Source organism: Diadema antillarum, unplaced genomic scaffold, assembly GCF_040938485.1.
Source record: "Diadema antillarum isolate AM-2024a unplaced genomic scaffold, OU_Dant_1.0 seq00000717_RagTag, whole genome shotgun sequence".
NCBI lineage: Eukaryota > Metazoa > Echinodermata > Echinoidea > Diadematoida > Diadematidae > Diadema > Diadema antillarum.
The window spans coordinates 1,044,697-1,116,785 of NW_027271621.1; the positions used below are offsets into that span (position 1 = coordinate 1,044,697).

The 72,089-nt window shown below is 39.3% G+C and overlaps 1 protein-coding gene across 1 annotated transcript; it reads left to right on the top strand.

Annotated features, from left to right (window-relative positions):
- Positions 1-2,004: 2,004 nt before the first annotated feature.
- Positions 2,005-32,822, top strand: LOC139737974 (phosphatidate cytidylyltransferase, mitochondrial-like). The gene is made up of 8 exons (XM_071648641.1): positions 2,005-2,206; positions 4,184-4,366; positions 5,438-5,530; positions 14,517-14,667; positions 15,319-15,464; positions 16,497-16,656; positions 30,653-30,715; positions 32,620-32,822. The coding sequence occupies exons 1-8, from the start codon at positions 2,072-2,074 to the stop codon at positions 32,691-32,693; spliced, it is 1,005 nt and encodes a 334-aa protein (XP_071504742.1). The 5' UTR covers positions 2,005-2,071; the 3' UTR covers positions 32,694-32,822.
- Positions 32,823-72,089: the final 39,267 nt, after the last annotated feature.

The window sequence follows — 72,089 nt, forward strand, 5'->3', positions numbered from 1 at the left end:
AAAGGTTACAAAAAAGGGAAGAAAACTGCCAGTCCCAAGGACTATAGCTGTTAATAATAGTGTTATGTAAATTTATGTATTAAAACAGGAGTCAATGGCCTGTGCTGTATCATACTGCTAAATCATAAGCTCTAATAAAAATGTGGTCATCTTTAAAGGACAAGTTCACCTTCATAAACATAAGGATTGAGAAAATGCAATAATATTAGTAGAACACATCAGTGAAAGTTTGAGGAAAATTGGACAATCGATGCAAAAGTTATGAATTTTTTAAATTTTTGTGTTGGAACCGCTGGATGAGGAGACTACTACAGCTTGTGAGTCATATGCGTACAACAGTATAAAGAAAATGTAAAAGAAAATTCAACATATTTTCACTTTTTCACATAATAAAAGAGCACTTGACTTGCCTCTTTCTAAAGGCAGGGGGAATAATATTACCCATAACATTTGTCGGTAACGAGTCAGGGGAATGTGTACTTTTTTCAAAAGATGGAATTTTGTGAAATTCTCTTTATATTTTCCTCACATTGTTGTACGCATGTGACATCTAAGTTATTCATACACTGCAGTAGTCTTCTCATCCAGCGGGTACTGCACAAAAACTTCAAAAATTCATAACTTTTGAACGGATTGTCTGATTTTCCTCAAACTTTCAATGATGTGTTCTACTAATATTGCTACATTCTCTCAATCCTTATGTTCATGAAGGTGAACTTGTCCTTTAAGTTGGGTCTTACGTCTTCCCTTAAGAATTCTCTGTCTTAATCACATGAATGTATCCCCCCCCCCCCTTTCAAAGCTATTGTGTAGACTGTAGTGTGACACTGAGATGACGTTATGATGATGTAAATTTAGATCTAGCATGTTAACGTCAAACGTTATAGACAAGAGTATGGTCTCATGGACTAGAATCTATGAAATTTCATAGGATCAGCTCTCGAGTCTCAGCTGAGACTGAGTTGCATTGCATTGGCTAAGTAAAAGCCACGGTTTATCCCGAGTCCTAGGGTAGCTACGTTCATTAGTTAGGGGTTGGGTTGGGGTATTCTTTGTCGTATTCTAAGTATAACTTACCTCAGCCTAGGTTCTTTTGAAGGTTTTGCACTTCTTTTATTTAGAACGGTTCCACATCACAGTCCATGTCCACACTAACGCAAATGGTAATGCGTGGGTACCAGGCGGCGGCAGCATGTATTTGTACTTAGCTCTCGTGTGTAGCAGACGAAATCTATTTGTATGCGCATGCAAGCATGTGTGTTTACACACACGTTGTGGAACGGTGAGCGCGGAGCGGCCGCGGGCGGAGCGCGAGCGTGTGAGCAAGTAAGTACGAGAAGCTAGCTAGCTTAAAAAGGCATAATTTACCATTTGCAGATGAAACAAAAACACAGCATTAGTGATTTTAAATAGTTCTAAAATGTGAGTTAGGGATAGAAACAACCACTGTAAAAATTTCAATCCGTATAATCGATGTTAGTATTGTTAAATACACAAAATGTGAACAATAGTTATAATAAGAATGCTTCCACACTAAACCGTCTACAGTTATGGTTTATGGGGAAAAATACTGACATCACCTTATATTTTAGGCTTTATTGCAAAAATTTTATATGGTAGTATGTTTTGTGATACAACAGATCTACACATATGCTTCAAATGTGATATCTTGAACATTTTTAAAATCACTCCTCCCAAAGGTAAACTGGACCTACTGAGATGGCTGGCACATGGCAGAGTAGACAGAAAGATCCGTCTGTCCAGAGGACTCTTTTATATTTTGCCATTAACGCTGTCCTCCGTAGGGATCCGTGAAGCCGGCCAGACGCAGTCTCCGCGGAACATTCCCCGACGGACAGATACAGACCGATCTTTCGGTCAAATGGCAGAGAAGAGTCAGAGACTGGCATCAGGAACAAAAATACCAATAAAACGGGAGTTTGAGAATTATATGACTGACGGTTCTTCTTGTTAATGTGCAAGTTCGTGTGAAAAAGTGTGGAGGTGACGAGAATTACTTCGCCTTACCTGTCGTCCTATTCCAGCTCAGAAAGGAACGAATTTTGATACCATGTCTTCTGCTGCTGCGGCCGCTCGCATCAATCGGTTTCTGTACAATCGCATCCTGGGGAACTTTCCCGGTGAAATTTCGTTAGCTTTCGCCTACGGATCAGGGGCTTTCAAACAACTCGGAAATGCTAGCGAGGTAGGAATCATTTAATAGGATGATGAAAGCGTTACTTGAGTAAAGATCACCATAAAATCTTCTGTATCGTCGCCCATGTTTTCATGATATCACAGCATGGCATCGACATCACTGCACTTGACTTGTTGCAAAAAACAACAACGACAAACAAACAAACAGAAAACAACAACAAACACAAACAAGTTTGACTTTGAGTAGTTTCTGATGATATTACTCCATCCGTAACCAGTCTAAGAAGCTAGTTTGTAGTTGTAAATTTATGTAGAAATCCTAGTACTACGTAGCCTACTAAGTATTCCTAGAATGCTTTGTAAAATGTAAGTCGATATTAGTAAATTTACATTATGTAGCCTCTCCCCACAAAAAGGGCAATAAAAATAAAAATTACAACAAAACATTGACACCAAGTTACATTTAGATTTTTGTGATTTGTTTAAGTGACAAAACAGATACCAGTAATTCAAGACTTTGTAAGCTTGTAAAATCGAGGACAATTACAATTTCAGGTGATACTGAGTGATAGTGATACAAATAAAGCTGAATTAGCGGAGCTGAAGTTAGTAAATTTATCTTTTCAATTTATTGTAGTGTAATTGTGTGAGTAACAAAATGATTGTTCAATTACCTTTGCAGGAATACACTGATCCTATCAATGTTTTTGTTATCATGCGTCAACACAGTTTACTGGTGTAGTATAGTACATTTGTACTGCTATTAAACTGGCATACAAAGTTCATTGATGCTTGATGCAATGCCCTTGTTATTGCAGCTCATTGACGAGTAGAAACCGCGCTGGCGACCCAACACATACGTACAGGTTACAGTGCAGTGGGGTTAACTGTGTGAAGCTACTGTATATACTGGAATGAAGAACTTGGGCTTTTGTGCCATATAATAAGGAGGTGTCATTTATCCCTGGAATGATGGTCAAATATAATGATTATGAGAAGAAAGAATAATGTAGAGAAGATAATTTAGAGAACCTTGAACGGATTTGAAGAAGTAATCCCATGACTGTGCCACCAGCACTTTCGTAGCAGCTCATCCAATAAGCTGGACTGGGCTGAAGCAGTTGTGAAATAATGCAATGATCACTGCATCTATGAAAGCATGTTTAGCTTTGAATGTAGATAACAACATAAATTCATATCTTTATATTTGTGAGAGTTGAATGCCTTATGGCAAAGTATAAGCTGTGAATTATCTTGAATCATAATCATCTTTTTTTGTGTGTTAAGAATCAACCTTTCTTAATATGTGACCCGCTACAACAAAAGGATCCGAAAGTCGGGGGAGGACATTTTTCTGAAAATGGCAGGACATTATTCTCTTAACCTTCTACTTTAATTTCATATATAGCACAACTAATAAAAAAACTCGGTTGCAGAGATATCGATGATTTTATTAGCGCAGCATGTCAAGTGGTTGAGGCAACAGAGTTTCGAGAAAAAAGCCTTCAAAGTTTTCCTTCCGACGCTATTAGTTTTCACTGCTTGACTATAGAAGGCATGTTCCTAGCGACCTCCACGATGTTCATTCAAGCTTAGCGCCAGCGGTCTACGCACGACCAATCAGTAATCAGGATGCCACGCACTGACCAATAAGATCACTCCCTCGTTGCTAGGGGCGGAGTTTAGCTGCGGCGCTAAATCCAAATCTTCGGACATGTTTTTCTTACGTTGAAAGTCGGAAAATCATGGCCCAGAAAAACTCTGATTTTTTGCCTTTTCTTTGATCATTTAGCTTTGAAATTTCGGCAGATGATAGACAAAACATTAGACTACAAAATCATGCCCAAAACAGAAATCTGTTTGTTTTGACCAATTTTCGATGCTGCGACTTCAAACTCGATTTTCTCAGCTCAGCCGTCAGCGACTTTAGGATCCTTTTGTTGTAGCAGGTCACATACACGTGTATATTCATACATAATTGTATGATTTTGTGTTGATGGTGTATTTGTTTGTTTATCCTGCCAAGAATAACATGCTGGATTTCATCTTTGTGGTGGATGATCCCAAGGAGTGGCACAGGAAAAACCTCCAGTCCAATCGTCACCACTATTCTGCCCTCGGAATCTTAGGGCCCCGGACGGTGGCTAATGTCCAGGACCGCTTAGGAGCTGGGGTCTACTTCAACACGTTGGTGAAATGTGAACAGAGAGTGAGGGACCATATCACAGCCATAAATCTCAATATTAAAAATCATTTTATAGCTTCTCTTTACTTTCACAATTGTGTGAAAAGAGAAGAAGCCCCAATTCACTGCAGTACCATCACTCGATCAAACCATTAGTATAAAGTGTAAAGTATGAGCTGTGAATTATCTTGAATCATAATCATCTTCTGTTAGAGAATCCCCATTTTGTTTAAGTGTGTGAATCAGCATGTCCTGTGAATTTCAAATGATTGTGTTTTGTCAAGCCCTTACTTGACTTACAAGTGATTTTCCGTATAATTTTCTTGCATTTTTGGAATTTCTTTTCAGGCAAGTAAAATTTATGTTGGACAAGTGTTTTGAAACAGAAATTATGCTTGCCTGATCAGGGCAAGTGTTACAAAAAAAAAGAGAAGAAAAGAGTTATGTTGTAGCTTCCTGAGTGATGAAGTGTTAGCAACTGACTCTGTGGTGGCAATTGCACTGGGCATTGTAATGAGAGGGCCTAAAGATTTTCTTTCCATGTGGTGCTTGCCGCACGAACAAACAGCAAAAGGTAAGGAAAAAAACAAAACAAAACAAAACAAAAAACTAGAAAAACTGCAGTAAAATCTTTCAGGATGTAATAAGTACTCTGTAGAAACGAGGAATATACAAGTGACAACATGTAGTAATATGAGGCTCAAATGGTGCTTCTTGCAAGGTTTGAAAAAAGTTAAAGAGTCACCCCTCCACTTGAATTGCATTATTGCTGACTGCATTTAAGATGTCTAAAGGCCCATACTTCAGGCAATTCCAGCATTCCATAATAGACTGATGGTTGACAACAGTGGCTAGTCTTTGTTCTTCATATTTACTATATGTGCTTGTAAATACAAGTGTACATGTAAATAAACTGTAAATGTAAATAACACTGGAATGCAAATTATGGTGAACACACACTGTCTGCAAGAATCTTCTGCTAATTGAAGGAGACAGACTTAAGCAGAAGAAGAAGAAAAAGAAGAATTCAGATATAAATGTGATTTATTGGCTCATGTTAGTCTTCTTTTCTTTCCCCCTTTCCAATATTTTTAGCTCATCAAGTATGGAGTGGTGAAGACCAGCACGTTAGTCCAAGAACTCATTCACTGGAACAATTTGTACCTCAGTGGCAGATTACATAAACCAGTAAGTTTCATCTCTAAATTTTCTATTACCATGTAAGCTGTTATTTTCGCAAGGGTTTAATTGAATTTCGCGAATCACTATGGGATCGCGAATGTTACAATACTCGAAAATGTTGCCATATGCTATGGTAGCAATGCAATTATGATAGCTTCACTGTCCAGTCGTGAAAATAACATCTGGTGAAAATGTGTGTTACCTCATAATTAGCAAAAATAATAGCTTATACTGAAGTCTAGTAGGGCCTACTTTTTTTTTTTACTGTTGCATGTTGGTAAATTTTAAACTCCTTCTTGTGAAATGATACAAAATTCTATATGAATACATTAAGTCTTGACATAGCAAAGCAAGGTACAATGTATATATGCGGGCAAGCCAACATGACAGTAGAAAAGTGCAAACAAAAGTATACAGAGGAGGGACTTTTTCCAGAAAGAACCCCCTGGAATAAAGATGGTTTAACCCTGGAACCTTCCCACCTCCCTGCTGGAACAGGGTAGAGATAAGAGATAGTGGTTAGTGGCCATGATGTCATTCACATCGTGTCACTGACTGAAGTAACATCACATGGTCTTTCCTCCTGCTTTATTCGGGTAAGAACAAACAATTCATTATATGCTATTAATTGTTACAATCGACTGGGTTTGATAAGATACTTGTGAGATATTATGTATGATTGAGTGTTGTTGGTGCTGCACACATTCAGCAACGCCTGTTGAGAAATGCGTTCGATTTGGATATTTGCTGTCACATGTAAGCAAGATGGAAGTTATAGTAACTCGGACAGTGGCCTAAACGGGATCATGATAATTATAATGGAGATGGTGTGATTATTAGTATGATTATTGATTATAGTAAAGATGAATGTATAATGGGATCCCTAAATCATGCGGGATATGTAGGGTGAAAGTAGATTATACATGTATGTGTAGAGCAAGTATGTCCGAGTATGCAACAGTAGGGGATTACTTTTAGGTTGCTAACAGGACCCCTTATATTATTCATTCTCATGTGTGAACACGCTCTCTCCTAGTGCTCCCTGTGTGAACAGAGATGGAGTGGTTGCTATGCTGTCTAAGAGTCAGTGTAGAGCACTATGTCTCACATAGTAGAAAGTTAGATGTGAACTGGGACTCTTCTCCTCTACCAATGGGGGCTGGAGCCATGGACAGTTGTGGTTTGAGGAACAGTCTAGGCAGCATAGCTGGAAGATAAGACTAGTTTGGAAGATTCAGACCTGAATATAGGGTTATGGTTCATTTTAGTCACAGGGACCGAGCCTTTGCTAAATGGGCTGAAGTAAGAAACATGTATATTATGGAGAATTAAGACTGCAAGATGTAAAGAAGTTATGGAATTGTGAAGAATAAAGAAGAATATTTATGGCACAGTAGAAATAGCTTGTGATACAATAGAGGCTGAATCAAAGACTAACAGCTCCATCAGGGAGGCAGTGTGGTTTCTTGGCTGCTAGTTCAGAGAGATAAGAAGTTTCCTCTCACCTCCCTGCATTGGTAGAGGGACACATAAGGGCTTTTTACACTTGTGTTTCTTAACCCCGGACTTTCTCTGACCCAGGACTATCGTTAGTCCCGTACCAATTTTTTCAGCTTTTTACACTCGCCAATTAGTCCCGTACTATCTCTTGTCCGGGGCTAAGGAGAAAACTGACCTTTTTACACTCGTATTTCTTAGCCCCGGACTTTCCAAACCACATGAATATTCATAATTACGCTGTGTACTGTACACGTACACGCACGCACCGGCAGCACTTGATTACCTTGTTTCTGATTGGTCAGTGAGGGTCGGACTTCGTCTCCGTCGCTTAGCCCAGGATTATTTTTTCGTTCTGTTTACACTCACTTGCTTGGCACCGCAATTGCGGTGCTAACCCCTGCTATTTTGCAGGGCCAGATAGTACCATACTATCGGTGGGGCTAGCCCACTTTGGCAAAAACGAGTGTAAACAGAAAGTGGGCTAAGGATAGTCCCGTACCAACGGTGGGGCTAAGGCCCCCCCTTAGCCCCACCGTTGGTCCGGGGCTAAGCAAAAATTTACAAGTGTAAAAAGCCCTATAAACCAGGGCCCACCTCCCTGCATAAACCATGGACCCTAACACTAGGGTCCATGCATAAACAATGTCTTAGGGCAAGTAGGATCTCCTCTCCTCACTTGGGCTGGAGAAGAATATATCTCCCTTGTAGTTTTTGTCAGTGGAAAGATGGGAAAACTCCTCTCCTCACTTGGGCAGGAGTGATGTGGTTTTTATCAGCGGAGGAATGAGAAACTCCTCTCCTCACTTGGGTTGAAGTAAATAATTCTTAAATAGTTTAAGTAGTGGAAAAGAGAGAAACCCCTCTCCTCACTTGGGCTGGAACGAGATATTTTTTCTCCCTAGTGGGAAATGAGGAATATTCGGATTTTCTCTTGTCATTGTATTGGAATAGAGTCTAGTGTAATGGGCTCACACAGGTAAATAATTCCCCATAGAGACATGTGTTAAAATTCACATTTCAAAAAATTCTGTAAAATAGCTGGGAGCAATGAGGTGTTTCATCTTCACTATCCTGGATAAGTGTGCTATACCCTGTCATCCATCAAATTTCCAAGGCAGGTTCTTCGGCTCAAACTCTGTCTGAGGGTCTGCAAAGCCAGACTACAAGTTCTTTTCACTCAAAAAATCATATATTTTCCGTACATGTGCCCAATGAAATGTATTCCCTTCAAATTCCGTGAGAAAAGCTGTCATCTTCAAACCAAAATGCAGTTTGCAGAGGAATTCATACTCAATATCTGCAGCTATTCAGTTTTATGCAAAACTGCTGTAGCGGCAGAACAGTATGTTTGATTATGGAATAAATTTTAAGTAAAATGTCCCAGACATACAACTGGTTTGCACACAGAGTGCAACTGCGCCACACTGTACAGAGCAATGTGCTCAGGGTTACATGACCTTCCACTGACCAGCCAGGCAAAGATCATGTTTCGACCCCTGCACTGGGCAGGAGCAGAAGTGCGCATTTCCCCCAAAATATATGTGGAACTGCTATGTGGCTCATTGTGACCACAAGGCATGGAAGAACATTGACTGCAAGCTAATCAAGAAAAGAGAGTGCCTCAGTGTCCTATTTCAAAATACAGTGAAACCCCATTATAACGAGTCCGGTTATAACGAGGAACCGCTTATAACGAGGTGATCGTGTCTGTCCCGTTTTCCTTTGCATGTAAACCTATGGCAGAACGAAGCAGTTATAACGAGTTCAGTTATAACAAGGACAATTTCGGTGCACCATGATAAAGAAAAACATAAGCAATTTGATCCGATATAACGAGGTTCCATTTCTTGACTTGCCGATTTCAAACATGCGACAAACAAAACAATGAAAACTGAATTCATGCTATCCATGTCTCTTTCCCGTTTTGAAAAGTACATTTACCGTTCCTTCCATGTTTTCTTCTAAACCACGCGATAAGACACAGGAATATCTTTCGATGTTCCTGCTAAGTTATATGATAAAATCGTGCGATTTTCTTTATCCAAAGATACGTGTGCATGATAGTAGCTCACACCACACCGCAACGAAAAACATTTCTTGACTTGCCGCTTTCAAACACACAACAAACGAAACATTGAAAACCGAATTCACGCTATCCATGTCTCTTTCCCATTTTGGAAAGTATACTGTTCCTTCTATGTTTTCTTCTAAACCACGCGATAAGACACAGAAATATCTTCCGATGTTCCTACTAAGTTATTTACTGAAATCATTCGATTTTCTTTATCGAAAGATACGCGTGCATGATAGTAGGTGAGACCACACCGCAATGGAAAAAAAAAAAATCACATTCAAAACTTTTCATGTAGCGACACTCGTGGCCAAAATGAAAAATTGGAATGCGTGTGCAACTCATCATTATCCTTTCCATTTTTAGTTCCGACTTCCAGTTGTTTTGCTGGCTAGTAAATATGAGTCTGTATGATTAAAGCCGAAATAATTGATGAAATCATCGCAATCCCGACGGGTGACAGTACCGTTGGTAGCGTAAAGTAGTTGAATAACTCATGTTTATCTACGTAATTAAGTCGGTGTTCAGAAAAAAAAAAACGCATTTAATAGTTTGAATAGATCTGGGTTTGTTCATTATTATTTAACACTGGATTTCACAGTGAAGATTTTTCTTTCTCTCAAAATAGTTCATGAGGTACAGATTTGCGTAAAAAGGATCACAACTTTCCAAATTGAACCCTGTCGCATTTTTTTTTAAAGAACGGATGTACAAAACGCGAAGAGATTTTCGGAAGAAAATAAAGAACACATTTTGAATCCCTTCGGAGCGCAACGATCATATTGTACATTGATTACAGAAATCATCGCATTCCCGCTGACAACAACAGCATAAAATACCTCGCAAGTTACGGTAAACAACGCATATTATATGTTACTCTATTTACGCTGGTGTTTAGAAAAAATTAACAAGCGCATTTTATACAATCTGATTTTGTTCATGGTCATTTTACACTGTATTTCACAAATGCAAAAAATATAATTCTTTCAAATTGGTTTAATCGAGAGGAAGAGATAGGTGTAGAAAGAATCATGAATATGATCCTGCCGAGTATAGGCTTTCTTTTCAAAAATATAATGTGCAACTATTATGCGAAGAGATTTTCGCATGAAAAATAAATTAACGCATTTCAACCCTTACTTTTTCCCGCCTTTTTTTGTATCAATTCACAAATAATTTCCCTTTATTCTCTCAATAATAATGGTCCATAATTGTGTGATATAACAACGCAAAGGATGTTCTTAAGTTTGATTGGTGGGTATATGAAATCATGCTTATGTTTTTCTTTGTTTTTGATGCGTACGGTTATAACGAGGTACCAGTTATAACGAGGTAATATCGCCGGTCCCACGGGCCTCGTTATAACGGGGTTTCACTGTTCGCTGGTCCCACGGACTTCGTTATAATGGGGTTTCACTGTATTGTGTGTCAAACGGGTCTCATAATAGTTGGTGAGTTTACAACATTTTTCCTCCTTTGTGTTAATACACTGATTTGTTTAAAAGTTCCTTTTTTTTTCTCAATTGTGAATGATATATTCAGACCCGTAATGAGAAAGATGGTCTAGGACATGTGTGGCAGCGACAAGGAGAAGGGCTCAGTGATACCTGGATCATTAACGTTCTCAAGCTTAGATTAAAATATCAGTTATTAACTGATATTGCTAAGCAGGATATTATGTCAAAAATATGGTCTAATAGTGTTTGTATTAATTATTGAATTTTCAGGACAGATATATTGTTCGAAAATTATTTGTTAACACTTTGCAGACGGGATGCAATTTTGCTATGTCGTTTCAGGTGTAGATCACATCGTTTACCAATCAATAATGGGAGGTTTAAAACAAATGTAGAGGACAGTGATATTGAATGCCCATGTTGTGACTTAAAAGTTAAAGGGGATGAATTTCACTACATTTTTGTTTGCCCTTTTTTTATGGAAGAAAGGCAGAAACATGTAGGTAGTCAATTGCCCAAAAGCAACCCCAGTATATTGCATAATATGGAAAGTATATCTAACAGATTCAGTTTTAAGCATTTGAAGAATCTTGTGCATTTCATAAAAATTATAATCCAGCATTTTGATTTGATTCTAAAGGCAAACAGGCTTAGTCCTGATCCTGTATATAACATGTATTTTAAAAGCGTAGTTACTCGTAGTGGTAGACAAACCAAACCACGTGATATCCTACTGTAGATCTGTAGCCATCATTTTGTACGTTCAGTAGTTTATAGCCTACAGTATTTTATTTGTACTTGCCAGTTTTTATTACAGTATTATATTCTGTGTATTGTAACTATATAGCCCTTGTATTATACTTTTGAACATGTGTTGCATTCTCATACCCCTGAAGGGGGTGGACAGAGATAATAAAATATCAAATATCAATATGAGAATCATGAGTATAGCACATATTGCTTTAAAATCATGTGTTTCAGGATCTTTTTTCAGAACAATATATAATTAGGCTACTGAAGAGTACACCTGTAGTTGAATGTTTAATAATCAAGGCATATTTGACTAAGAAGTTTGTTACTTCAAGTTTGGTGAAGAACTAGTTAGAATAGATAAAGTTTTGTGCTTTAAATTGTGTGTTAATGACATTTTAATAATGTGTCCAAAATGTATATATCCAAATTTATGGAAAAACTTTGCTTTTTACTTAACATAATTATGTAGTGCCTGGATGTTGTGTCATAAATTGATAATTGTTCTGTGACATTTGCATATATTCAGTAAGACTTACATTTAAACTATTGTTGTGATTTGCAATTAAACCACACACACATCGACCCACATTCGTTTAACACATTGTTTTAGCACATCGATTACTACATCTTGTTACGTTTACACACCATGGACCAGTGGTGCACTGGGTGGATAGCGATCCACGATCATCGGTGAAATAAACAGTGTATATAATAGCATTTGGAGCGTCCGTGTGTATTATATATCCTTGTTTGCGTAAAGAGAATTGTTCAACGTGTGTTTGACATATTGGACCCTAGTGTTGGTGCAACAACTGCATTAATGATTTTTAGTTAAATTTTTTCTTTATTTATTTTGGTATCTTTGGTACGAATTTGTGAAGGGGTCTGGGGCATTCCATTTTATTTACAGGTGTGGGCCCTAATAGTGCTTGACTCAATGGATTACTGTCACGTGAGTGACTTTTTTTTTCTCTCTCTCTGCTACTCTGACACCGAAATAATGGAAATTCAAACTGTTCGTATACAGTTATGTTCGAGTTTAATCTTTCAAGTCTTTGTAGCTTTCTCGTTCATAACAATACATTGAGCATAAAAGATAGTGTGAAACAAATCACAAATACATAACTTAGGTTATCTTGGATGACCTGAACTGGTGATCCCCTCAGCTTGGCTCAGTCGTCATCGATGCCGGATACCCTCGTCGTCGACCTCGGCACAGTCGCTTGGCTTGTCTCTCGGAAGCACCCCTTGACTTGGCCACTCAGCTAGACGCTACCCTATCGGCGGTCCTTTCAGCTCCTCGGCCTTCACTAGTCCCTGCAACCACGCAGACTCCTGCCTTGACCCGCGATGCCCGAGCTCAAGCGGCGACGAGCAGGCAAATGGAGATTGAGCTCCGTACCAAAGTTCGGATCATAACTGTCCAAGTTCAGTTTATATCAGCAGTTGGAGCTCGCATCTCACCGACGTGGAAAACCCCCAGAAGAACGACTGCTGCCTAAACGGAGATCTATGCTGGATGTCTGATTAAAGTGTTTCTCCCCGATCCTCTACATTACTCAGCTTTTTATTAGCTTCCCTATCCATAGATGTTCACACTAAAGTCCCTTACACTCCCATACACTTGCCTTTTCATGCCTTTCCTACACTAAAGAAATCATCCAATCATCATGCTTAAATATAGCCCTATTGAAACTCTACACAATATGTCTAGCCATCGTCTAGACTGCTATTACATAACATCTTTACTCATGAACTTGTGCACAATAAATTACAACCAACATCCTAATGACACTGACATAGCTGAGTCTCGACTGAGCTAGAGAACATTCCTAGCCCCCACCTGGATGGGAGCTATTACATAACACCTCTACATGTATTCACTCAATTTCTATAGTCTGAATTAATACATAATACTACAAACCGGGCATGCTGTTGCCATGCTATTTCTTTAACTTTTGCTTTGTCTCATTTCATGTGACTGCCCTGTCTAAATTTAACTGATCTAGACACGCTGTTACTATGCCAGTTTATTCTCTAACTTTTACTTTGTCTCATTTAATGTAAATTTCCAGACAGTCAGTCTCTTGCAGTTTGACCTAGTGGCTTTCTAGGACAATTTTAAAGCCCTAAATCTTTACAAATTCGAACAAGTTCGATTTTACTTCACTGGCAAAATCAAACATAAATTTCTCTCCTGACAATTACATATTGAGAGTATACACGTTTGGCAGATCGCAGAATGAATCCTGAATTATATGTTTATCTATTTGTGTTTTCCTCAAAGATTGTTTAGCAGTGGGATGACAAGGAAACATATTACCTAAGTAGAGAATTAAATTAAAGCAAACAATGATATTCGGTAAATTGAAATAATGAATTAGTTATGTTCTGGGGTAACAACTATTATTTATTTCAGTTATTGTTTGGAAGCAGCCTATGGATGATCATGCAAATTGGAGAGAGAAACAATGGAATTTATCAGAGACTGTTGGCTGCTGAATAAGGAGAATCATATATTATTGTTTTGTGTTTTATTTGTGTTTAAGTTAAGATGATTTAACATTTCTTTCATACAAGAAGGTGATCAGAATATGAGAAAGAAAGTGTTGTATAGAATCATCAATGTTAACAGATTTGTAGTAGGAGAAAGAAAGTGCACTGTGAAGTGGATGCATTGATAAATGTTTAAACTGTGATTATGTCAGATCATTGAAGAGCTTATGGGGGTTTATAACACAATATGATAATAAATTCATTCACATCGTGTCACTGACTGAAGTAACATCACATGGTCTCTCGTCCTGCTTTATTCAGTGTCGATGATATTACCTCGGTGCACGTGACCCTTTGAGGGTGCTACATGTAGTTGTATGAAATGTTGAAAGAATGTGTTGCATGGTAGTAGAGCAAATGTAAATGAATCCTCATGTCTTGTAAACAGAGCAAATGATATAATGTACAGAGTGTACTGTAAAACCAGAAAGATTTGTGACATGAAACTTTGCGACATGGAACCAATGGACTTTTTCACGGCATGAAACTTTTGTGACTTGCCACTGGCATTCAATGCGTTGTGTAGAAAAACTTTCCCATACATTTTACTTTACACAAATCTTGGCTGCTTACCAAATTTGTGAAAGTTTGATGCCTCCAAAAATTTCTTGTTTTGCAGTAATCTCATGGTGGTTTTGATTATTTTGCTACATAGGTCCATGTGATCAAGAGAGTGCAGAACAGCGCCCTCTACAATGCCATGCGCCGAAACCAACAGAGTGCACTGTACACCAGTCTCCTGCTGCTGCCCGAGAGATTCTCGGAGGAAGAACTCTTCACAATGATCGCGGGACTCTCCTATTCAGGTGAGGTCTGATGCCAAAATGTGTTCGAAATTGCATAATGTGTATTCTTTGTTGCTTTTGTTGATGAAACAGCATGTTAATTCTATTGCAGAAATCACACTGTCCATACAGAAATGTCTTGCTCCCTTTGATTGACTTGCTGTGGTGTAACTTTTCATTGCTCTTTAATAGCATGTGAAGATGGAGTCAGCCTTTCATTGGACATCAATTTCATCAACAAAACATTCTTTGCAGATCTCTTCATAAAACTTGAGTGATTTCTTTCTTTTCCTGTCTGAGTCGGAATGATTCCATATATATATATGTTTTTTGTTTGTTTGTTTGTTAATCTTTTTTTTTCATTACTTTTATTAGATGCATACCTATGATGTAGTGAATATAGGTACACTTTGTGTGAGTTTTCTGTCATCTGTTCTGTTCTGTTAAATGACATTTCGGTGGATACGAGCACCAAAAAAAATACTCAAGTGCACATAACCAATGTTTGAACACTCTATAAGAGTTCATAAACCCAACAGACTACTACTGTATATGCAAACCCACCATAGGCACTGGGTTGAAGTGTTCGCCAATCAAAACAGTTAATCAAAGCATGTGTGTGTTTTAATGTTGATTCATTTTAATTTTGTATGTTTACTGATATTCATCTAGGGGATTTCAGGATGATCATAGGTGAGAACAAGAACAAGGTCTCAAACATCGTGAAGCCAAATCTCAGTGAGTTTAGGAAGTTTTACTACAGCATGCTGGATACCACAGAACACATCCACTGGCACAAAAAGAGTAGAACAGTCGAGGTAAGTTGGGCCATCCCTGATTGATTCTGATTGTGTAAAATACTGTCAAACCTGTCCACAAGGACCGCTGAAGGGATGAAATATATGGTTGTTGTAGTCGGGGTGGTTGCAGACAGGTTCAGTGTAGAGGCCAATATTAATTGCAGTATTTTCAACATTCCATATGATTACAATTGTACAGTACATGTACACCATAATGCTACAGTACCTGTGTGTACTGGTAGACATACATACCGTATGATATGAAATAATTTACATTTATAAACCAAAACAACAGCAAGAAATATTGAATGCCGCTATTATCTCTTGTACTGTCTGCGGTACATATTGTGATAGTAGTAATGTTTATGCTTGAAGTATTTACCAAACAAAAAACATGCTCTATTTCACACAGATTTCAATAAAATTTACCATTTACATACTCTCCTCATATCTCTGTCTGCTTTTTTGTGTTGGTTCTCATATTTGATTGTTTATTCAATTTAAGAGACTTTATTAACTTTTGTGGTGATTGTACGCTATTTGTATGTGATACTGGACTTGTAAAGTGAAGCTGGGAAAGCCGGCAAAGTGGCAAATACTTGGCAGTCAAATGGCTTGGGTTCTAGTTTCAGCGAGTCTAGGAAAGCCATCACATGTTGTTTGTAGTCATGGTATCTTTTCTAGGAAGAGGCACAACACTCTGTCCCTTGAACGAGACCTGAAATAGAGAGCACATTCATGAGAAAAAACAACAACAAATAATACATGTGAAAGATTCTCAAAGTGTAAACCAGATAGGGTAGTCTGCCCTATTTTACTTATACATCAGAACACACTGTATAATCTGCAATAGTTTTGCTCCAGGTGACTGGCAGTGGTCAATAAAATAATGGTATCAATCAGGCATATGGAGCCATTCTAGGAAAACATTTAGATAAGACATATCCAGTGGTCTTGGAAGCACTTCGAGTGCTGTGGCTGACGTCTCAGTGATAGCTCAGTCTCTGTATAAAGATTGCGTGTCCCACGATCTTTCTCTCCCACTCACAGCAAGACCGCAGTCCAGCTTGTCTCTTCTCCCACATGAGCTCACTGCCAAGGAACCTTCAGCTTCAAGTGTGTCGCCTGGCAGGGTCCCGTAGCGAGGACCACCTGGATGTCCTGAGAAGGGTGGCCAGGGACAAGGAGGGTTCCCAGTACATCCAAAGAGGTAATGTCCACAGAGTCTGGTCTCTTTAACCCATTGAAGACCAGTCCTAAGAACACCGGGGCAGGTGTCTATGGGAAATGAGTGTAAAAGCAACCAGTCCGTCCGCAGTGGGTTAAAGACAATATGAAGTTTTGGTACCTTTACAAAGTTTCCCTGAGATTGCCTTGTCTTAGTTTGTGTTTCAGGTTAAAGTACCTTTCATATAACCAACACAGTGAGACTTACTCGCCCCAAAGTGCTCTCATATCTTAGTAATCATGCAATAATGGTTTCGGATATTATCGACGCTGTACAACGTCAATAAATACTAACGGCTCGTTCGAATCGTTCGGATCTTTATATAGCTCCCTCAACGATCATTCTGCGTGTAACTCGTGAGAACCGGATCGCCAGCACAGAACTTGTGTAGAGTTCTGTGACCGCCAGTTATCTGGGCAGTGCCGCAGCGCTAACACTCCTCTGAAGCTGTTTGTGCGATGCGGTAATGCGTGCATGCATGCGAGCGGTATGTACAGTGCCGACAATGCGTGATCACAGATTATGGTACATGAGGCGAGGATGTACGACTAGGACTAGTAGTATGGTACACGAAGACGGGTTTGACATAGAACAGCCATTGCAGGAGGGAAACAAAAACAAATACGAAGACCATAAACAGTGGTCAATCCTGCCGGAGGGGAAAAAAAGACGAGTATAGCTGCGGCAACTTTGAGGCGATCAGATATGCATCAGTATACTTTGTATACTACTAGGCGCTGCGTTTTACTCACCACCGGCCACCCTGGTTAGATCGAGGCTCGTTATGCAGCGAAGCACGGATTATACATACAGATTGTACGCGCACACAACTTGACAACACTGCGGTGGTGAGAAGTGACTTGCTGTGCTGCCAAATAAGACAGTAGTTCCTACATGATATTTTAATGTAGTTAGATATTTTTAATATTGTCTGAATTCATATGTTGGTAAACTCTCGTGATTTTAGAGGCTCCACCACAGTGCTAGACTATCACGCGGACTTGCTATGAGATAGATGACATCTACCTTGTAAGCAGCCTTAGCATGCCCTGTTCAGCAGTCGATCGTTTTACCAGGGAGGTGGTTTACCGGGGAGACGGGAACTCTCTATTCATTCAGTACTGTACATGAAGGAAGACATTACCTCAACCAGCTCCCAGCCCGACCAGATGCATGCATGAATGCAATACCCGCTCGCGCTGGTTTACGTTTGGAACAGCAACACACACACACACACACACACACACTCACATACACACACTCACATACACACACAGTACACACACACACACACATTTACTCACAAGCACACACACACACACATTTACTCACAAGCACACTGACACCAGGGAGTGTTCCAGTCCACCTGTCTTGACACGGGTACAGAAATAGATCGAACGTTTATTGACCTTGAGTCGGGTCAGACTCACAAAAAAAAGAGGAAGAAGAAACCACGTCAGAGATGGAGTGATCAGATTGCAGGGAGAGAGAGAGAGAGAGAGAGAGAGAGAGGAAGAGGGAAAGACACATTTTCACAAACCTGCCCCGTTATGACGCAATCGTGGAGAACAGTGCCAGTAGCTCCATGATACAGTCGAGGATGGAATCAGAGCTTGAAGCTCCTTGATGGAATAAAGCCCATCCCATACTCACGACTATAGGACTGACAGAGTTTGGATCCTGAACAAGTCACAGCAGCTTCAGCATAAACGAGTTGTTTTTTGTTTTGTTTTGTTTTTTCAAATCCAAAGTCGGTCAGTCATAGTCGTGAGTCGTATTCCAATAGTGTGCGGCGGGCTTAGGATATGTAGGTCACTCTTTGGCCTTTAGTTCGGCCTGCACTAATTTATTCATTTATTTATTTTATTTTATTTTTTTTGTATTTCAAAGTTACGTTGGTGTTTTCATTATGCAGATGGTGCATTATAGTAGGCCTATGATAAGTGGCCTATTGGCCCCAAAACATGATTTTAGACTGAAAATAATCCGAGTTACGTGTTTGTTTTTTATTTTTTATTTTTACATACAGATTATATTCAGATTGACAGTGTAAATCATTAATCGATCGATTTTCAAGGAAAATGGACTTACCGGATTATTTTTTTTCTTTCGAACACGCTCTTCTTCCTTCAGAGAAACACAAAACCTCCACATTCAACTCCAAAGGGAGGAAAATCAAGCTGCGCATACCGAGGTTGAGGTAACATAAGTAAATCCAAGTTCTGTGAGTTTCAGAGGAATATCGCAAGATCTTGTGGGTGGTATACTAGTACTTTAGTAAGCTTCAGTTTGATTGTAGTTATGAACTACCTATTTACGACGCCAGTGTAGCCACGGGTATGAGCATGTCGCTGTAATAATATTGTGCGACACAACAGAAGCCTGCAACATTGTGTGCGACATCCTCGAGAATTGGCGACATGCATGTTCTAACTATATAAGTGTTATCAAATTTGTGAAAAACACGTGTAAAACTTGTGGGACGACAAACTCATATGTTGGCTGAACTCTATTTCATTTTTTTTTTAAAGAATATTTTATTCTCCATCAATGGTATTTCGTTTATGCATCGATACAAGGTACTCCATCATCTCTTTATTGTTTTAGGGGGTTTCGTGTTGACAAAGTCGAGTATTTGGCTGCAAAAATTGCGGTGAGCTACCTGTGGTGTATGGCTGGTGCGTGTTCCACGTGTTTATAGGGCATAGTGAAAATTCAAGGAAAAAAACACCTACAACCCAAACGAATTGAAACAGAACGCGCAGTGGTACGGGGAAAAGACACTGCGTGCGAACATCTTCATTAAAAAAAAAAATAAATAAAAAAAATAAAAATAAAAAATGTCGCTACGGCGACAGGTGTATGCCTCCGCAATAATGCAGGTCTATAGTACAATGTCTTGACCATGTGTGATGACAGTTTCACACAATTGGCAAGATATTAAAATGACAGGTTTGCCACAAATGTGCTGAATGTTCACTTTCCTAGAACTATCAATTGGATGAATGATTAAAACGTCAGAGTGCAGGTATTTGGGGGAACTGATGATTTTTACTGGACTTTTGACCCTTTTATAAGTTTATGCATTGAGTAATTTTCAAGGTATTGAGAAAAAATATAAATTCAGTATCAAATGGTAAAATGTTATTATCTAAACCTGGCCTTTGACCTTTGACCTCACAGTTCCAAAGAGAATCACTGTTAGGTAGAACATGCATAAATATGTAAGTTTCATGATAACACCTTGAGTTACTTTTGAGATATGGAGGAAGAAGTGCAATTTAGCACTTTCACTTGACCTTTCACCTTTTGGCACGAAACTTCCCGCAGAATATATATTGGGTTATACATGCATACATCAAGTTAAAAAAATCCTCCAGGCATTGCATAAATATAAGAAAAGTAGTGATATTTTGAGGAGTTGACCTTGAACTTTGACCCCTGACCTTTGACCCATGATCCCCAACTTCCCTAGATAATCACTGCCCATCGGTTCATATATATACTAAGTTCCATGAAGATACCTTGAACCATTTGCGAGATATGGAGAAAAACATGAAATTTCAACCTTTTTTCACAAAATAACCTGTGACCTTTGACCTTTGACCCCGTGACCCTAAAATCCAAACAAAGTATTATCCCCCAGGATATACCCTCATACCAAGTTTGATGCAAAACCACCTGACGGTTCTTGAGATATTGACAAAAACAAAACGGGACGGACGTACGGACGGACGGACGCCCCGAAAACAATGCCTCCGGCCACTTCGTTGGCGGAGAAAAGAGAAAAGAGCAAAATCCCACGATAGCAAGGTGCCACAGACTTGGCAAAGAGGGGTGGGGGGAGGGGGAGGGGGAGGGGGAGGGGGAGGGGGGAGGGCGGAGGGTAAACCACAAATCCGCGCGGTGGCGCATTCCTGCTGAGGTCATAAACAGTCTGGGGCCTGCGGGAATGAAAAGGATGTTTCGAAGCGAGCTCAAGTCGAAGACTCCGGGGAAGACCACTGGCAGGATTGCAATCGTTACCTGATTCTACATTTCTTTCAATCAATTGACGTAAAATAATGTCATTTTTTCTATTTTCTTTATATCTTTCCTGAAATATATCCCACTGCCCTCCAAAGGGGGAAGATTCTCTATCATTATTCTTTCTTTTCTGACGGTGACTCAGAGGTGCTTGATTATAAAAAGGGAAAATCATGTTACTGTTCGTCACTCTGCAAGTTCGTTGTTCTGAGAGAGAAACACTTTCGTTATTTTTATGGTTCCTTGATTTGAACACGGGTGTTCGTTCATCCTGAAACGAAATAAATTTCGTACCACGTATAGGACCTAATTCGTTTTCAGAATAAAAATGTTCGGATTATAACTAACGCCTTCATATTCGGAGCAACAGATGGATCTGGAACAGGAATTTGGGGACCCGGATTGACGAACCTTATACATGACGTGTACTTATCCCCCAAAGTAATGGATACCGTGCAAAGAAATTAACGATGTCAAAAAGGGAGATTAGTTTCCCGCCAATTCCCCCTTCCGTCAATACTAAGGCTCCTACTTCGGAAGTATAGGTCTGTCTCTCGTTGCTCGATAAAGAAAAAGAAAAAGAAATGAACAACGTCAAAATAAACAAGAACAGAATAAACGCATGTTCGCCTATCGTGGGGCATCTATGCAATACTGTTACCTTGGATGATATCCTCACCCTCACCATCGTGTAATTCCTATATAAGAAAGCAATTAATAATTATGTTTTGCACTGGATGTTATGAAAATGTATGTGATCTGGTATCCCGACGTAATGTAAATGATTATGTTACATGAAGAAGGCTGTTCGTGGGTGGTATTCGAATACTGTTTTGTATAATTATGATTTCGTTATGTGTAGATTATGTGCGTATAATAAGAGTTTCATTTTAAATGGAGTTTCAATCAATTCTATTATTCATGTCAAATTGGATTCCTCGGAAGACCATCACGACCATGAATGCCGAGTTGCGAGCAGGGCAATCCATACGTTTACCTTTGGTTATAATACCATGTTATTATAGTTGAAATGTATCATTGTTACCTTGGGACTTTACGGTGAATCATTTATTAACAGACAATCAAATATCTCCCACTGCCCAAGGGGAAACATATCAAACTAAGAATGACATCTAAGTTCATTTTTGCTTTTAAGATTTCCCCTCCCGTCTGACAATAATTTTCTGAAACATCCACCAGTGCCGGATGTAGAATGTTTATTCCGAAGGTGATATCCGACAATGAAGTACAAAGGCTTGATACTCCGATGAATTAGAATCACAAGCTTACGCAATGCTATTTTACGAAGAACACTCTTCGGATATATGTTGAAGATTAGTGCCTAAACATTACCTATAAACCAAAACAATCGTAGCATATGTATACTAGCTAGGCCTTCTAAATAACCAATAAAACATTTAAACGAATTAATAATTGCCTATAAATAATCGGCAGCACCCCTCAAGTATTTCAAGAAACAACTACATGTATATGTCTTGTGCAAAACAATTCCTGCATATTTTTTGAATGTGGCAAGATATAATGCGAACATGAGATTGTGAGTTATAAGAACAATTTCAATATTGAGCTGAGTTCAGCAGATGTCATAAAATATCTTCGGATCTCGTTCATGAGGACATGCCAGCAGAATTTGGGTAAATGAAATGCAGCCATTTCCAGTGGAACTAATGGTAGATCAATGTTATTGCCGTATCCTTGGAGTAAAATGTCGCCGGGGCGCGGGACAATTCATTGTGGTGTCTTCGAAGGAAACATCACCGGAGCAAGTGTTGGTGGTTCAGTCGTCGGCGGAGCAATCATTGTCGACGGAGCAGATGTCGTTGGGGTGATGTTGTGGAGCACATTCTCGCGGAGCGAATTAATGTCAGTGGAGCATAAAGACTGACCTCTCTTTGATACATACGTATACTCATGGACACAAAAGAAACATTAGCCAATGGTATAAAGGGTATAGTGGTCGGACATTTCCATCGCCTTGATGTTACCATTTTGCAAAGAATCTACAAATTTTAGTAACATACATTCACCAAAATTAATGTCATACCGTACATTTCTGGATGCTGAAAATAATTAGAAGCTGACCTATTTCACTCAGCCGTGACAAAGGTGAAAAGTTTACGTTTTCTCTGTTGTTCCGGATTAAAGAAAAACAAAATAACGTCACCATGATTAATTTCCTATTATGACAATGTGTGGGAAGGGATAATGTGTTATTCATATTTTTTGCGGTACATCAATGATCATTGATGCGACTTGACTTGACATCATCTTGAAGTTCATCAGGACGTGTTTCCAGTGACGTTCATTTACTGGTGCTATATAGGGACAGCATGTCATGTTTTTACGGAGCGTTGTTCAATCTGTTAAAAACAATATAAAAAACATACATAACGATATGTGCACAGGAAATTACAATCCTCTGATAATTTATGACAATAATAATGAGATGTGATGTTTATGGCTTATTTGCAATACATTGCACTCCCGTTACAACGAACACGGTAATAACGAAGCAAAACTTCTGTTCCCAAAATGTTCGCCATTAAAGTCTGTGTTAAAAAGATTCGCTTATAACGAACACGTTTATAGCGAAATTTTCGTTATAACGAAGTCTTTTCCGAGCGCCACTGACAAAGAAAAACAAAAGAAATGTGCTCTGTTATAACGAAATGCGGATCGCTTCCGAAAATACGTAGCGGAACAAGCATTTATAGCGTCTCTGCGTGGGCGAATGCTTCACAATACTGCGTTTTCGATCCGTGTGTCACGCACAAGTTTTCGAGGAGAACTTGCATTATTGTTAAACAATCTGACAATAATCTGAAATTGAGTAAGGTTCCTTATTACAAAACACAAAGATTCTGATACACCTAAATGTCCGTTAGTTCGGAAATGAAACAGTGTTTGTTCACGAACATTTTGGCGTTATTCCAAAGATTCGTTATTCCGAAAAAAAAATAAAAATATGGTTCTTATTACGACGGTGCGTTTGTCCGAAAATGATAGGAATTCCAAACATTCATTAATTGGAACATTAAAAAAACAACAACCTAAAACAACAACAAAACAAAAAAAACCCCAAAAACAAACAAACAAACAAAAAACGTTTCGTTAATCCAGAAAAGAAAAGGTAAGTCCACTAACAAATCTTAGGAATTGCAAACCTTATAATCGTCTTATAAGAAAACTGAACCTTCGAAATACGTAACCTGTGTCATTTTTTTTTTTAAATTAACAAACCTTCCACGGAATGACAAACTTTATTACATTTTCGGATTAAAAAACCTTCGCAACAACGAATCTTCGGAATAGTGATCCTTTCTCAGTTAGTAAATTACAAACCTTTGGAATGACGAACCTGATCATTTTAATTTCCGATCGACGAACCTTCGGACATTACAAACAACTTTATGCTCTCTTTTAATTGTAATATTCAAACGAAATTTAAAAGGTCCCATTCCATTTTACATAGCTTTCCAGTGTATTCAGCAAACAGAACATCATAATTTATATGCGTGGTTTCCTTGTTTTTGTGTAATATTGTATTTGTTCGGTTATAACGAAACTTCGTTATAACGAAAGAAAACTGCCCCCATGCCCCCTATAGGGTATAGTTAGTTCTCTTTTCTTTTAAAATGTATATCATCAAGGTTCTGCAGTGACCACGGGTATATTATTTTTGATATTTGTTTTTAGGAAGGAAACAACCCCGTAACGAGGGGGCATTGGTGGCACGAGAAACTGAAGGGGAAAAAATGCATGGGGGAGCCTTTTTTTCCTATTCAGCCGATTAATCCCGAGTGGGGCACCAGAAAGAAATAAAAAAGAAAGGATGCAATATATATATCTTATATATATATATATATACGTGTGATACATACCTGATGGCATACGTGTAGAGCTGTCCACCGTTGCTTGTTATACCGGTCGAACACGAAGCCACCTCGATCACTACTGATTATAGCTTACTATAACACGAAGCCCCCTCGATCTCCATTGGGATTGTGTTATGTGAAAGAGATTGCATAAGATTATGCTCTTGTCATGACATTTGTCATCATGAAAAAAGGGAAAAGACGGTCGCACAATCACAGATGGAAGAGGTCTTTGATTTGCTTTGTTGTTGTTGTTGTTGTTGACAAAATTGTCTCACAGAATCACCTGATAAGCAAACAAACCAGTCCTCTTCACATTAATTTTTTTCTGCCAATTCTCTCCACAAAATTGGCCGCTAAGCAAAAACAACAACAAAAAATAATACAAACAAAACCAGCACATGACTGTGGTAATCAATTCCATCAAATCACCTGCCCAAACAACAAGCAAACATGTTATACATAAAACGCATATTAGGCCCTACTAATTGTAAAAACAAACAGTCAGTAAAACAACTAGAAAACATAACATTTCGGAATACGTCTTTCTTGGTCAATCAGGCCTGCGCATACTACGCTACGAAAAAAAAAAATAAGAAAAAAATGTCCGGCATAAAATGCTACATGCCAAGCGTCAATATCCATGATAGGCCTATGCCTACTCTGATGGCAACGTTGACCATGTAAATAATCGTCATTAACAATCGGATTTTCTATATTATGTTAGTTAGCGATTTTTTTTTCTTTTTGACTAGACAGCCCATTCATTGTCAGAATGAGCAAAAGAAAAAAAAAGGCTGTGAAGACTTTTTTTAAAAATAATTTCTTTCATTTTTTTGTTTAAATCTTGACCTGACAGCACATATGTCGAGAGAAGTGTTTTTCTTCGATAAGCATATGAACAGTAACATGGCAATTGAACATTATTCTAGAAGAACGCTACATGTATACCATCTTGCAGCACAGTTCCATTACACACTCTTTGACTGCACACAGTACACAGGTACCACGTGAATGGAGCAATGAAGCAAAAACAAACAAAAACGAAAACAAAAACCCGAAAACAATAATAATCTAAACAGGATTAGCATTTCTGTACAATCTGTCGACAAATCATCTGCTCAAACAAAAAACATTGTCGCGTTCTGCACAAAACGCATATAGGCCCTACTAAATCTGTAAAACAACAACAACAAAATAAATAACCCGAACCTTTCGGAATCCATATAATTCTTTGACACTCAGACCTATGCTATTTACGCTAAGAAAAAATGGACAAATGGAAAAATGTCAAGCATAAATGCTACGTTGCAACTGATATACGTCGATGTAGGGCAATTTGTCAATCAGCTGCAATGAAAACATCTCGACGGAAGAATTTCATGAATTTGAATAAAATTAATGCTTCGTGCCAAGCGTCATGTACTGCACCAACTCTGGCAACGTATAGTGTATAGACGATCATCAGTAACAACCGAGCTGGGTTTGTTTTTGTTGTTGTTGGTTTGTTGTTGATGTTTTAGTTAGGTTTAGTCGGCGATTGTTTTCTTTTTTTACTTGACAGCTGATTTATCGACATAATCGGCCAAAAAAAGGAAAAAAAAAGTGCAGACAATTTTTGATTTCAAACAACAAAACCCAAAATAATATTAATAGTAATCAAAACAGGATTAGTGGTCATCAATATTATTCTGTCAACAGATCGCCTGACAAAACAAAACCAAACAAAACGAAAACACAATTAAACACGTCTTCCATAAAACGCATATAGGCCCAACTAATTTGAAAAACAATCAGTAAAAGTACGCTGAGAAAAAAAGAAGAAGAAAAGGAATGAAATTAAGAAAGAAATGCTCAGCATATACAGGCTGAAGCGTCAACTATGGCAACGTTGACCGTGTGTAGATCATCAAGCTGTTTTTACTTCTGTAGGTTTAGTTGACGATATTTAGTGCATTTTTTTTTATTGGACTGCTCATTTAGGCTATGGACAGAGTTGGCAAAAACGATGCAAAGATTGTTATTGATTTTTTGATTTGGCTTGTCAGCACTTACGGCGAGAGAATTGCTTTTCTTTCATCATAAATGATATAGTGTAAAAACCATGGCAAATTGAACAAGACCCTGTCGCCATTACACGCCGGCCGCAGTAACTACGCACAGAACACAGGTAGGCCCTACCATGCTGGACAAACAAATCAAAAAAAAAAAAAAAAACAAGAAAACCCTAAAACGACAATAACACAAACAGGATTAGCAAATTTGGTTGTCAGTTCTCTCGACAAATCACCTGACCAACAACAAACATGTCCTACAATCGCAAAACGTATCTCAATAGGCCCCACTAATTTGAAAATTACAAACAATCAGTACAAAAAAAAAAAACAGAAAAAAGGCAAAACAAAAATCCTTTCGATTTCGGATTATGTCTTTCTCTGACAATCAGGCCTATGCAACTAAAAAATTAAATAAAAAAATTAAGATTAGAAATGAACAGCATGTGGTACGTGCGGAAGCGTCAACATCTACCGACTGCATGGCAACTTTGGCTGTGTAGATGATCATCAGTAATAAATACATGAGAGCTGTTGTTCTTTCTTAGGTTTACTTGGCATTTTTTCTTTACTTGATTGTGTGATCATGTATCGTCACTAACAAAAGGATCGTTTCCCTCATTTCAGTCTTGTTTTGCAGATGTGCCTTTTTCAGACAGAAATGTCTTTGAATAGATACAGATGATGAGGAGCAGCAATACCTGAGATCATGAGAAATTTTGTGTCAATCATGCACGGCCACCTGTAGGCCTACATCTCAAAAGCGTCTCAAAGACAGTTTTAGCATGCTTTAGGGTACTGCTTTGATCCCATGATTGTCACCGCAAGCAAGCCGGGAGAAGAACAAGATGGAGATTCGATAAATCTAAAACTATATGCGCAGAAGAAAATAACGCAGAAAAATCAAATGAAGTGAATGTGCAGTCTTGAGGTGTATGTTAGGAAATCATACCTCAAAGCAAACACTTTCGCTAGGGAAAAGCAGGCAGTTTTTAAAAGAAATGATGGAAGAATGATTGTCACTTGTGATCTCAATATTTCACTTTTCCGTAGCATATTCCAGAGCACAAAAAAAAAAAGAAGGAAAAAAAAAAAGGGATCGGTATTCATAGAGGACAGGTATATCCTGTAGGGAAGGTATTATGCGTGTGCAAAAATGTGTACGATGAATGTCCTTGTACTAGTAGGCCTATATTAGGTCCATGGCCTGTCAACAAATCACCCGACGAACAACAAACACGTCCTTCACAAAACGTACAGGCCCACTATTGTTTACTCTTTTTTTTTTTTTTTTACTTGGAAGCTCATTTATCGACAGAATAACAAAAACAAGAAAAATGGGAGGGCTACCTTTGATTGTTTGTTTCAGTTATTTTATCTGTTCTTGTCAACACATAATATGGCGAGAGAATCTTATTGTTTATTATAGCATGAAAACATGGCAATTGAACATGCATTTCGGACCGCCTCTATATAGATCTGCAGAACAGTCCACTAACACGCAACTCGCAGCTGGTCGTATGAATACTAACAGTACCCAAGTACATAATACGTGTAATACGTTAGTAGCTTGCAACGGGGCGAACGAACGAAGCCAGCTCGCTTGCCATGGCCACGCATGTACCATCCACTAGTATACAAATGATGCACAGGATAGAGTGCGTTAGTGTAGGCGTAGTGCACTCGAGGGTATTTACAATTGTGAAACATGCACGAGGCGAAGCCGAGTGCATGTTGCACTACATTGTAAATACCCGAGAGTGAGCTACGCCTACACTAACGCCACGAAATAATCCTGTGCATCATTTGTTTTATAAAATGGGTCGAAAATTCGAAAACTAACATCATTTTTCAGCGTTTTTCACGTACCTTTGTGGTTCAAGACGTCCGAAGATGTTCGTCCCAAACTTTTACGCACGTCGCACTCGCGGAAGTCCCGCACATACAGTACAGTGTGTATAAGTATAATGGGGGGTTGGGTTTCCGGACACCCGCATGAAAACTTACTTATTTTACATAGAACATGCACCCTTTACCTTAAAGACTTGATATAGACTCCTCATATAGGCCTACTAGACAACATACTCTGAAAACGGCGTGAGAATTAACCTGCTAAATCGTTGGATTTGCTCTTCAAAGTGACTCCATGTACGCGTCCGGTCCCATAACGCTTGGTCTACTGTACTGTACAAAGTGTACGTATAGTACAGTATACGTACGTACGCCACATATATGCACAAGGGAAGACAGGCCGGCCGGCCGGCAGCCCGAACTAGAAGTTGTTTACAGGATTGACAGCGCGTACGCGTATGCATGCAATTCATCAAAGGAGCCGCCGCGCGCACAGACGATCGGCAATCTACCATAGGATTACAGGCAGTGCAGTTGTACTGAAGTAAAGGAAGGAGGTGTGTCTCATTTCAGCGCTTCCTATTGGCTACATTCTTGAACCCATTTTATAATACAGTGATTGGCATTGTCATAGCGAACGGAAGCCAGTACGATATCGCCACGGACTACATTGTTCAGTGGACTGAATCCACTCTTTGGTGGAAGCATGACTAGCAAAGAGTATCGACTTTTTGGTGGAAGCAGGGAGGTCTCACCTCCCTGGTGGAAGGCAAAGAGTGGGGAAAGCGCGTGGGGCATGTGTACAATATGGGTACTAGATAGCATGCTCATGGCCACCCACGTGCACAGTATACGGTTGGCCCATCCATGCCCCCATGATACGTACACACAACATACACCGCACAGGGGTATCATTCGATCGTACACTACTGGACGTCGGACATAAAACGCACACAGTGGCTATACACACAATGTACGCAGTTGTCGACAGCTTGCTCTGCTATAAACGGATCGCGGATCGTAGCCTCTGGGATGCGGTCGCGCTTGTGTACAGTACACTTCAGTAGTATATCACAGAGCTCTCTCAAGACTTCTGTAAGTAGTATAGTATCAGTAGTATCCGAAAACCGACTTTCTTCTCGGGACCGCAAGGGGGCGTTGTGAATCATGCGCTCGAGACCAAATCCTTCCGTTTTAAACGAGCCGTTATTTTGCGAGAGTCACTACTGCAGTTCTCATCTAAATTGACGTTCTAGTAATCAAACATGAGTTATAATGCTCCCTAAGCATCATACTGACTAGCAGTTATATCCTGATACTTTGAATCATGGTTTCACTCGGTGAAATGCACCTTAACAGGAACTCCATTTTATCTTTAAGAGAAACTTCTTGCTCTTTTGTGCAAGGTATTAGACGGAGGTTTGTTGAATATCTTATAACATTTTCATGGCTTGTGCAAAATGTTACCATTTCAAACTCCCTGAATATCCAGTATTTGGAAATGCTCAAATCATATCTAATCAATAGTCCAAAGTGAATAGCATCATTATCTACTTTCTTGTTATTGCGACCGTACATCATAATATATAGAGTAGAATGCTCACTTGAAATTCTTCATTTCATCGTGTTTGTCACATAATCAATCATCTTTTTCAATGATTTGAATATGTTTTGGATGTTCTTGTGAGAATGTAGGTAATGGTAAGATATTGTGGTGGTGGTTACAATATGCTGGTTTGTTATAACAGCAGGTACTGTATATACACTGTACATGTTTGGGAGATGCAAAATACTAGTAAGTATTTCAAGAGTTCCCACATGGAGAATGTTTCATTGTCATATATGTTTTGTAATACAAACTCCCACATGGAGACATTTTTCTGTCTTTTTGGTTTCTTTCCTTCTTCCCTTTTCCTATGACCTCCCGTATGGAGGCATTTATTATTGTGAGCTCCCTGGTGAAGACATTTTATTAACATAAGAGTAACTCATAACAGCATTTGATCTTTTTATGATATGTCTTGATTTAATCTCAGTACAGTTAAGTAATTTGCCCACAGCTATATTTCAATATGGCCCCATTTATTTCTATTTCTCTTTTTCCATAAACGCACACATGATAACAGCAGGATTTGTCTTTTACTTTCACAGGTGTACAGAGGATTGTTGCCACATCAAGTCTGTCTCAGAGTATAAAGGGCATTTTCACTGCTGGTAAGTGTAATGGCACTTTAAAAAAAAAAAGAAAAAAAAAAGATCAGTAATTTGGTGCAAAATCACCCAAAATGTTTATTCTTATGTCAAAATTAAGAGCAACAAAATCAATAGTAGGAGATTAATTTTGTAACAAAATTATTAGCGGGGAAGTGATATTGTATTAAACAGAACCAGACACATTTCCTTTGGGCGCACCATAGCAAAAAACCTGGCCCATTGCCCCCATCGTACTCAGTGTAAACAGGCCTTAATGGTGTGGGGTAACATTTACAACGTGTATGACCAGTGCCTTTTGAAAGATTGATGTTAAGGTGAAGAAGTAGTGATTAACAAAGCTTTCTGGTAAAGTGACACATGAAGTTCAGGTCAGACACCTACCAGTTTGGGAGAAATAAAGATGACCATGCCTGAAAATGACTTATTGCTCTATTTTTTTTTTTTTTTTTTGTGAAAACCATGACACTTTTATTTATACAGTTTTCTTTTGACAATGTCTTATCTTGTATCTTTACATGTAGTTTTAAATGATGTAAGGAATCGGAAAGTGCAACTGTTTGCAACAGATTCACATGCAGTCAAAAGACTATAGGGAATAATTTTCCTGGTATCTCATTGCAATTTGCTATGCATTTTAACACCACTGCTATACAAACTAACTTTTGTGTAGCAATTTTCTTCCATAGAAGTGTACAGGATGCCACTTAAAATATTGTTCATCAGCTGAAATTGCTAATCAAATATGAATTGGAAAATTATTCCCTGGACTACAAAGACAATTATTTCTGATTTCTTAACCTTAAGGTGTCTGTCATTGATGTGATATTGTAATGATTTAACTACGCTTGTACTTGTAAATAGAAGTCATATTGAGTTGTCATACCCTTCACCTATCATGTTATCATGTAGTACAGTAAACCTCGGATAAGTCGACGTCGAGTGAGTCGAAAATCACTTAACTCGAAGCAAAATAAAAAGTCCCGATTTTTCCCTATGTATTTTCTCTAAGAAATATTTGGATAAGCCGAAGTACGAGAGTCGAATTTCGGCTGTGTCGAAGTAAAACATTCAGTCCCTTTTGTACAAAATACACGTAGTTTACATCACTTGAGCCGAAGAAGATTTGTCTGGCATTCTCATTACATTTAGAGGAGAACAAAAAAATGGGCATGTCGCAGAACCCCGTCCCTGGCCTGCTGCAGTCGAAAGCATGCACACTCACCGTACCGCTCTGCACGCATGTCAAATACATACACATGTATACATGTATACACACAGCACATCGATCCATATACTTTATCCATACACACAGCACATCCATACTTCACTGTACTTTATCCATGTCAAGCCAGAACTCCTTGGTCAACCAATCGCTGCTTTAATATTTTAGTGACAGGCCAAGTGGGCGGAGCTTGTTTGTGCGTGCCCGGCTGGCTGTATACTTTTGTTCAATGGAGGTGGGATGGGCCTGGGAGAGTGTTTGTCTCAGGGTAGGTTGACAGAGATGGCTACCTATGTTGCCCCATAGACATAGCACATGCACATTGCCACATTAGCGCAGACATTCTCAGAACTACGTTTAACTACTAGTATTGATACAAATTCCATGTTCAATTTAGAACAAAATAAGAACATTATCTTCAAGAACAGACAAATTTGAATGCAAACACACACACGCACGCACACACACACACACATGCATGCAAATGTACTATAATACATGTACATAACTGTGAGTCGAAAAAAAAAAATCGACTCTCGCGAGAGTCGAATTTCACTTAAGTCGACGCATTTTTGTCAGTCCCGAGAGCTTCGACTCATGCGAGGTTTACTGTATTACTATCACTTGTAACCACACTGTTTATTTTTATGGTGCATTTATTTTACTTTGGCCTCTTGTTTAGGAGTCACCAAGACCTTGAGGTACAGTGGACAAAAATTGTTGAAAATGCAGCAAGGAGGAGCTAAGCTGAGGTAGCATTAAGGATTGGACAGGTTGATGGTTGTTACCATGTTTACCTCTTAAGCGTACATGTACATGTATCATCAAGGACTTAACAGGTTGGAGGTCATTGTGAGTTCGCATGTCATAGCCTGAAGTACTCAATGTGGGACACCACTTGGACCATTTGGTATTAGCATGTGATAACTCCTTTTTGATCACCTATGCAATGTACATCATTCCAAAGATGGATGAACACATCGTCAAGAAAGTGTATGGACTCACTCATGTGACTTTCATGTACTTGGTAGCCTTTCCAACTTCATTGCTCCCAAAAAGTATGCAAGTACACAAATAGGTGGCCATTGAACAGTGCTTGTAGATGGCCATTCAAACAATGGACCACAGTTGGTGTCTAGTGTGCTAAAATATTTAGCACTCGTCATTTTGGCTGCTACTTCCTCCACTGTTTTTATCGGATAGTGTGCACGACGAATGGCATCATTGAGATGTTTTGGGTCTAAATATAAGCGCACTTTGTCAGAATTTTTCTTTGCTACGATGACCACGTTATTCACCCATGGTGTTGGTTCATCTTGTTTTACTATCACTATACTATTTATATTTCCTCAGGAATGGTGAAAATTGAGCAAAAAGTAAAATATGATTTTACCCTCTTTCAAGGTTGCTGAATCTGAATCTAGATGATGCAACTCTTGCAACCTTGATGATTTTCAGATATTCAATATGGCCACCAAAAAAGCCCCAAAATGGCCGCCCAAATCTAAAGTTCCTATACATTATGTTATCACTGGTGAAATTGAAAAATAAGAAGTGATAGTTCTGATTTCGAGGTTGCTGAATCCGAATCGCGATGGCCCAACTCTTGTGTCCTTGAGGGCTGTGAGATATTCAAGATGGCCGCCAAAAAAACGCTAGAAAAGCCCCCAAAATGGCAGCGAAAATCTGTAATTCCTATGTGTTTCCTTATGAAAGGTAAAACATTAAAAAAAGGGCTTTAATCTATTTTAAGGTTGCTTACTCTGAATCTGGATAACTCTTGCACCCTTGAGGGTTTTGAAATATTCAAGATGGAAACCATATTGAATATCCATATTTCTTATGACATAGCAAATTCTGATCTGAAATATGGTGGACAGAATGTGACATGGAAACAAATTGTTCACATTTTCATTCACATTTCAAGTGAGCATTTTTTTTTTTTTTCACATCGATTGAAATGACATTCAAAATAATTTCCACAGTGGTAATCTTTACTAAAGATACTTTGTAGATAGAAATGTCAATGCACATTAATACATTTACGGGCAGTGTCTATTGCTAGATCTTTTCTCACAAAGACAAAAAACTTGAATCTTCTGCACACAGATGAAGATAATGAATTAGCTGACCAAAAAGGAATAAAGACAGCTCTGACAATGGCAGTTGGTTAATAAACTAACAGCTGATGATGAAGTAACTCAATTTATATTCTGCTTTAACCTTCTGATCATATTCTCAAAAGAGGCTGCCACATTGCTGCCACTTTTAGATACTCATGGAATGTTTGTAGTGTGTGTAATGGTCACCTTTCTTAACTATTGGACTATCAAGTGCAGAGTCACTTTAACGACTAGCATAAACGTTTCTTAGACCAGAGGACAAAATGACACAGCAGAAACAAAAAAGTGGCGTCTTTAGTCCCTATTAACCTGATGTAATTTACAACCACCACTCAATACATGTATTGCCAGAGGGACAGTTGACTCGCCAATAATTGCAGACACCACTGATGAGTCCAAAGCCAACAGTTTGGCTGCGTTCGTCGACTTTCGTGCAGTGTAAAAGCATGACAGCATAACAAGCGATGCTGGTATCCTTTTTTTCTTCATGGCCTCTGTAATGTGGCGCTCGTATACATACGTACCTACGTAGGGGATGTGAAAGTAGTTTTGGAAGCCAAGGTATGGGTCTTACGTACACTGTAGTTTTGAAGCGTAATGGAGTAGGGGATGCAGATTTACCCACAGTAGGGGATGAGGAGGGAGTTGGGAAGGCCAAGGTATGGGGCCTAGTTTTGAAGGATGGTAGTGTGGTAGGGAATGCTGATTTATCCACAGCTTACTCAACTGTGGAGGCACGTCAAAAGACTGACCCTAACTTTTGAATATGCATTGAAAATCTTCATCAGAAAGCATTAACTTCATCACCTTTGTTTTTCCTTTGCCATAAAATGCACTTACTGAATCACAACCAGTGAATGAATGCAATCCAATGAGAGCTTCAGATGCATCTTTACCATAATGATTATGAACTGCTGTAACATCTACAACTTGTATGGTATGAGCTACAATGTAAGTTCCCCCTAACAGTGGGGAACAGAACTCTGCTATGCATTTCACAGTAATTGCCACAGTGTAAGCTTCGTGAATCAAAGGATTTCGTCTGCTCCAAACATATCCTCAACACTGAGGGCTGCCCTCTTGTGCAGCAGTGTCAGCTCATCCTCCAAAGCTTGTATTCTTCTGTCCCGTATTGTCTGCAGAGCTTTCGCTTCGCGTGCATCCACAATCCCTCCATGCTGTTGATGTGGATAATTCAATCCACGGGGTCCACAAACTGATGTTTGTGAATGACGACGTTGTGGAAATAGACGCTGTGATCCATTGTGTGGGGCAGGATATACCCAGCCCATTCATCCGTCAAAATGTGAGTGCCGCGCAGGCATCACTATTTGACTATGGGTTCGAGTGTCTCCCTGTCTCGGCTTTCCACTTCCTGCAGAACGCATCCCCCCGATCCTCTTTCAATGGCACCAAGAACTCAGTGACCCTCCCTCCACTTGCCGCGGTGGTACTTCCTGTGGAAGTATTTCGACTCGTTGATTTCGACTGCAACGGGATTGCCCTCCTCGTTGTAATCCCCCAGCTGTCTGAAATATTTGATTTCGTGTTGGCTGCAAACTTCCCGAAGGAAATTGGTCCAAGCACACGTTGTGTGATGCCCCATGTTGATGTGCTTCTGTATGAACATTTTCACACCAGAGGTAGGTTGGGAAGACATCTCCACACGTATCCCTCGCTTCTCGTAGAACAGATCTCCTTGATCCTCTTTCGTTGGCACCCAGAACTCGGTGACCCTCCCTCCACTCGCCCTGTGGGACTTCCTGTGGAAATACTTAGATTCATCTATTTCTACCACAATTGGATTTCCCACCTCGTCGAACCCCCCAAGCTGTCGAAAATGCTCAATTTCATGCTGGCTGCACACTTCCCTCAGAAAATTTGTCCATGCACACGCGTTGTGACGACTCACGTTCGTGTGCTTCTGTATGAACTCCAGTGGTACATTTTCACACCACGGGTAGATGAGAAAGACCAAGTCTTTGAGTGGCATGTGACTCTGGGAGAAGTAACTTTCCCAGCGGACGGAGATCCGATTCCTACATTGCACGCATCTCCACACGTATCCCTCGCTTCTCGTAGAACACATCTATCCTAATGAGAAACTCACGTCCAAGTATTAATAAGTGATGTCAAAATTGGTTGGTGAATGTGATGATCGCGAAGAGTTCCCTTCGTGTCATTCAATACCTCTGCTGGGCCTTTGTCAACATTTTGCTTGCGAAGGCGATCAGTCGCTCGAGGTACTGCCCCGTGGAAGAGTCCCACTGACGTTGGGACAATGTCGCTCCTTTCCCATAATTAGATGCATCAGTGTCCAAAATATAGATGGCATTATCCTTTGGATAAGCCATTACCTTATCACTGGATAGGTGTTCTTTCAGTGTCCGAAATGTGGACTCACAGTTGTCATTCCATGTGTATTTCACCCCAGACTCGAGAAGGCGGTTGAGTGGGCGTGCTATGCTGGCAAAACCCTTAATGAACCTCCTATAATAGGAGCAGAATCCCAAGAATGAACGAATGTCATTTGTATTGCGGGGGGGTTGGCCACTCAGCCACGCTCTTCACCTTGTCGGGGTTTGCCTTTACTCCTTCTGGTGTAACAACATGTTGGAGAAACAACACTTCCGACTGAAAAAGTGAGCACTTAGTAGGTTACAAATATGAATAATATAAGGATTAAAACACACCTCTTTGCCTGCCTTTAATCTGATGACAAATTAAAGCCCTCCAGGATTCCTAGCAGAGATCCCCACGTACACCACTACAGTGACACAACATATACATGCACGGAGCTGTTGAAAATGCTCAATTTCATGCTGGCTGCACACTTCCCTCAGAAAATTTGTCCATGCACGCGCGTTGTGACGACTCACGTTCGTGTGCTTCTGTATGAACTCCAGTGGTACATTTTCACACCACAGGTAGATGAGAAAGACCAAGTCTTTGAGTGGCACGTGACTCTGGGAGAAGTAACTTTCCCAGCGGACGGAGATCCGATTCCTACATTGCACGCATCTCCACACGTATCCCTCGCTTCTCGTAGAACACATCTATCCTAATGAGAAACTCACATCCAAGTAAGTGATGTCAAAATTGGTTGGTGAATGTGATGATCGCGAAGAGTTCCCTTCGTGTCATTCAATACCTCTGCTGGGCCTTTGTCAACATTTTGCTTGCGAAGGCGATCAGTCGCTCGAGGTACTGCCCCGTGGAAGAGTCCCACTGACGTTGGGACAATGTCGCTCCTTTTCCATAATTAGATGCATCAGTGTCCAAAATATAGATGGCATTATCCTTTGGATAAGCCATTACCTTATCACTGGATAGGTGTTCTTTCAGTGTCCGAAATGTGGACTCACAGTTGTCATTCCATGTGTATTTCACCCCAGACTCGAGAAGGCGGTTGAGTGGGCGTGCTATGCTGGCAAAACCCTTAATGAACCTCCTATAATAGGAGCAGAGTCCCAAGAATGAACGAATGTCATTTGTATTGCGGGGGGGTTGGCCACTCAGCCACGCTCTTCACCTTGTCGGGGTTTGCCTTTACTCCTTCTGGTGTAACAACATGTCGGAGAAACAACACTTCCGACTGAAAAAGTGAGCACTTAGTAGGTTACAAATATGAATAATATAAGAATTAAAACACACCTCTTTGCCTGCCTTTAATCTGATGACAAATTAAAGCCCTCCAGGATTCCTGGCAGAGATCCCCACGTACAACCAACTCTACATTGTGGCTTCAAAACGTGTGTGTCTACAGTGACACAACATATACATGCACGGAGCTGTTGAAAATGCTCAATTTCATGCTGGCTGCACACTTCCCTCAGAAAATTTGTCCACGCACACGCGTTGTGACGACTCACGTTCGTATGCTTCTGTATGAACTCCAGTGGTACATTTTCACACCACAGGTAGATGAGAAAGACCAAGTCTTTGAGTGGCACGTGACTCTGGGAGAAGTAACTTTCTCAGCGGACGGAGATCCGATTCCTACATTGCACGCATCTCCACACGTATCCCTCGCTTCTCGTAGAACACATCTCCTTGATCCTCTTTCGTTGGCACCCAGAACTCGGTGACCCTCCCTCCACTCGCCCTGTGGGACTTCCTGTGGAAATACTTAGATTCATCTATTTCTACCACAATTGGATTTCCCACCTCGTCGAACCCCCCAAGCTGTCGAAAATGCTCAATTTCATGCTGGCTGCACACTTCCCTCAGAAAATTTGTCCATGCACACGCGTTGTGACGACTCACGTTCGTGTGCTTCTGTATGAACTCCAGTGGTACATTTTCACACCACAGGTAGATGAGAAAGACCAAGTCTTTGAGTGGCACGTGACTCTGGGAGAAGTAACTTTCCCAGCGGACGGAGATCCGATTCCTACATTGCACGCATCTCCACACGTATCCCTCGCTTCTCGTAGAACACATCTATCCTAATGAGAAACTCACGTCCAAGTATTAATAAGTGATGTCAAAATTGGTTGGTGAATGTGATGATCGCGAAGAGTTCCCTTCGTGTCATTCAATACCTCTGCTGGGCCTTTGTCAACATTTTGCTTGCGAAGGCGATCAGTCGCTCGAGGTACTGCCCCGTGGAAGAGTCCCACTGACGTTGGGACAATGTCGCTCCTTTCCCATAATTAGATGCATCAGTGTCCAAAATATAGATGGCATTATCCTTTGGATAAGCCATTACCTTATCACTGGATAGGTGTTCTTTCAGTGTCCGAAATGTGGACTCACAGTTGTCATTCCATGTGTATTTCACCCCAGACTCGAGAAGGCGGTTGAGTGGGCGTGCTATGCTGGCAAAACCCTTAATGAACCTCCTATAATAGGAGCAGAATCCCAAGAATGAACGAATGTCATTTGTATTGCGGGGGGGTTGGCCACTCAGCCACGCTCTTCACCTTGTCGGGGTTTGCCTTTACTCCTTCTGGTGTAACAACATGTTGGAGAAACAACACTTCCGACTGAAAAAGTGAGCACTTAGTAGGTTACAAATATGAATAATATAAGGATTAAAACACACCTCTTTGCCTGCCTTTAATCTGATGACAAATTAAAGCCCTCCAGGATTCCTAGCAGAGATCCCCACGTACACCACTACAGTGACACAACATATACATGCACGGAGCTGTTGAAAATGCTCAATTTCATGCTGGCTGCACACTTCCCTCAGAAAATTTGTCCATGCACGCGCGTTGTGACGACTCACGTTCGTGTGCTTCTGTATGAACTCCAGTGGTACATTTTCACACCACAGGTAGATGAGAAAGACCAAGTCTTTGAGTGGCACGTGACTCTGGGAGAAGTAACTTTCCCAGCGGACGGAGATCCGATTCCTACATTGCACGCATCTCCACACGTATCCCTCGCTTCTCGTAGAACACATCTATCCTAATGAGAAACTCACGTCCAAGTAAGTGATGTCAAAATTGGTTGGTGAATGTGATGATCGCGAAGAGTTCCCTTCGTGTCATTCAATACCTCTGCTGGGCCTTTGTCAACATTTTGCTTGCGAAGGCGATCAGTCGCTCGAGGTACTGCCCCGTGGAAGAGTCCCACTGACGTTGGGACAATGTCGCTCCTTTCCCATAATTAGATGCATCAGTGTCCAAAATATAGATGGCATTATCCTTTGGATAAGCCATTACCTTATCACTGGATAGGTGTTCTTTCAGTGTCCGAAATGTGGACTCACAGTTGTCATTCCATGTGTATTTCACCCCAGACTCGAGAAGGCGGTTGAGTGGGCGTGCTATGCTGGCAAAACCCTTAATGAACCTCCTATAATAGGAGCAGAGTCCCAAGAATGAACGAATGTCATTTGTATTGCGGGGGGGTTGGCCACTCAGCCACGCTCTTCACCTTGTCGGGGTTTGCCTTTACTCCTTCTGGTGTAACAACATGTCGGAGAAACAACACTTCCGACTGAAAAAGTGAGCACTTAGTAGGTTACAAATATGAATAATATAAGGATTAAAACACACCTCTTTGCCTGCCTTTAATCTGATGACAAATTAAAGCCCTCCAGGATTCCTAGCAGAGATCCCCACGTACAACCAACTCTACATTGTGGCTTCAAAACGTGTGTGTCTACAGTGACACAACATATACATGCACGGAGCTGTCGAAAATGCTCAATTTCATGCTGGCTGCACACTTCCCTCAGAAAATTTGTCCATGCACACGCGTTGTGACGACTCACGTTCGTGTGCTTCTGTATGAACTCCAGTGGTACATTTTTACACCACAGGTAGATGAGAAAGACCAAGTCTTTGAGTGGCACGTGACTCTGGGAGAAGTAACTTTCCCAGCGGACGGAGATCCGATTCCTACATTGCACGCATATCCACACGTATCCCTCGCTTCTCGTAGAACACATCTCCTTGATCCTCTTTCGTTGGCACCCAGAACTCGGTGACCCTCCCTCCACTTGCCCTGTGGGACTTCCTGTGGAAATACTTAGATTCATCTATTTCTACCACAATTGGATTTCCCACCTCGTTGAACCCCCCAAGCTGTCAAAAATGCTCAATTTCATGCTGGCTGCACACTTCCCTCAGAAAATTTGTCCATGCACACGCGTTGTGACGACTCACGTTCGTGTGCTTCTGTATGAACTCCAGTGGTACATTTTCACACCACAGGTAGATGAGAAAGACCAAGTCTGTGAGTGGCACGTGACTCTGGGAGAAGTAACTTTCCCAGCGGACGGAGATCCGATTCCTACATTGCACGCATCTCCACACGTATCCCTCGCTTCTCGTAGAACACATCTCCTTGATCCTCTTTCGATGGCACCCAGAACTCGGTGACCCTCCCTCCACTGGCCCCAATGGTCCTTCCTGTGGAAGTATTTGGAATCTTCAATTTCGACCGCAATGGGATTGCCTTCCTCGTCAAAATCCCTCAACTATCTGAAGTTTTCAATCTTGTGCTGGCTGCAAACTTCCCGAAGGAAATTGGTCCAAGCACATGCGGTGTGACGCCTCACGTTGATTTGCTTCTGTGAGATCATTTTCACACCAGAGGTAGATTAGGAAGATCAAGTTTTCAAAGGGCATGTGACTCCCGGCAAAGAAACTTCTTCGTCGGACAGAAAATCAATTCCTACACTGGAGACATCTCCACACGTATCCCTCGCTTCTCGAGAATGCATCTCCTCGATCCTCTTTAGATGGCACCCAGAACTCAGTGATAGTCCCTCCACTTGCCCCGGTGGTACTTCCAGTGGAAGTATTTGGACTTGTCGATTTCGACCGCAATGGGATCGCCCTTCTGGTCAAATACCTCAGCTGTCTGAAATGTTCGATCTCGTGCTGGCTGCAAACTTCCTGGAGGAAATTGGTCCAAGCACACGCAGTGTGATGCCCCACGTTGATGTGCTTCTGTATGAACATTTTCACACCAGAGGTGGATTTGGAAGATCAAGTTTTCAAGGGGCATATGACTCCTGGAGAAGAAACTTCTTCGTTAGACAGAAAATCAATTCCTACGCTGAAGACATCTCCACACATATCCCTCGCTTCTTTGAATACACACATTCAAACTGCATTCAATGTCAAACGCCTCACACGTCATGGCGTTGGAGACCAGGCCTGTTTTCGCCAGATAGTTGAGTGTTGACCTCTTATCTTGAAGCCTTGCCTGAATGGCTGGTATCTTGAGAATATCATCCGGCACCTCATTCAATGAAACACACTGGGAGAATTGTCATGAGGCCTTAGTCAGAGGTAGATTTGGAAGATCATGTTTTCGAGGGGCATGTGACTCCCGGCGAAGAAACTTCATTGTCTGACAGAAAATCAATTCCTACTTTGAAGACATCTCCACACATATCCCTCGCTTCTTTGAATACAGGCATTCAAACTGCATTCAATGTCACACGTCTCATATGTCATGGCGTTGGAGACCAGGCCTGTTTTCATCAGATAGGTGACCTTTGACCTCTTATCCTTAAGCCTTGCCTGAATAGCTGGTATTGTGAATATATCACCCAGCACCTCATTCAATGGAATACTTTGAAAGAACTGTCATGACACCTTAGTCATATCATGTTTTGGATGATAAAAATACACATTGCATAAAGCAGCATCAAATCTTCATTGACCATAAAAGGCACAGCATTTAGAAATGATTATGATACATTAATACCCCTAGTGAAGTAAGAACTAAGAGTTCCTTTTCAAAATGTTCTTGTACCATTTCCACCAACTTGCAGTGTGAAAGGCATACTCCTTTTTTCTCCGTATATGCATGGTGAAGATCAATCGATGTCCAAATGTGGGAGCGATCTGCTGTCATATCTTGTACAAGGTTTCGAAAGCAGGATCACATTCTTCTGTGTTCTTCGTTGCTGCGGCCGTTTGTACTGAACATGGATTCATCAATTTTTTTCCCTCCAGTCATGATATCTGGCATCAGCTGCATGTAGATTTCTGACAGCACCTTGTAAACGAATTTGAACTTCTGCTCACTTGTCAGATCTTTCCTGACACACCTGAAGTATAGCTTCTTTGAATGTTTTACCGTTTCCACGATCTGCTGTTCTACACAATCTAACCCGGCACCATCCGGATGTGTTACGAGGATCTGACAGCATGTGACATACATTACCACAAAAGACACAATTTTCCAAGAAACTGAATTTATTGTGGTGAGGTCTTCGGCTCTTGGGAGATGAAGCTTCACATTATTGACATACATTGTAAATCAGATGATTTCCGTTTCAAAATGAAGATTGATATGAAACTTTGACATGTAGGATGACACACAGTTGCGATGTCATGTAATAGTCAAATTCAGATTATTCTTGATTTGTTCCTATAGCACATCACCAAGTCCATCATCTCTCAATTTACTGCAGTCAATTATTTTCTGTATACGATCTTTGCCAGCTGAAGTCAAATTCTTACCAGATACACCACATTTGAAAAAGCACTCATTCATCCTGCCACTGGTGCCTAATGTCATGCCCTGTAAATCAATATAGTGTGGGAGCAAACAATAGCAAACTGAAAGGATGTTTCATGGCCCTCTAAATTATATTAAACTGCTCTCTCATTATTACCCACGCCGATGAAAATCGGCAGGGGGTTATGTAAAGGGTTCCGTATGTTTGTTTGTTTGTTTGTTTGTTTGTTTGTTTGTTTGTTTGTTTGTTTTTTGTTTGTTTGTTTGTTTGTTTGTTTGTTTGTGTACAAGATAACAAGAGAACGGGTAAACGGATTTGCACGAAATGTTCAGGGAATGTTTGGATAATGACAGGAAAGAATCGATTAGATTTTGGTGATAATCGGTTGACCCTTGCAAATTCTGTGTGACCTTGAAGTTTTGACCCCATGGTATAGTGACCATTCCGAAAATTTCCCGTTTCTCACTTTGCGATTTTCCGCTACCATACGAAGACATAAACTCCCCAACGATCCGACTTCGCTGCTCAAATGTTCGTAAGAATTCCGAAATTTACGTTTAGGCCTATTTGAGGGACTATGTCCTTCTAGATTTATGAAAGTTCGTTCTCCGTCATCACAAACTGGCACGTATTTTGATGATTTTTCAAATTAACATTGATTGTTTTTTTCGTTGGAGGAGCATTTTGCTCGGTCGCAGTCACACTGCACGATATGCGTGCTCAATGTCAATGCGTGTGCAAGGCCTCTGAAAATGCATCGCGCTCTACACTGTTGGTGCAAAATTGCACCGGGGACGTTGCGGCGCTCGTTGGTGGCCGAATACTGGTGCAGTAGACATTTGCATTCAACCCTTGCATTGAATAATTTCCGTAGACACTAATCATAGGGGTAATTGCCTAGGGGGTACGTAAATTTTGTTTTTCTTTTTTGCTTTTGTGGATACCATCAAAGATCGTACACTCATACGACCTTTGATATTTGATGATTTTTCAAATTAACATTGATTGTTTTTTTCGTTGGAGGAGCATTTTGCTCGGTCGTAGTCACACTGCACGATATGCGTGCTCAATGTCAATGCGTGTGCAAGGCCGCTGAAAATGCATCGCGCTCTACACTGTTGGTGCAAAATTGCACCGGGGACGTTGCGGCGCTCGTTGGTGGCCGAATACTGGTGCAGTAGACATTTGCATTCAACCCTTGCATTGAATAATTCCCGTAGACACTAATCATAGGGGTAATTGCCTAGGGGGTACGTAAATTTTGTTTTTCTTTTGCGCTTTTGTGGATACCATCAAAGATCGTACACTCATACGACCTTTGATATCATCACACTCTCGGCTTGCTATAATCAAAATATCCCGCAAGAAAACGGCGTATTTCTCGATTTTTAGCGCTTTTTCCGCGACCCGTCGCGTAGACAATACTCTTAAAACTGGACTTAATTCGCGCGCGCTTGGAAAAGTTCCGATTCTGCACTTTTGACGGTGGAATTTGGGATTTTCGATGGATTTTTGGAGGAGACTTAAGGACTTTCCTGTACGTGAATGAGTGTTAATACCGTATGTGTAATGATGTGATTTGCGTGTGATGTGACTGTAGAACCAAAGATCGACACTTCAGTGTACGATCTTTGGTAGAACTCACTGGCTGGTGATAAAGCACACTGGCAATTAAGTGGCCGAATTCTGGTAGATGACCGAATGCACATTATGTTTACCCCGACTTTGTACTTAGGCGTGGGTCTGCCGCCTTTGACGGCCCCTCTCTAGTTAATGATAAGATTCAATCTAAACAAAAAAGTTTGGTGTATTTACGGTACTGATCACGTTAAACTTACTTGCGCGTTACCCATGAATCGCGTCGGTATGTGTACTTATGCGTTGCGTTTCCTCGTACGCGTTCGGAACGCGTACTCGTAATACAGCGAAATATTCCTCTCCAATCCCTTTCAGTATTGTGAAATAGCGCCATCTCGTGGGCAACGTTTCATTATCTCTTCTTGTGTTCTCGCCCGTGCTCACACTGCAATGAAATTTTGTCCATCTTCGTGTAATGTGGACTGAAAGAGCATGTGATGTGGCCAAAAAGACGAAAACAAGTGTTATTTGTGATGTGTTCGGTGTGTTGTTGGCAATTGAATAATGAAAAGAGAATATGCTCAGGTGAATAGGTGAAATGATGTATTTTTCTTAGAGTGAACGTTTTTCGGAAACGTAGTTGATTCTTGGTCATTCTCGGGGTGGCAAGTTGACTCCACAGATATGGCGAGATATTTTCAAGTCTTCTCTATGAAAAGTCATATATAACAACCAAGTTATCTCTACCTTTCTGAAGTTTGAAGTTTTATTAGCAACAACATTTGAACATATACATTTTCAATTGTAATACAATTGTATTTACATACATATATGAAAAAAAGCTATCTATTACTCCTTTATAATAACATGATTAAATGATGACATTTGAGATTTAAATATGAGACATGTAGCGTAATTCTACAAAGTTGTTGTTGTTAACGAGGAAACCAAAAGTTAGCACAAGTGCCAGTCAAGATTGGTCACCTTGATCTTCATACTAAAAGCTAAACACAAAAGAAAAATTATGACATGGTTAGTTGAAATGGCTGTTAATATTTATACAATGTACATCATTCATTTTCTAACATAGAAAACTAATTATACTTGATACAGTACATAATATCTATTAGAGAAGGAAATCTGCAAGGCATTTACGAAATGTAGATCTTTTGCTTTGTTCACGCATTTCTCGTGGCAATGTGTTCCAAGGTTTTGGTCCTAAGTAAGAAATCGATAATTGTCCCTGTGTGGTTCTAAATTTTGGTAAGTACAACATTCTTTTTTCATTTGTTCTTGTCCTGTAAGTATGATGTGCAATGTGGCAATAGTCATACAGAGGGTGCGGAATAGTTCCATTGCAGAGATCATACATAAATAGTAAAACTGAGATCTTATGTAAACTAACAACATCTAGAAGTTTGAATCGTTGGAACAATGGTTCTGAATGTGTTCGTAAAGTCGAAAATTTTATAGCTCTCAGAGCCATTTTTTGAGAGATACGTATGCAATTTAAGTGAGATTTATACTGCCCCATACCTCAATACCATATAATATGTGTGGTTGTATAAAGGATTTATACAAAAGCACAAAAATGCGCTGCGGAACATACTGTCTTCATTTTAACAATACACCTACTTTCCTTTGAATGCATTTATTTACCAATTCAATGTGAAGTTTCCAAGTAAGATGACAATCAATCTGAGTTCGATGAAGGATGCAGCACTCACTTCATCAATGTCTGTGTCAGATAATTTTATTGCACCCCTCATCACAACTAACTGGCGTTTTCTTCTGATTACCATATAATTTGTTTTCTTTAAATTGATTGTAATTTTATTGGCATTACACCATGTTTGGACTTTGTGCAGGTTTTCATTTACTTCATTCACATCTATTTCTTTTTGGCGAGCAGCATACAACTGTAAGTATGAAAAATATTTGAATCGTCAGCAAACAATCTGAATTTAAAGAAAGAGCAAGAGCGTGGCAAATCATTTATAAATATCAAAAAGAGTGTAGAGGCCCCAAAACTGTCCACAAGTTATAGTCTTCGGTGTCGAGACCATTCCTCTATAAGATAGCAGCTGAGGTCTGTTGGACAGATAATCGACAAACCATTGAAGTGGAATTCCACGAATACCATAATGAGCCAGTTTACATAGAAGAATATCATGATTTATCGTATCAAAAGCCTTTTTATGCCTCAGCCACGAAGTGGTGCCGGAGGCATTTAAATTGTTTTCGGGTTGTCCGTCCGTCCGTCCGTCCGTCCGCTTTCGTTTACGCGATAACTTGACTAATATTTACTGGAATTTTACCAAACTTGGTCCAAGTATGAAGTATGATGGGGCAATTATTTGATTAGATTTTGGATGAAATTGGCTAAAGGTCAAAGGTCAAAGTCAAATCATGAAATTGTATCTGTTTATGCGATAACTCAAGACTGGATGGAGCAAATTTCACCAAACTTTGTTGGAGGATGATGTATGATGGGACAATTACTGGATTAGTTTTTCAGTGAAATCGGACAGAGGTCAAAGGTCAAAGATCAAGGTCAAATCCTAAAATTTATTGGTTTACATGATAACTCAAAACTGGATGAAGCAGCTTTCACCAAACTTGGTCCAAGGATGATGTATGATGGGACAATTAGTTGAGTAGATTTTAGTGACTTTGGCAAGAGGTCAAAGGTCAAAAGGTCAAGGTCAAATGCTACAAATGTTGCAATTTCCCGCATATCTATGCAATGCCCAAAGGTATTTTCTTGAAACTTGGTGTGGACATGTACTACTGCGTAAAGATTCTCCAGAGAGAGTTTCATGTCATAAGGTCAAAGGTCAAAAGGTCAAAGGTTAGGTGAAAATGTTGCAATATCACTTTTCTCGCAAATGGTTCAATGTGTCTTCATGGAACTTGGTACATACGCATGTACTGTCTGGCAGGGATTATCTAGGGAATTTAGGGGTCATGGGTCAATAGTCAGGGGTCAAAGGTCAAGGTCAACTCCTCAAAATTTTACTATTTCCCTCATATACTAGTATATGCACATTCCACACTTCCGACAAACCAATAATATCAAAATTTGAACTTAAACTACATTCATACAAGTTTTTTACCTCATCAACATTTTTATTTAAAGAACGAATATTAACATGTGTTACTGAAAAAGATTTTGCCATATGTCCCTGTAAAACATTATCAATATTATTAGGAGTTAGACGGTGTGATTTAACATTCAGATTACTTTCGTGGTCAATGGGAGGGTTATCAACCATGTTAACATATTATGTGTATTCTTAGTATAATACAGTGTTAATGTGCTTTCTTAGGCAAGAACATGAAGTTTGAAATCACCGTAATCAACATCGTTGATTCCAATGTCAAACAAGTCATCAGGGTTGCGTAAGATCTTTTGTTCACCATTATGCAGTTTGCAGATGATGTTCCCTGATTTGGTTTTCGTTTTCATCACACTCTGTGAATCCTTGGCCTTGGCAAGCACAGCTAACCGCATTGGGGTGAGGTCCTCGTTGATGAACAGACCTTTGTACTGGTCTCTCCCCTTTAACTTGAACCGTGCATCATACAGCTCATCCCTTCTCCTCCTAGCCACAAACCTGACGATGGCCTGTCGAGGTTTGCTGTCGGTTCTCTGTTTTCCAACCCGATTGCACATGGAGATGTCATCGGGTTTGATGTCGACACCAACTTCTTTGGCTATGTTGCATACTTTTTGGATGAGAGCCTCACCTGTCTCCTCCTCATTCTCAGGGAGGCCGTTCACACGCAGGTTTTCCCTCCTCATCTCCTGCTGGATCTCGTCTTGTTTGAATTGCGTACGAAGGAGGTATGGGTTTATACGATCTCCGTCACACTCGCCATGCAGGCATCTTTTACAGCCTGCACAATAGCAGGTACTGCAGCTTTAACCACTGCTTGGACAGCAGTAGCAACAATTGTGGACATGTCACCCTGGCCAGCTCTTGCCCCCATCTGGCTGACACCTTCCAGCTGGTCTAGTATACCGTCCAAGTAGAATGAACACCCCATTCCCCTCTGGTTTGGGCCCTGCTTTATCCTCCATGCCCTTCATTTTTTTGACTGCAGTGTCTATTCCCCCGTGGGCAATAACATTCTCCTTGGCCACGTTGATATGTGACGGAATGCGAGCACGCTGTGGAGTGAGGAATTTGCCTGGATTCTTCCCCTGTTTTGGACAACCCATACTGTAGGCAATGTAGAGCACTTGTAGCTATTAAATATGGAACTTCTCCAGATATGAAGAGGCATCTGAACCTGGAAAGGAATCCAAGAGGTGAAGTTCTTTCTCTGTTGTGTTGGCTGCCAGAAGAACCCAGTGGCTCCGGTTCACATTCACTGGAACAAATATCCAACTGAATTTAGATAGATTGGTCTAGCACCAGCTGTGCCGGAGATCTGGGAGTCTCACTTTCAACTAGTTTCTAATGTTTCTGTGTTTTTTTCCATTCCGTGAATGAATTTATGTAGATCTAGTCTCTAAATTTAGCATCATTTGCTCACAAAATAATAATACGACTAGAAATTCAATAAGCGACTATCGCGCGTGAGAGAAGCAAGTTGTTGTGTTAATGGATTGTTATGCAATTAAATATTGACAAAATAATGACGAATATTATCTAAAGAAGAGTGAAGTTGGTAAACTCTTCCTGTGATAGGTCCTGTATTTGAAGGAGACAATGTCTAAAATTTGACATTGGTCCGACTTTCACACAACAATTTCATCAACTGCGAATCAAATAATTGCAGTCTTATGCTGGTAGAGGGAATACGTTATATTTTCAGAATGCATACAACCGCGTTAAATCACAAAAACGTAATAAATAAACACGGGGCGCTGACTTGTTCATTTTTGCCTGTCGGTGCTGAATTTCTTTAGCTTGAGTTTCATTTTTATGGCATGTTTGTTCTTCATGTTGATGTTTCTTTCATTCCTTTGGGGTTGATGATTTTTTTTTTCTGTTTGAAGTGACCTATTTACGTTGTAGTTTTAATTTCTATCGTTCCGGATGCTACAGAGCGTCTGGAACACATTGGAACTCTGGGACATGCGACGTAGTGGAATTTCCGATGCGCGTACCGGAATTTGAATACGGTGCATCGCGGTACGAGTGCATTCTTCTTCACCACAGCCAGTTTCAGACAGAATGTACGCATCTTAACACGTAACGCTTTTTCACAGTCCATTTATTCTCTGATGTGTTCAAAATTTTTTTCAAATCTCAGTAACCATTTTTATGCTGAGATTTAATATGCCGAACTAACACTTTTGCCATGAAAAAAAATCCTGCAAATTTTTATTTTGTGCATTTCTTTACCGTTATGATACTAAATTCTTAAGACATTTAAAAACACTTTGACAGTAAACCACTGACTTGTGTTCTCTACCTTTCTTGCATGGTATATCTATAGGCCTACTGCTGAAGTCGAGAAGTGTGCACTGTCAGACATGACCCTTCACTTCCAAAATGTATGAATATGTTTCAGTCCATATCCATGTACAAGATGTATATTACGATGTTGCTGGAAGAGAAGAATTTGTGATTACTTCGTTATTGCAACAAAAAAAAAAAATAAAAGGAATAATCTGACTATATCATGGAGTTTGTTCTTTTTACAGGGAATAAATCGAAGTGATAACATTATATCATAAATATGTTCAGTTTTGGGAAATAAAATAAAATAAATCATAACCCTCTTTCTTTTGCATCTTTCCAGCGTAGTGGTCTCCATTTTCATCCAACATATCTACTACTTTCACGGAACCCTTATTTTTTATCTGAGAATGAAATACCGATTTGTTTCCAAACAGAATATCCCTGTTGTTCCACAGAATTTGATTTGCAATATCTTCCTTGGTCAGCTGATTCCAAGTTTTTAAAACATAAAAGTGTACCAATGGGGAATATCAATTTTCAATCAGTATCCACATTGCAATGGAAAAAGTCACGTATTGAGAAGCCCGAAAACAAATTAGGCCTACTTATTTTTCTTGTAAAAAAGTAAGCGACAGTGGAGATCTCCTATTGCGTTTTGACAGTCTTTGAGACACATTTTCTTTTCGCTGTTGGTGACCCCAAACATCTGGAGAGTGGCCTCTAGCACAAATGCTAGGATTTGGGGGTCAATTTGTTTTACACAAGGTCATTTTGAACCCATACTCCTCCTACCACTACAATTACTTGTGCTCAGGACATCCTCAGAAACTAACTTAGTAATCAACTTTTTGGCAAAGTTCTGCCTTGAGGTACAATTCGCTTGTAGGGCAAGCAGTTCTTCTTTGGTCTGTCCTCGGCCTGTTCATCACCCATGACTCAGTAAGCTAATGACAAAAATCAACTTTTTCCTGTTATTAAAGCAAATTGAATTGGAAACATTTCAATTCTTTTATGTACATGAATAATCGGAAATGTACATAGATGTATCAAATATCGTGTTTAGAGATATAAAGATTTATTACAATAATAGTTTATGTTTAAATTTCTATTGACAGCTGGATAATATCTGAACAAACACTTTTTAAAAATCAACATTTTGTTGAAGTCATATCAAACGGTGGAATGTAAAAAAGGTATAAATTCCCATTCATAAAATTCACAGCACTGCAAAAGTTCTGCATTTCTTCATATCTGATTTTAGTGAGCTTACCATAATTAGAACAAGAATAAAAAACAAAATAACAAAGACATCCATGCTGAACTTTATTTGAAATAGATTTGAATAGATATTTACAGAGTACTATACAGCTTACACTATTAAACTAATCATCAGTTGCTGGAATGGGTGCAACCCAAATGAAACATCGTTTCCATATCAACGCAGAAAAAAAATCAGAATACGAAATGTACAATTTCAAATAATCTACATACAATTTAACACTAAAAATGAAAGTATCACAAGTAACACAAAATGATGAAATTTCAGTAAAATATAGAAACTTCAGGGAAATCAATTATTCTTCAATAATAATTCAATAATTATTTTTCAGGTGTAGTTCTTCTCTTTCATGTTAATGCATTACATTGCAATTCGTACTAATTTGGTTACCCCCCCCCCCCCAACCCTCAAAAAAAAAAAAGAAAAAAAAAAAAAAGGTCAGGTATTGAGAAGCCCGAAAACAAATTAGGCCTACTTATTTTTCTTGTAAAAAAGTAAGCGACAGTGGAGATCTATTGCGTTCCGACAGTCTTTGAGACACAATTTCTTTTCGTTGTTGGGGACCCCAAACATCTGGAGAGTGGTCTCTAGCACAAATTGTAGGATGTGGGGGTCAATTTGTTTGACACAAGGTCGTTTTGAACCCATACTCCTCCTACCACTACAATTACTTGTGCTCAGAACATCCTCAGAAACTAACTTTGAGATTAACTTTATGGCAAAGTTCTGCCTTGAGGTACAATATGCTTGTAGGGCAAGCAGTTCCTATTTGGTGATGTCGGCCGCTGAATTTTCTGTCCTCGGCCTGTTCATCGTTGTGTCCATGTTTACACCGTCGCCTCCGGTTGCATGGGATTGCTCAACACTGAAGTCCTCACATGACTCTTGGATACCACTACTACTACATGTAGGCCTACGTGTACTTGTACTGGCGTGTGGCTCCCCGATTTTCTCCCATCCACAACTTTCTCCAGTACATTCCCTACTCTATTTAGTGCGGCTGTTAGATTTATTATGCAGTTTTGAAGAGTTTTAAAAGAAGGGAGCAGGAAATCTTTAAAAATGTAGTATTTTTCTTGCTTTTCTTTCTTTCAATCTTTTGCATGTTTGTTTGTTAATGTACAAAGTTTTGCGCATCCCGAAAGTGCCACCCATGGTACGTGCCCCTTTGCTCCACCCCCTCAGATACGCCACTGTTCCTCTAACACAAAAGTTTCATTTAAATCATTTGTCAATGCATCCTTTATTCTATTCAGGATGAAATCACACTTTCAGTCCATCATTCCCTGGGAATTTGTTTTATTTTGTTCAGATTCGCAAAATCATCCCTTTGAAATATTGCCCTTTCTCACTTGTGTATGCTCTCATTTTTTATTATAACTTATTACTGTTGACACTGAAGCCTGGAAGATAAATGAAAGAGGGACGATGAGAATATGAAAGTTTTTTTTTTGTTGATAACATAAAGTGATACGAAAATGAACTGCTACTTTGGGCTCACTGCACGAGTACTCCTTCCCGAGATCAACCCGATTTTGATAAATAAAACCTGACCAAGCAAAATGGTGAAAAATTAATCACACTTGAAAGAAAAGTCATGGACTTTTAATTTCTCTTTGATTTTTATAAACTTTGATTTCCATTCTGCAAATAAGCGAGACTCAGTAAGCAAATGACATAAATCCACTTTTTCCTGTCATTAAAGCAAATTGAATTGGAAACAATTCAATTCTTTTAGATGTACATGAATAATCGAAAATGTACATAGTTGTATCAAATATCATGAATAGAGATATGAATATTTATTACAATAAGAGATTATGTTTAAATTTCTATTGACAGCTGGATAATATCTGAACAAACATTTTACAAAAAATCAACATTTTGTTGTAGTCATATCGAACGGTTGAATGTAAAAAAGGTATGAATTCCCATTCATGAAATTCAGAGCACTGCAGAAGTATCCATTTCTTCATATCTGATTTTAGTGAACTTACCATAATTAGAACAAGAATAAAAAACAAATAACAAAGACATCCATGCTGATCTTTATTTGAAATAGATTTGAATAGATATTTACAGAGTACTATACAGCTTACACTATTAAACTAATCATCAGTTGCTGGAATGGGTGCAACCCAAATGAAACAGCGTTTCCATATCAACGCAGAAAAAAAAAATCAGAATACGAAATGTGCAATTTCAAATAATCTACATAACACTAAAAATGAAAGTATCCCAAGTAACACGAATACAAAATGATGAAATTTCAGTAAAATATAGAAACTTCAGGGAAATCAATTATTCTTCAATAATAATTCGATAATTATTTTTCAGGCGTAGTTCTTCTCTTTCATGTTAATGCATTACATCGCAATTCGTACTAATTTGGTTACCCCCCCTCCCCCCAACCCTAAAAAAAAAAAAGAAAAAAAAAAGGTCAGGTATTGAGAAGCCCGAAAACAAATTAGGCCTACTTATTTTTCTGGTTTGAAACCAGTGTAACGTTACGCTACAGCCAGATCGGCCAGAAACATCGTGATTATTCCAAATTTTGAGAGTTTTACGGTGCAGTTTTTGCATGATAATGTGTTTTGTGATATGATAATACCGTACATACACATCAAATGTCGTAATTCAAACAGTGATTGAATCATCATCCCCAAATGTAAACTGGCACTTGAACCGGAGGAGATCCGCCGGTCGGTGCGTACTCATTGAAACATGTTTTTGCACGTGTTACCGATGCGCGGTTCTACGCGTAGGTAAGTTTGACGCCATCATCACTCTAAGTACATGTATTTACATACTTTGAGAAACATATAGTGCAATGCTGCTTTACATACAGGTACATTGCTCTTTCAAACCATAGATGAAGATAATCTAGCATGTTATTGATCAATCATAATTTGCTTTATTTAAAACTGACTCAAGGTTAAAAGTGAACATGGAAAATGTAGCACGTATGCCACAGTCGAATAAACCTATGTGGGTACAGTGCATAATTAACAATCTGACACTATCTGTGCTATTAAAGGGTGTGTGTATCTTTTGAAATGCAAGTTTCTAGTGTCGTTTTTGGATGGCTGAATTAACACATTAGTGCCGATACAAACCGTACGTAAGATTCCATCTGACATATACATGTATTTCTTGGATAGGATGATTATTGAAACAAATACTCACACGTACATGTACTCACCTTATACATTAAGATGGATGTTAAGTTGAACTTCCAAAACTTTATGATGTATGTATCATCTGTGAATCAATGAGAAAGTTCCTTGCCGTTCCTCCACAATTGAAGTTCGATGATGCCATCCTTCAGTCAATTTTCACATGCAAAATGCCTAAGCTGATCGCTGCTTGCTATGACAGAATTTTCAAGCACATCTCTACACAAGAAACTGTAGGACATTCTGCGAGGAGGTAACGTTTGCAGAAAGAAAAGTCCCACCAGCAGCGTGATGGAGGTCTATTTCATATTGACGAATAGGTGTTGGGATAGGTGATGGAAGATGCAAATAGAAGTGGCATGTCAACCTAGGTGTTTTGGTGTTCATCACAAAGTAGAAAAAACAACCCCCAGAGGTCAAACAAACCCGGCGATAGTTAGAAAAAGGAGTCTGAGGGAGGTGTGGGTCCGCGGCTTCCCCGATAGTCTGTGTGTACGACGCACTGTCATGGCGGTCACCATAATACTGTAAAACATGATATATTCGCGGCATGAAATTTTCGCGAATTGGAGCTGACAGCCTTTTTCGCTGCATGAAATTTTCGCGAAGTGCCACTGGCATTCAATGCATATAGTGTAAACAAGAACTTTCGTGTGCATTTTAATTTCGCGAATCTTGGCGCTCGCGAAATTCGCGAAATTAAAGTGCACGCGAAAATTCCTCGTTTTACAGTAGTCGAGATAATCGCTGTAGTTTGACTGGTCGTCGTCACCAGTTATGCTTTCTCTGTCGATTTTATTGTGTCTCAGGCACAAAGACTCAAGCATTTGCTTTATGTCCTGTGTTTCCTTTTTCAACTGCGCCACCCACTCTTCCAATTTTTGTAAGCCGTTTTGATGTGTCGGGTGTTACAGTCTGCGGCTTTTTCTTGCCTGCACCCTTGCCCGCCACTGTGGCGGTAGTTCTCGCAGACGACCCCGCGGGGCTCGTCGTAGCTGTTACAGTGGTAGGTGCGCAACGAATTTCTTTGAAATTTTGTATGGAGGTTCATTTTTGTAATATTTTTACACCTATAACTTTGGGTGATGCTGCCCCCAGTGTTGCATCTTTTATAGGGTAAAATGCCATGTTTTTGTGAGCTCTAGAGGTCACATTTATCAACGGATTTGGTTCAAATTAGTTATGGGGGTTTATCATGATGTAATCTACAAGCCTACAGATTTTGCATGTGCTGCCCCCAGTGTTCCGTCTTTTATAGGGTCAAAGGTCATGTTGGTGGATGGCTTGTGTGCGCTCTGTAAGCTACATTTTTGACGGATTTTGTTCAAATTTTGGTGAGAAGGTCTACCATGATATAATCTACAAGCCTATAGATTTTGGATCTGTTGCCCACAGTGTTCTATCGTTTATAGGGCCGATGGTCATATTGTTGATGGATGGTTTGTATGCACTCTATAGGCTACATTTCTTGACGGATTTTGTTCAAATTTGGTACGAAGGTCTACCATGATATGATCTACAAGCCTATAGATTTTGGACCTGCTGCTTCAATTGTTTCGTCCTTTATAGGGTCAAAGGTCATATTGTTGATGGATGGTTGTATGCGCTCCATAGGCTGCATTTCTTAATGGATTATGTTCAAATTTGGTATTAAGGTCTGCCATGATATGAGCTACAAGTCGAAAGATTGTAGATATGCCGCCCCCAGTGTTCTGCCATTTATAGGGTCAAAGATCATATTGTTGATGGATGGTTTGTGTGTGCCCTATAGGCTGCATTTCTTGATGGATTTTGTTCAAATTTGGTATGAAGGTGTACTATTATGTATGAGCTATAAAGATTTTGAATGTGCCACCCCCAGTGGTCTGTCTTTTATAGGGTCGCCCTATAGGATGCATTTCTTGACAGATTTTGTTCAAATTCAGTACGAACCTCTACCATGATATAATCAAAAAGTCTATTGATTTTGGAAGTGCTGCCCCCTGTTTTCTGTCTTTTTTAGGGTAAAAAAAAAATAAACTTTTTATGATGCAATGCCAGATGCAGAGCAGATGCATGCAGATGACATATCTTCCGATAGTACTTTTGAATTTTGTATGAGATGCATTACTCTAATCTGTATGTGGAGGCACGTTATAATTCATTGTAGACTTCGGGCTTCGTTAAATGGCTGGGTATGTGGACATTTGCGGATTAGATCGTATGCTTCACCCCTGGTATACTCTAGGAGTAATTCTAGCTTCCTCGCAGGATCGTCCGTTTTGGATTCTACAACGTACTCAAAGTTCCTTGTGAAGGTCAGGTATTCAAGCGGGTCTCCACTGAATGTTTCCATCTCCGGCACTGGCAGGCTAGTTTGTGCGGTAAATTTCCCTGAGCACGAGTGGAAGCATTCCTTTGGTTTTCAACTCAACCCCCATCAAATCTTGTTGTAGCGTAGAAACTTCCTCTGCTTTACCCCAATTTGACCTTGGTTGTTCCAAAGCTTCACTCTTCATACTCCTCATATGAGAGACAGGTTTCTGTCCACCTTCATGAGGTTGCGACTGTTCTATTCTGATATGATGATGTTCAGCTTGTGCATGAGACGGAGGATACTCTTGGGTTTGCTGTGCACCTTGTGTAGTATTCTTCCCCTGTTCCTGGTCATGATGACAATTAAGGTTGTTCTTCACCATTCTCTTGTAGTTCTTCATCCTGCAGAAGCTTCAATTCCGTTTTCAACGTGAATGCAGTTTGGATAATTTGAATAAAATGTTCACTCAAAGTATGGGACAAAAATATTAAGAATTGATTTTTAACATCATGTTTCATCTTCAAGATCATTTTACAGCAGAATTTTTCATCATTTCATGACAAATTAAATAAACACATTAAAAATGGTGGTCATCTTAGGGGAAATCTTGAATATCACAAAACTTTTTAATGATTAAGAGTTGCATCATTCATATTCAAATTCAATGTCTTGGAAATAGGGTAACACCTTCAACACTATTTTCTAATTTTTCATCAACTTTAATGACTTTTTTTTTTTGGTGGCCATTTTGGCAGTGACATCCTGATTATCTCAAAATCCTCCAGAAACAATCATATTAAAATTATCCAGTTATGGATTCAGCACTTGTGAGATGTTAAATCCATATTTTGGTGTTTTTATATTTCATAGCTTAGTAGACAAATTGGATTTTAACATTTTAATTCCATTTTCCAGGATGCAAGTGTTGCATCATCCATATTTGCATTCAGCAACCTCGAAATAAACAATACCATCATTTTTGTTCAATTTTCACTATTCCGAAGGATATATATGGCAATTTCACTTTTAGGCCACCATTTTGGCAGGTATTTTGGTGGCCATCTTGAATATCTTATATAACCTTCAAGGATGCAAATGTTGCATCTTGGATATTTGTATTCAGCAACCTCAAAATAGAGTAAAATCACCTTTTTTTGGTTTAATTTTCACCATTGCGAAGGAAACACAGAAGATTTTCAGATTTTGGCAGCCATCTTGACAGCCATCTTTAATATCTCAATACCTTAAAGGGACTGTACAGTACTGGTTGAGGTAGGGATTCATGTTTTGAACATTCCTAAGTGAGATGATGAAAAGCCTCTTATGAAAATGAAAGAGCATGTAATTCAACATGATTTAACAATTCAACAAGAAGGATTCAACATTTATTTGATGAAAATTGGTTTTCAAATGGCTGAGATATCCAAAAAAGTGCTAATAATAAAAAGCGACATGCCACAACTTTATTAGGATCTCTTTGTTTCACCTTGTTTTTGGATATGTCAGCCATTTCAAAACCGATTTTCATCGAATAAACTTTTGATACCCCTAAGAACTGCATGCTCTTTGACATCTCATAGAGTGGTTTCTGACTATCTCGCAAAACGTTAAAAGCTAAATCTTCACCTCGACCAGAACTATACGCACCCTTTAAGTATGCAAGCATTTCATTGTCCATGTTTGAATCCAGCAACCTTGAAATAGGTAATAATTACCATCATTTTTATGCCTCCGCCCTAATTAGTGCCACAGGCATTATGTTTTCAGGTTGTCCGTCCGTCCGTCCGTACATCTGTACGTCCGTATGTCTGTACGCGTTGTACGTACGTCCGTCCGCATTCATTTACGCGATAACTTGAGTAATATTGACTGGAATTTTACCAAACTTGGTCCAAGTATAAAGTATGATGGGGCAATTGTACTTAATCAAATTTTGGGTGAAATCGGCTAAAGGTCAAAGGTCAATGTCAAATCATGAAATTGTATCTGTTTACGCGATAACTCAAGACTGGATCCAGCAAATTTCACCAAACTTTGTCTGAGGATGATGTATGATGGGACAATTACTTGATTAGTTTTTGAGTGAAATCGGACAGAGGTCAAAGGTCAAAAATTTATCTGTTTACATGATAACTCAAAACTGGATGAAGCAACTTTCACCAAACTTGTCCAAGGATGAAGTATGATGGGGCAATTAGTTGAGTATTTTTTTAGTGAAATTGGCAAGAGGTCAAAAGGTCAAGGTCAAATGCTAGAAATGTTGCTATTTCCCCATATCTATGCAAAGCCCAAAGGTATTTTATTGAAACTTAGTGTAGACATGTACTACTGCGTAATGATTCTCCAGAGAGAGTTTCATGTCATAAGGTAAAAGGTCAAAAGTCAGGTGAAAATGTTACAATTTCACTTATCTCGCAGATTGTTCAATATATCTTCATGAAACTTGGTACATATGCATGCATTGACTGGCAGGGATTAGCTAGGGAATTTAGGGGTTATGGGTCAATAGTCAATAGTCAGGGTCAAAGGTCAAGGTCAACTCCTTAAAAATTACACTTTTTCTTCGTACCTTGAAAATTATTCAATGCATAAACTTATATAAGGGTTGGTTGAAAGTCAAGTAAAAATCCTCAGTTCCCCAAATAATTGTACATGTACCTGTGCTCTACGACAATTAAAGCAAACCCAGTTCAAGGAAAGTGAACATTCAAGACACTACTGATAAACCTGTCATTTCAATGATTTGCCAGGTATGTGAAACTGTTGTCACACATTGTGAAGACAGTTTACTATACACCTATTGGGTGAATCATGCATTATGGCGGAGGCATACCTGTCGGCATTGCGACATTTCTAGTTTGTTCAATTTTCACTATTCCTATGGAAATATATGGGAATTTCACTTTTTGGCTGCCATTTTGGCGGGTATTTTGGTGTATTTTGACAGCCATCTTGAATATCTCAAAACTCTCAAGAATGCAAGTGTTGCATCATCCATATTTGGATTCAGCAACCTTGAAATACAGTAGCACCATCATTTTTTGTTTAATTTTTACCATTTATAAGGAAATACATAGGGATTTCAGTTTTTGGCAGCCATTTTGGCAGCCATTTTGGCAGGTACTTTGGCAGCCATCTTGAATATCTCAAAACCTTCAAGGATGCAAGTGTTGCATCATGGATATTGGCATTCAGCATCTTGGAAATAGGGTGAAACCACCATTTTTTCTTTAATTTTCACCATTCCTAGGGAAACACTGAAGAATTTCAGATTTTGGCAGCCATCTTGAATATCTCAAACCCTCAACACAGGTATCATCCAGATTTGGATTCAGCACCCTCAAAACAGGGTAAATTCATCAAAAACATCGAGCAGATGGCAAAACAAGGTTATAGGTCCGAAAACCCACTTTGGCACCCAGACTTCATTTTTATCTGGTGTTTGTCCAACCCAGAGATTTGGGCCATGATGTTCAATTACTGTATATGCTGTTATTTTCGCGTACAGATATTTTCGCGAATGAGGAGGTCATAGACATTTTCACGAGATGTTGTTCTCGCGAAATGACGCCGATGGTAACGTAAATATGGTATTACCCTAGCGCATGGAGACATTTCGCATGTTGTTAAATTTGCTGTCCAACTGAGATTCGCGAAATTGGCGAAAATTAAACCCTCGCAAAAATAACGGCTTATACAGTATGTTGAGTGTGCAACTGATATTCAAACACTGTGTCACTGCTGGACAATGCATGACAACTGATCACTGGAATGAGGCAGACTGATGTCTTATACATATTATGTGTATTTCTAAACAGAACAATGAAATTTCAAGCTATGAAATGATGGAAGGGAATGATGGAATTCGTAGGGGAATTTCAGGGATGCCAAGTTCAAAAAATTTTTATGAGTAAGATTTTCATGACTCGACATCTTGGCGAGCGAATGTGCGCCCAAGCGAGGGTATGGGAAGGTTTTTTCCCCTGTGGTCTCCCACGGGAGGGAGCTTTTTCAATTTTTAGCTCTTAATGGCGCGATCAGGTGCATACTTAAGTTACTATTTTTTACTTATTTTGAAAGACAAAAGGAAAATAAACCTTCAATTGTAACTATCAATTTAATCCTTTGAGCTATGCTCCTTATTATGGGCCCAAATTGCAGATTTTGCCCGATGCGTGACAAAAATGAGTGCCATGCGTGAGATCGTGAGACGACCCCTAAATGCTTGAGTCTCACTCAGAATGCGTGAGACTTGGTAGCTCTGGAATTTGTGTAATTGGAGCCATATTTTGTATTTCACTGTTTTGTATTCTTTGCCATTTTTTTTTTTTTTAATCACAGGCTTTGGTCTCTTTATTATATACTTGTACCATATTATCTTTTCACTTTTACAGTCTAGCATACATATTTCCTCTTCTCGAACTCCCTCTCTTGCTCTCATTTTATTTGTCTCTTTCTGTCTGTGTATGTGGATCTTTTTCAACCCTTTAACCTACTGTGTATGCAATCAGATATGCTAGGCATTCATTGCCTAGGGAATGTAGATACGAGAGGTAATGGGTTAACATAATGACATTTTTTTTTTAGTTTCTGATTTGCTGTCTGTATCCAGCATTTTGCCTCTAAGTGAAGAATATTTGAGGATTTCTGGCATGACTGCATTTAATGTGAAGGATCATTAAGTACCATAGTTGGCACCTGCAAAATGTTAAAGCTGCGATCGTTTATTGTGGACAGATATGATTCATAGCGTGTGCAGTTAAGAGTGTGTATTTATCAATGCATGATTCTGGTTATGTCTGCAATCCAAGAAAACAAAAGGAAAACATGATAGTAACAGGACAAAGAAGGTCAGATTATAATTGATTCAAATTGCGGCAATGAAGGCAGAAGAAAATGCACCAAACCAATTACTGTACGAGCTGAAATTTTTGCGGTGGTTTTATTTTCATGAATTTCGCAAATTGCCTTTGAACCGCAAAAATAACAACACGCAAAAATAACAATGAGATGAGATACAGCTGTATCTTGCTCTTTTTTTTCGCTGGCCACATAAGAAGTGACATGTTATCTCATGACGATGGGATGTGAACAATAAACCAACAGATTGAACACTGTTTTAATACTAGAGATGTATTGGCCCTCCTGTGATGATTACAAGAAATTCAGAGGTTATCACATCATGTGTCAGAGTGTTTTCAAATCTGTGCCGAAAGCCTTCCTGCTTTTGTCAGTCTGCCAATTTTGGTGACATGACGCCGACATCTTTCATTATGAAAAATGCTATTACCTCCAGCAGAAGACATATAATGTCTGCTGTTACCTACAACATGGTGAAAAGCAAATAGTAAGACTTTTGATAGTAAAACTGATTGCTGCGGCGCTCGTCATGAAGATACTGTGGTGCTTGCCAAACAATCAAGCTTTGTGCTTATTCTTGGCAATCGTTCTGTATGCAAATCAAGATGTAACTCATGTAATTATGTTACATGCAGATGTATTGTATTATTGATGAAAATGATGATTATTGTTAATACAAGTATGCTACTGTTATTTTGTGCTGTGTTCATGAAATTGCAGAAAATTGATGTATTTGAAAAAAAATGGCATACAGAGAATAAATCAAATCAAATCAATTGAGAAAGTGCATTAAAAGTGGTCCTTTTCTTTCAGTGCTTTTCGTGTGATACAGTGGTCCTTGTAGAGACAGGCAGTGCTGTTATTAATCCCACCCAACAGCTCATACATGCCTCTAAAATGTGTAATCAGAAGGTTGTGCCAGCATAGATCACATGTAGAGCTCTGCTTTGCTTGGAGAATGCAGGAACTTATGGCAGATTAAACTCTGACCTCATTTGGATAATATTTCTGCATTTGTGTTAAATGCTTGTGTTTGTATTTATTTAGGTATTGTTTTTTTTTAATAAGATAACATATTTTTATAAAGTATGTTTATATTTTAGTATATTGATAATAACTGCATGGGACAAAACAAATATTAGAATGTGACATTGCATACAATGTCCATGCTACCTCCCACAACAGCACATATACACCCCTGTAGGTTATTCCACACAGATAAGAGAGGGCGCTCTTTACACTGTGGCTTCCAATTATGTCCAGCATGGCTAATGCTGGCTTCAAAATTTTTGTCTTAGATTCCTGTGCGTCTGAAGCGGGAAGGGGCACTGACATTCACTAAATTGTTAATGTCAACACAAAGCCAAACCGGCATACAAGGTGAAAATTAGTAGTTTAGTGCTTCATTCAATGCATTTTGGGAAAAGGAAAATTTGAGAATTTCTATTTCCAGCAGGGATATGTGTCAATAAACTACAGTACTTGCTGATACTTGCGCTTTTATTCTCTTTTGTGTGTGTGTGTGTGTGTGTGTGTGTGTGTGTGTGTGTTTTGTTTGTTTTGGCGAAGGAAAAAATTAAAAGCATATTAGAAATGTGTGTATTTACATGAAAATATTCCAACCCATGTGAATATGACATCTTCTATTTTTTTTTTCTTTATTCAGAATATCCTCTGGGTGTTTGAGTTTGAATGGTTTTATCACTTCTTCCCAGTGGCTATCACTATTTCAAGGCACAAAAGGCAGCAGGCAAAGTAAATACACGTAAAACGATTTCATTCACACTCGACGATCTGTGCTACCATTCACACAGAACACATACACACAGCGTGGTCTACAACTTCAAATTTTAGAATGCTGTAGTAGATATGGAAAAAGCTCTTGATCCCTGGAAGCTCGCAAGTAAAAGGATGCTTTGTGGTGCTATGTTAGCGTTAATTTTGAACACTGAATCACTGAGCTGAAATCAAGGGATGAAAATCTTCCAGAGAGATTTAAGTAGGTTTGAAGACTTTTTCGTGTATTTTTCAAACTTTTTCCTGCATGCCAACAGTTACTAGTATTACATCTATAGGATGTCACATTTTAGATTGTTGAATATGTTTGTGATACTAAAACCCATCATGTTCCACCCTGCATACATACACACATGTACCCATGTATCTGCACGGACCATCCAACTAGCCATAGACAACCAAATTTAACTCTTAAGGCCTATAGCAAGAATCAAATCATCCATTGCAAGACCTTGCATGAGAATTAGTACACTTGTAACACAACCACTCATTTCTAGATATTAATTTTTTATTATACAATTTTTGTGGTAAGGAAAATTATTGTATTACACTTTGTTTTTCTATACCATAATTCACAAATAATCTGCCATTCGTATAAACAACAGAACTTCAAAGCATGTACAAAGTAACAAATAATCACTTCTCGTACAACATACTACAGGCAAAACATGAAAAAAAATGGTAATATTTCATAATTTCAAACTCTGCTTCTTTCCATTGCTTACATAAAATAAATCAATCAATGCTGTGTTTTCAATATGTCACAAGATCCTGTAAGTCGCCACACTGTTTGGCAAAGTCAGTATGTTCTCCACTACTAGCAGAGGCAATGTTTTTGCCTCAACTTGACACCAATTGCAAATCATTTGGATAATGATATTGATGATGATGTTCATGATGATGATGATGGTGACAAAATAATGGTGCTGGAGATGATGATGATGATGATGATGACGATGATGATGACGATGGTGACGATGATGACGGTGACAATAATGGTGATGATGATGATGAAGATGACGGTGATGACGATGATGGTGATATTGATGGCAGACCTCCCAACCATTCTCAGTTTCGAGGAAAGAATCTAAATTTTGTTCATTCCCAGCTCTTGTTTCAATATGAGTCTTCTTTGTTTCTCGATATTTTTCCTAAATACTCCTGTAGAAACTGCTCTTTCTTTCCTACTTTTGAGCCAAATTATCCCTATTTTTCAATCAAAAAGGTTGGGAGGTCTGTGACAGTGATGATGGTGAGGAGGATTGTGAAGACGATCATAAAAAGAATAACAAAATGCATTCAGGCAGACTTCAAATCAAGGACATACACATACTTCTCAGTATAAATGTGCTCATTATTTACATCCATCAGAATACCAGTACTAACCTGTGCATTATGTGTCCTAAAAATTTGGCATTGCAAATTTGCCATATGCTTGCAGTGACAAAAAATAGAAAAAAAAGGGGAAAAAAATGTTTGCAAATGTACAAATAGTAACAAAAACTTATTCTGTTTGTGTGCCTCATGGACAAAAATAAATTAAGGCATCTAATAATATCTCATTCACTGACCATACATGTTCTGGTGTAACTTCTCACATTTCTAATGGCTTCCAAAAATTAGCAAATGCTTACTGTTTTCTTTGACACCAACGTGTTGCAGTTAGACTGACAGCTACTCAATTATAGCTGGCGCTGCAGTTGACTGCAGTTACAAATATTGTGAGAAAACAAGTAGGCCTATCTGGTATTTATGTGTTATATAATCTTCCTAAGAACGAAAGGAATCTTGTGCACATGTACTGAGCAAAGTCAGGCCTGAGTGCACACAGGAGTAGAGTTGTTTTTTTCTTTGTTTGTTTGTATGTTTGTTTGTATGTTTGTTTGTTTTTCTGTGTATCTGTGTGAGGGAGTAACAATTTGTTGGGGGGAGCTGCTTTGGTAAGTATTTGGGACTCCAAATTCTCCAGGCTCTAATAGTCAAGTAGTTGCTGCCAAGTAAATAACTACAATGTATCAACGAACAGTGACGAGCCTTTAAGTTCGACGTCCTTTTTTTATACATCTGTTTTAAGTCCTTGTGTATTAATTACTAGTAGCACGCACAGTCATACAAAAATGTAAAGACACTAGCAATGAATTAAGTTTTGGAATGGACTGGTGATGCCAAGGACTATTTTGTTACGTCTGTTCTCTGAGCAACGGAATAAGGACCTAGAACAATCGAATGAGTAAACTACTAGTGACAAAAGGGAAAAAAAGAATGCATGTTTAATGTGAAGCCTCGAAGATGCCCGGCCCACAGCAGAGTGTAGTTAGAGGGCTGGAGGAACATTGCAGATATAAGTACCAGGATAATGTGTAAGGGTACTGCATTCAAAATGGTGAAGTTGCATGGCTTTCACTGGGAATAATTTTGCTGCTGATCATTCAAATGTTATGTAATAAGTAGCACAAAGGATTTTCTTCTCACTTCTACAGAAAATATACAAGAATCTTGCAAATTGGTTCCACAAATCTCATTTGATGTACCAGCCAGGATAGTCCTTTTTAATACAGAACTAGGCAATGTATTTATGTGGCGTTCCACAGTATTTGTTATTATCAAAAGCTTATAAGCACATGTATGTATGCACTTTGAAACCACTAAAACAAGTACAAAGCACTTCAACTAGCTACACTTGTAGGTCACATTACATACATGTACATGGAGGGGATGTGCACCTTGTAGTTTGCCTTATATGTTTTTGTACAGGAGTGTGACATATTAAGGCATTGGTATGACTTGCCTAGCTTTGGCAATGAATGAGTTAAAATACTGTAGAGGGTCAAAGAAGAATGTGAATCACGTGTTTGGCTGTCCTTGTTTAATCTACTCTTTTTTTTCGCACACAAATTTACATATATATCTGAGCAAGCACTGACAAAAATGTTCTAAACCTTATGACTTTCAATACTTTTTTTTTTCCACTGAAGACTCATTCGGTGTCTGTAAGGATACAATAGTTCCTTTGCAATAAGTCAACCTCAAGCACAAGAGCTTCTAACATCATAGGATGTTATTGAAAGCAATGATCTGTTTTTAAATGGTAGCCACCCACTTCAAATGCCCCTAAAAAAGAATGCGAAACAATTGCTTTTGAGTAAAAAATGTCGGGAACGTTAGGACCTACATGATTGTGCAATCATGATCAAACTTTCAACAAAATGAAGTGCCAAATGTTGCCTTTGTGATCATTCATCAATTTAAACTTAATTTCTATGACACAATTCTGAAAGGCACAGTGTTATATTTAAATGATCACAACAGCCTTTTGAGCCTCTGGCTCAGGTGGGTTAACATTAAGGGAATATCTGTGGGATTAAATACATGTACAGTGCACTCCCGTTATAACGAACATGGTTACAACAAAATTCCAATTACAACGAAGCAAAAATTCAGGGTGCAACATTACCCGCTCTATGTATTTTTATCGTATACAACGGTTGTACTTGTTCGGTTACAATGAACAAAGAAAACTGCCGGTCCCGAGGACTTCATTATGAGGGGAGTCCACTGTATCTTAAATTGCTCTCAATGAGGGTGAAAACCTTACACAGTAATCCAGTGGGGGATGTATTGATAGCCAAAACTAATGTGACTAACAATACCACTTGTTCCTTGCTACCAGGGTTTAACAATAATGCACAAATTAAATCACATGTGAACTAATACTCAGGGGCGGATCCAGGACCAGAAAATTCCGTAAAATTATAAAATGCAAAATTAAAGGGGGGGGGGGTGCACACACCCCTCCAATTTTTCCATTTTAACTCTGTTGTTTTAACCAAAAATAAAGAGGGAATGTGCGCCCAGTGCGTCCCCCTCTGGATTTGCCATTGATACAGCAGTCTGAATGTTGAATGTTGTTTGCAGACTGAACACTTTGTGTACAATTGTATTTTTATGCTTTTGTGCTCTTTCAGGAATTGATGAAAAAATGAAAAGATAAATACATTTTCCAAAAAAAACCCCAAAAACTTTACACTTTCTATCATCAGTAGACCAACATTTCACAATGTTGTTTGGATACTGAAGACTGTCTGGTGATCACAATGATACCTGGGGCCCTCTGGGTGGGGCATGGTGCCCAGTTTGATAAATTGAGATCCTGACCACCTAGGGATGCTACCTGCCAAGTTTGACAAAAATCCATCATGAGGTTTTCAGGAAGAAGATGAAAATGTACAATTCAGGTCCCCATTTGGACCCTTCCAACCACCTCCCCCCCCCCCCCCTACCCCCAAGAGGGGCACCCCTGGATCTCCTATGAACAAACTTGAAACTACAGTCATTAATGTACTCACTCATAGTATTATCTCAGCTCTATAACTTCTGATTCTAGAGAAGATTTTTAAAGATTCCTTCATTTGGGGGGTTTGGGCCCCCTGGGGGCCCCCTGGGCGGGGCATGGTGCCCATTTTAACAAATTGAGATCCTAACCCCCTAGGGATGCTACCTGCCAAGTTTGGTGAAAATGGGTCATGGGGTTCTCAAGAAGAAGATAAAAATGTACAATTTAGGCCCCATTAGGACCCCTCCTCAACCCCCCCCCCCCCCCCCCCCCCCGGTCCCAAGGGGGGCACCCCTGATTCTGCCATGAACAAACTTGAAACTACAGTCATCAATGTGCTAACTCATAGTATTAACCTAGCTCTATCACTTCTGGTTCTAGAGAAGAAGATTTTTGCGGATTCCTTAATTTTGGGGGGTTTGGGCCCCCTGGGGGCCCCCTGGGTGGGTCATGGTGCCCATTTTAACAAATGGAGTTCCTAACCCCCTAGGGATGCTACCTGCCAAGTTTGGTGAAAATGGGTCATGGAGTTCTCAAGAAGAAGATGAAAATGTACAATTTAGGCCCCATTAGAACCCTTCCCCACCCCCCTCCCCTGGGTCCCAAGGGGGGCACCCCTGATTCTGCCATGAACAAACTTGAAACTACAGTCATCAATGTACTAACTCATAGTATTAACTTAGCTCTATCACTTCTGGTTCTAGAGAAGAAGATTTTTACAGATTCCTTAATTTTGGGGGGTTTGGGCAAAAATGTAAGTTGCTTGACAGAGCCAGCAATTACAGCATACCAAAAAGCAAGGGAAAGTTGAGACCTTGAGTGCGTTTTTGAATTCTCAGTGTCCCCCCAAATGTGCTAAAATCATGTTTGCACGATTTGCTGCACCTTTCATTGCTCTAAACTCGAATAACAACCTCTGCGCATTAAGATCTAGTCATTTTTCCCTCTTCCAAGAGGCAGCCAAGATGGGTGAGGTATTTTTCCACATCAATTCTCATTTTGTCAGAGATAATCTGTCATCCCAAAGAATGTGAAATAAACACTTGAAAACCACCACTATCTATTCAGTCCAACTCTTCAGTGACCCTGTGCCTGGAGGAATTAAGTACAAAAGTGGACCTTTTTCAACGCATCATAAAATAGAATCCTCCCTTGAATACAGATAATGACTGAAACCACTGTGTTTGCGATCAAATGGACTGTGACATAAATTCTTGGGGACCAGGAGTTTAACTGCTCATTATATAGATCATCTGTTGTGACACGTGATTTCTTCCACAAGCAATGCGGGGCCAGCAGAGAGTTTTTAAAAGTGGGGGTGGGGGGGGGGGGGGGCACTTCCGGGTTTCATGAGCTAACAAGTAAAAAAAAAAAAAGGTTCTCAGCTCATCTCTCCCATTCTGCTTCCAGTTTTGTTCAGCTGACAAGCAACTAAAAAAAGTCTTCAGCGGAAAAACATAACCTCACCATGCTCACACATCCAGATCTCTATCTACAATTATTTCTTTTTAGTGCCACTTACGTACTTCAGGGTGAAAAATAGTGGGGGGGTCCCAAAGAGATGACACCTTATGTCCTTATGTATTTCTTTGTATGGTGCACAAAAAGTATGAGGGCCCGGGCCCCCACAGCCCTCACGATTCCACCGGCTATGCAATGACATCAATGCAAATCAAAAACATCACTGTAATAGCTCCACGCACCCTTCATGGGTGAAGGCATTAACATATAGATATGCACCTCTACCTTTTCACTCTAAATTTAACGTCTCATGGCACATGTCAACTTTGTTGGTTTCTGATTCTGTCATGTGCTGAAAGTAAAGGCAAGTGTGATGTATATTGTATAATTGTATGTCTTTTCACACTTTAACAAATAGGAATTCCCAGTACAATATGTGATGCCAAGGTCATGTGACAAAGAGATGTAGGGGCCAACCTAGGGGTGTTGAGGAATGTCACATTCAATGGCATACTGGCATTAGATGTGTATCTGATTTGCACAAACTTTGATTTCAACATGGACCTACTTCCATGATTCAAACACTTATCAAAGCACATGATCTTTTTCTTCCAGGAATAGCCTTTTTTCTAAGAAGGAAGAGAGAAACAAAACCATTTGGAATCACATGAATAATACTCCTTATCTCACAAGTGCTATAGAAAACAGCTTGATCCCTTTTGATTCACAAACCTTTGTTTGAAGAAAAGAAATAAAGCTGAAAAAGCTTGATGGAAACTATTTGTAACTTGTTACAACCAAAAGTTTGTTCTTTTACTTTACAAGTACAACAAAATTGCATTCTGTATATCAGCTTTACAATGGATGCAAAACAATAAAGTAGAAGCTGCTGTACAAAAATGTCAATTACTTGCAGTTAGACATTATAACAAATCTTGAATCTAAAGATTTATGATTGTAAGCATAAAGCAATCAATGATAAAGGATACAACTTGTATCTGAGTCATTTACTGAGATGCAATATAAGGATGCTCTGCATGTCTGTCTGTCTGTCTGTCTGTGAGTACCAGAGTGTGTTTGTCTGTTTGGGGTTTTTTCATGACAGTAAACCCGATAAAGCATTCCTTGGAGACTCAATGTTGTACATTATATACATTAAAGACAATCCCCAGTGTCCCTGTGTAAGAGCATGTATTGATGAGATGTACTCTTGCAAATGAGTAATAACTTGAGGAAAGTCCAAGCAGAGTGTCCAGACTTGTTCAAATACCAGCAATGCTTTCATAGGGAAGACATGTTGAGGTTATGTGTTGATGTGAAAGATGCCGGGCAACATCTGACCCTGCACTCTCCATGTATGGCTGTAAAACAATCGAACATTTAAACACTGCCCTTTAGCTTTGTGGTAGCAAATTGTGACATCACTTTGAATGACTTTACAACATAAAAACATACAAACAGACAAATAAACATTATTTTTAAAAAAAACAATGCTGTAAGCTGATGATTGCATCTATTCCTCAATATATTCACATAGATTTGCATACAAAAACATGTTTGGCAATAAGTGGGATAATGAGATAGTATATAATGTGGTTTCTATAGTTTGTCACTATGAGGTTGCATTTTGCAGTTTACCTTCCTTTCGACCAGTGGAAGCAAACACGAGTCACTGCTCTATACATTATAACAGTGGAAGGGGATGAATTATAGCATGTGACAATGTAAAGCGACCTAACATCCACTCTGAATGCCTGGTTGGGTGTGCCACAAAGAAAATTGCTCACAAAGTTTGGATATTGGCACGAATCTCTGCTAATAGGATCCTCTGCAACATTTAACAATACCACAAATAAAAAGCTATTGAGACAGTCGGCACAAAGTTTATGTTTTTGTTTGCTTTACCAGTATGCAATCGCATTGAAGACGTTACATTGACCAATCACATTATTCATGATAAACTTTCAGCTACATGTACATGTACAAACGTAGTTGTACTTCCACATCATCTATCTGAAAACATAGTAATGAGCAATGAGAAATAAATGCAGTCTGAGAGCACTTCAAATCAAACCTTCCTCGGTTGTTCTTAGTATGCAAAAATGAACAAACGGTGCATTGTTTAGTCTGTCTCCATGGCAACAGCCACAAAATGAATGGTAGTGAGTGGCACAAAAGTACATGATATCACTTGTACTTTTTCTACAATGCTTTAGTAGCAGCATTTGAGGGATTGCACGAATGTGTTCTATAAAGTATGCATACTCTATAGACATGTCAAATCAATGACTAAATCAAGGAAATGCTATAGAAAACATCTTTCATGCACACATACATTGTACCCTACAACGAATGGAGACATTGTAAACCATTGCTCAGCCATACACTAAGTAACAACAATGGTTTCTCAAAACAATTCTGATGCATTAACTTGTTCAACTGACATGGTTCTATAATATTCAAATCATGCTTCATTTGATCAGGGTACCGTTAGGTGTCAACTTCATCAGCCTCTCACAAAATAACTGAGCAAAGTATGATCAGTCAATCTGGACATATATGATTTTTTTTAAATCAATGTATCAACTTAGGAAAACACACTGCATCTTTTATTAAGTCTACGTACCAATGGAATGCTTGTATTCAAACATAATTTTCATCTCAAGACAATCCTACAATTTTCTCAAAGTTGATTACTTGATGGACTTTTCGTACCTGCATCACTTGCCAAGTTTGATGAGCGTACATTAGATATTTCATTTTTAAGTGAGAGTGAAAGTAAATCAATCCTGACCTTTGACCTCTGCCCTCTATGAAGCCTCTGCCCCAAAAACTTAACCAGCAAGTTGCATCATGCATCAAAGTTGGCAGCACAAGATGACATACATATATGTAAT

What these genes read in the sequence shown, in the direction of transcription:
- LOC139737974 (XM_071648641.1), top strand. Translation starts at nt 2,072, where the DNA reads ATGTCTTCTGCTGCTGCGGCCGCTCGCATCAATCGGTTTCTGTACAAT. An exon ending in CGCGGGACTCTCCTATTCAG is followed by an intron (nt 14,668 to 15,318) that starts GTGAGGTCTGAT and finishes ATATTCATCTAG; the next exon opens with GGGATTTCAGGATGATCATA. An exon ending in AAAAGAGTAGAACAGTCGAG is followed by an intron (nt 15,465 to 16,496) that starts GTAAGTTGGGCC and finishes TCCCACTCACAG; the next exon opens with CAAGACCGCAGTCCAGCTTG.